This window comes from Thalassophryne amazonica, chromosome 7, assembly GCF_902500255.1.
Source record: "Thalassophryne amazonica chromosome 7, fThaAma1.1, whole genome shotgun sequence".
NCBI classification, from domain to species: Eukaryota; Metazoa; Chordata; class Actinopteri; order Batrachoidiformes; family Batrachoididae; genus Thalassophryne; species Thalassophryne amazonica.
The window spans coordinates 43748385-43820473 of NC_047109.1; the positions used below are offsets into that span (position 1 = coordinate 43748385).

Here is a 72089-nt window from a genome sequence, read left to right on the forward strand (position 1 = left end):
GCACGGTCTCAACTGTTTATTCAATTTCAATTTATTTTTATTTATATAGTGCCAAATCACAACCAAGTTGCCTCAAGGCACTTCACACAAGTAAGGTCTAACCTTGCCAACCCCCCCAGAGTAAGTACACAGGCGACAGTTGTAAGGAAAAGCTCCCTCTGATGATTTGAAGAAGAAACATCAAGCCGACCAGACTCAAAGGGGTGACCCTCTGCTTGGGCCATGCTACAGACACAGTTTACAAAACAATTTACAAAACGAATATACAGGAAATGTTGCCGGTGCACAGGACAGAGGGTTACAGAAACAGACACTACACCCATCTCTGGATGGAGCTGCAAACAGAGAAGAAAAAACTGAATCAGGCATTGGAAAGACAACAAATACAGTATAATTTGTCAGCATTTAGTAACAAGAAGAACAGAAGAAATACTAAGGTGATCGCCAGCCACTAGCCCTATGCTTCACTAAAAAACCCAGACTTTAAATAAAGTTGAGGCCGTGGCCCGCTCAATTTCTTAATAAAATGAATTTAAAAGAGTAAAAAGCATAGTAACATACTATGCCAGTATGCTAGCCATATGAAAGGGAGAATAAGTGCATCTTAAGTCTGGATTTGAAAGTCTCTACAGAATCTGATGCAGGGAGATCATTCCACAGAACAGGGGTGCGATAAGAGAAAGCTCTGTGATCCGCAGACTTCTTATTCACCCTAGGGACACAAAGTAATCCTGCACCCTGAGAATGCAAAGCTCGGGCCGGTACGTAGGGTTTAATTAGGTCAGCTAGGTCGGGAGGTGCCAGTCTGTGAACAATTTGGTAGCTTAGTAGCAGAACCTTAAAATCTGATCTCACAGGGACAGGAAGCCAATGAAGAGATGCCAAAATGGGTGTAATGTGGTCAAACTTTCTGCTTCCTGTCAAAAGTCTGGCAGCAGCATTTTGAACCAGTTGGAGACCCCTAATGCTGGACTGCGGCAAACCAGAAAATAGAACATTGCAGTAGTCCAATCTAGAAGAGACAAACGCATGAATCAGGGTCTCAGCATCAGCCATAGACAGGATGGGATGAATCTTTGCTATATTTCACAGGTGGAAGAAAGCAGTCCTCATACTGTCTCTAATGTGGAGGTCAAAGGACAATGTAGGATCAAAAATTACTCCAAGGTTCCTCACTTTGTCAGTGTGATGTATGACACACGAGGCTAGACTAAGCGTTGGCTGGTCAAATTGATGCCGATGTTTTACTGGACCAAGAACCATCATTTTAGTCTTATCAGAGTATTCATTTGACATGTTAATTTTTTGACAAAAAAAAAGATGGGCTGACAGGTAATAATCAACATATAGTTGTGTCCATATGTTCAATTTACTTGTGTATGACATCTCAGTTATTAAAAAAAGTAGTGTTTGATGCCCCCCTCCCTTTTATTGTCATGGCAACACAAAATCAGTTCCAACAAAGGTGAATATATGAGCTATATCTTTTTATTCCATAATAAGAACAATAATAATTTCTCTGTAAGTGTACTGGCCAGTAGAATGCCACAAAAACATACGTAGCTGCAAATGATCATGCAATATTAAAATGATTGTAAAACACAATTACTTATACTTTAAGTCATGTAATCCTTAAAATAATTTTGAGGTCTGGCAATTTTTACTCTGGTGCGACTTATATACTGAAAAATCACATATAAATGGAACCCAATTTTCATATTGATTCTCATCAAAGTTGAAATTCATCACACATTTATTTATTTATGAATATTTATCAAGTTTTCTTACTTTTTAAAATACTTTTATAACGCATTAAATGTGACTAAAACTTTTGCTCAACGGTGTGTATATATATATATATATATATATATATATATGTGTGTGTGTGTGTGTGTGTGTGTGTGTGTGTGTGTGTGTGTGTGTGTGTGTGAGAGAGAGAGAGAGAGAGAAAGAGTTTTTACCGTTTTGATTTTCACAACGGTAAACAGAAATCTAACATATTTGGGCCACTGTGTTTGGACAGTCTCAATGCCACCCATTTAGTTATGATCTACACTAAACCGGGGTTCATTAGTTTACAGCTTTTATCCACTCAGATATGTGTAATATATAATAATAGTATAATAATAATAATAATAGTAATTATATATATATATATATATATATATATATATATATATGTGTGTGTGTGTGTGTGTGTGTGCGTGTGCGTGCGTGCGTGCGTGTGTGTGTGAGTCCGTGCGCGCGTGATGTAACTAACTATTATGCAAAGCCTTTCGTCATCGATGCCCAAACCCTCTGTCCACGCCCCGCCCCGAACAAGAAAAAAAAACGCTGCTGAGTTGTCATTGGTCTACGTGGCTGTCAATCAAGCGAGTGCGTGCGTCAGTTCCGTTGTCAGGTGGTGCTGTCGCTGTGGAAAGATGCGATCAGTGGAGAGCGGAGGCTTTTCTTTAATTGCCCATTCTCTTAACAGGGGCTGAAGAGCCTGAAAGCAGCCGTCTGTGGACTCCGTGGACCGGGAGACAAACTCCACACGTGCACTGCGGCGTTCCACACGAGAAATGTCGATGTTGTGAGGGCAGAGGCAGACTTTAGCCGGTGGTTTTGGCTCGAGGTAAGCGTCTGTAGCTTTGTGACACAGCTAGCCAGCTGTACTCTACCCCACTTTGTTTAAATGGCCTCCCGGCTGGTAGCTAGCGAAGCTCGGCACTTTAAACATTAAATGTCCGCATGCTTCAGTGGACCTAACGTAGCCTGAGCTAAAGCGCCGTTCCGTGTACTTTGCACCGAAACACCAACTCCTTCGGTCGTGTGGCCCTTTGTGTGGCCGGTGTGCTTTATTGTCCTGACAAGTTTTTGTACGTGCACTTCAGCTTCGTAGCTGACCTCACGTACCAAATGCGAGTGTAAATACTTTCATAGAGCCTTTAACAAGCGGTCAGTTGTGGTTATGCTGCACAAATGGCACCTGTCTGCTCAAGTTTGTCTCTCCATCAAATGGTTTGGTGATGCATGATGTATGTGGTCGCAAAATGGCACCAGACAATGCATAGCACTCTGTGTATGTATACGTGTTTGTTTTTAGCTCGTTTAGTGTGATCCACGTATCCCCGTGGTGTGATCGTTGTTGGGATACATGGTGCCAAACGAGGGTAAAGAGACATGGCTGATTGACGGGCATCAAAGCTTCGAGTTTGCTCTTTGTTCTTTCTTTGCAGACTTTAAGGTTTTTGATTCTCTTATAAGAATCAGTGCTGTTGAAGGATTCAGTGGATACAGGGGTAGTGATGGATGCCTCAGTACCAACTTTAACAAAATAAAGTCTGCTACTTAACAAGGACCATCTGTATACCAGGGGATCCTTTCTTTCATAACAATGCATGAACACTAGTTTCATGCCAGAACTATCTGGTGCAGAAAGTGGAATGTGTATTAAATTCGTAGCATTCCAATGGGGATCATCTTTTCACTTTACACCCGTGTCTATAGTCATGTGGTTTTTAATTTTTTTTCCTCTGTGATTTAGAGTAGAAATTGTGCCACCAAGCCTGTTGAGATCTTATATACGAGGTCTGTCCATAAAGTATAGGTCCTTTTTATTTTTTTCAAAAACTATATGGATTTCATTCATATGTTTTTACGTCAGACATGCTTGAACCCTTGTGCGCATGCGTGAGTTTTTCCACGCCTGTCGGTGACGTCATTTGCCTGTGAGCACGCCTTGTGGGAGGAGTCGTCCAGCCCCTCGTCGGAATTCCTTTGTCTGAGAAGTTGCTGAGAGACTGGCGCTTTGTTTGATCAAAATTTTTTCTAAACCTGTGAGACACATCGAAGTGGACACGGTTCGAAAAATTAAGCTGGTTTTCAGTGAAAATTTTAACGGCTGATGAGAGATTTTGAGGTGATACTGTCGCTTTAAGGACTTCCCACGGTGCGAGACGTCGCACAGCGCTCTCAGGCAGTGTCATCAGCCTGTTCAAGCTGAAAACCTCCACATTTCAGGCTCTATTGATCCAGGACGTCATGAGAGAACAGAGAAGTTTCAGAAGAAGTTGGTTTCAGCATTTTATCCGGATATTCCACTGTTAAAGGAGATTTTTTTAATGAAAGACGTGCGGGCAGATTGCAGCGTCCGCGAAGCTCCGCCACAGGAAAAACACCTCTATTGGAAGCCTTGAGGACAAGTTGGAACATCTCCAGCTGATAAACAATTTCTCATATACTCACTCCACTGAAAGCCATCAAAAGCCAACTGGATTTTAACAAATGGTTATCAACACGGAGGTGTTTTTCCTGTGCCGCCGCACCGCGTCGGCTGCGTCCCGACGCGCGGACCCGTCCGCACGTCTTTCATTAAAAAAATCTCCTTTAACAGTGGAATATCCGGATAAAATGCTGAAACCGACTTCTTCCGAAACGTCTCTGTTCTCTCACGACGTCCTGGATCAATAGAGCCTGAAATGTGGAGGTTTTAAGCTTGAAACAGGCTGATGACGCTGCCTGAGAGCGCTGCACGACGTCTCGCACCGTGAAAAGTCCTTAAAGCGACAGAATCACCTCAAAATCTCTCATCAGCTGTTAAAATTTTCACTGAAAACCAGCTTAATTTTTCGAACCATGTCCACTTCGATGTGTCTCACAGGTTTAGAAAAAATTTTGATCAAACAAAGCGCCAGTCTCTCAGCAACTTCTCAGACAAAGGAATTCCGACGAGGGGCTGGACGACTCCTCCCACAAGGAGTGCTCACAGGCGAATGACGTCACCGACAGGCATGGAAAAACTCACGCATGTGCACGAGGGTTCAAGCATGTCTGACGTAAAAACATATGAATGAAATCCATATAGTTTTTGAAAAAAATAAAAAGGACCTATACTTTACGGACAGACCTCGTATATGTATGTTAAGTGCTATCTCGCACAGACATGGGCAAAACATGCAAACTCCAGCAACAATGGAGCTGGGCTTTGGAGTTACACAGCCTTCTTGCTGAGAGGCAGCTCATCAAAGTGGTTTGCCAGTTTTGTTGCACTCCCTTTCTCTGAACAGTTGTGGGTCTACATGCAATCATGTCACTCCAGCAGCTGTAGCATTGTCAGAAATTTTGTCAGATGTCCTCATGTGAACAGCAATGAATATTGGAGTCCTGTCTGCTTGTAAGGGTTGCAATTCTCCCTACTGCATATGTGTACCTACATACCACCACAGGGACTGCACTATGTGTTTTTGCTTGAGTTGTCGTAGGTTGGTCGACAAATGTATTTCTGGCTCCTTTGTAACTTGTGTATTAAGAAAGCGCAAAGAGAGAAGTAATAAATGCATACCCTGAAACACAACCATGTGTCGCTGATTGTACTTCTCCTGTCTTTGCACACAGCAGCCATGTAGAATGTCCTTCTGCTGTCTGGCACTGCTCCGGTTTCACGGGGCTTCAAATGTAAACAAAGTTGTTGTCGTCTTTGGTGCTTCAAATTTCAACACATTTCACGTGAGTTTCAGCAAGCAGCAGATGGCCATTGTCATAGTTTGTTGCTTGATTCCAGTCAATAAGCGGATAAATGTACATGTCGCTAACAGAAACAGCTGTAGCCATTTCAAGTCCCATGTCACAGCTCTCGCATTGAGATCACGAACAGAGCCATCCACTGCCATCACCCACCTTCTCTTTCTCAGACTCTTTGTGGTCACACTTCTCCAAAATTGGATAAACATGCGGGTTTTGTTCGTGAGACTTAATGGTTCCTGGTGTGGCATTTTGCTGCAGGGAACATCCCTTACAGTGCGAAGTTGGGGTTTTTTTTCGGGGGGGGTCGTCTGTCATATTCCTGAAATTTCATGCTAATCAGTGAGGACAGACTTGGAGATGATGCATGTGAAAGTTACAGTACACAAACACTACAAGTAGTTACAAAATAAATTGCACTAGCTAAGTGCTGCTAAGCAAAAAATCTTCTGCTACCAGAGGGGCCTTGATCGCCTCAAAAAAAATGTACAATGAAGCATTCTGGGAAGTCTGAAATCAAAGATTTTAGTACCTGCCTGTTAAATGTTTTGTAGCACACAGACAGCTCTATCCTCTGCAGGCAGAGTTGAGCTGGTTAAAAATAAAAATATCAACGATATGTTTTATTTTTAAAGTAATGCACTCATTTTGAAGGTTTCAGTGTTTGGACACACATGCTGCAGTGCATTATGGGTAAAGTTTCACGACAGGAGGAATGCATTGGGACGCTCTGATAAGGCTGCACTTTAACCACTGCACACTGACAACAGCATTAAACTGTTTGTGTATTGTGCCTAAAACTCTTGTGAATATATTCTCTGGGTTTATAGACGTTATTGTGTTTGTTTTATGTAAACATGCTCAAGTTGTGTGAGCTGCGATCATTTCCTGTTCATGTCCTTCTGGGGGAAAGTGAAGTTTGCTTTTTAACATCCTGGCCAGTAGATGGCAGTGTTCATGGCAGTATTTGCCCTATTGAGATATCCCATAATCCTTTGCGCAGCCACAGAGTTGCTGCAGCCTCTTATTAATGCGATGAAAAGCATAGAAATTTACATTTTGTTTGTATTCATTTACAATTGTTGTCTGTTTAGACCAAAAGTTTTAACCATAAGTTAAAACTGTATGCCTGTTGATGACTTGTGTGATATGCCAGCAAGTCCGGATGGTGAGAAACTGTCCTCATTCTCACTCCTCCTCCTTGGTCACCAGGTCTCTTTTGCTAAAAGAAAGCTAATCTGACACAGAATCGCTGGCTCATTGTTGTGTCAGTAGCTGCTAGTGTACTGAAATCAATACTGAAAGTTATCGGTTTAGCTTTTATGTGTAACTTCCGCAAATTTTTTTTAGGGGGTTATCGGTTTAGCATTATAAAAGATAACTTTTCAGTTAGCTGTGCCCACCACTGTGTGTGTATGTGTATGTATATAGATATATATCTATATATATATCGAGAGAGAGAGAGATCGAGAGAGAGAGAGATCGAGAGAGATCGAGAGAGAGAGAGATCGAGAGAGAGAGAGATCGAGAGAGAGAGAGATCGAGAGATCGAGAGATCGAGAGATCGAGAGATCGAGAGATCGAGAGATCGAGAGAGAGAGAGAGAGAGAGAGAGAGAGAGAGAGAGAGAGAGAGACCCCGACCCCTCATAAAGACAAATTTAAGCCTGAAATCAAGCAGCGCATGGTTGTCATTTGTCTTTCACTATTAATTGTAGACTTAAAATCCCTTAAATGATACAGCATTTTCCTTGTTGTAATCACCCTTTTTGTGTGTTATTCTTGTTTCCTATACATCTGTTGATGAAATAATTAAGGATTATTAACAGCATGAGAGGTCTGTACGGGGAAATATCAGACTGAGGTGTTAGTACAGACCGAGCGTCAGCGAGGTCTGTGCAAGAAGCACAGAGGTCTGATATCCCCATACAGACCTAGCAAACAAGGTTAATAATTTATTATATGGCTGTTATACTTATAAACACGCAAACTTACAACATCACCTGAATATGTTGGTGATGGGTTTGAGCTTGTTTGCTTTCTTCACCTCAGTGAAGAACTTGCTAACAGATGGTCTGGTCGTTAGTTGGTAAACCTTCAATCTGTGATATGGCATTGGTTTGCGCCATGCGGCACCACCGCGACACGCGGAATTCCTCCGCACGTCTGTCTCAATGTGCCGAAAAAGTGCTGATGTCCACGTCTTTTCACAATTCCTGTGCTAGTCAAACGACGTCCCGGATAAAACACAGCGTCCAGTTTGGAAATGAATGGCATATTCCACTGTTACAGGAGTTTTTGTCATGGAAAGAGGAGCGGAGGCTTTGCGCGTCACGGTGTTGCTGTGCGCCATGCAGCACTGCCGTGATGAAGCCTCACGGGACATGTTCTGGCATGTCCAGGCACATCCACAATTTCTCGGATAATCACTCGATGGAAAAACCACTGACAGCTGTCTGAACGCCATCTCAAAGCCGTCCTGTGAGACCAAAACGGAGGTGTTCCTTTGTCTCACTCCATCAGCAAATCGGTCGTGATGCACAAAGCCTCCGCTCGGCTTTCCATGACAAAATCTCTTGTTAAAAGTGAAATCTGCCAGAAAATGGTTGATGTCCAGCTCTTGTGATAACCAGAGAAAGTGCACACGACGGTCTCGGATCCACAGAGCCATCCGTTTAGAAATGATCCGGTGGTTTGTGGCTCTCGATGGCGGCACGGAGCGCGGCGCGCCGAGCGTCCTTAAAGCTGTCCTTAAAGCTGTAGTAACAGTCCTTATTCTCTGTGAAGCCCGTAAAATTTTCACCGAAAGCCAGATAAATTTTTCTAATGGTTTCCAGCTGCCAGTCTCTAACAGTTTCTGAAAAAATTCTGATGGGAAAAAAAGCCCAAATCATTCCGCCATTTCCTGACAATGAAAATCCGCCGAGGGGCTGGACCACTCCTCACTCAAAGCCTGCTCACAGGCGAATGACACAACCGACAGGCGTGGAAAAACTCACGCATGCGCACGACGGTTCAAGCTTGTCTGACGCAATCACACGTGATTCAAATCCATATAGTTTTTGAAAAAATGAAAAGGTCGGTTTCTTTTCTAATAGACCTCATATTTATCATAAACATGTAATAAACACAGCATTTTAATAATGAGAACCTTTTAAGTTGAGACTGGTATACGATCCCACACTTAATCTCAAGTATATGTGGAACTAGAGATCACTGTCTTAGTTGTAGTGTGTAAGACTGTAGTTGCAAAATGTGTTTTCCTAGCTGGTGGCAAAATGATGCCTCCACAAATTTTACATGCATGCAGGCCCACACCGTGTGATGGCAGAAATTTTGTGAGCACACAGATTCCTGATGAGCTTGGATACATTATGTGTCCCAAACATCACAGAAACTAAAAGAAGTGCCAGTCTTTTTTGAGTGGGGATATTTTATTTATTTTTAGGACAATATTCAAAGTTTTGTGAATTTGTTGAGTATTTATTTTGAACCTTGAAGTACAATTTGCATTTGACAAAAACCTGCCAATGTTTTATGTGTGCAGTTGAGCACTTTGGATGGCAGCATCCTGACACTGGTTGGTGCAATTGAATGTGATGCATGAACATAAAATGTTTTGCTGCTATACAAATGCATTACATTTACCAGATTTAACCCAGCAGATCACAGAATTTTAACAGTGGTCTGGTATTATATTTGCTACCTTTTATGAATGTCCTTTGTTCAACTTTGTTGTTGCATTAAAGCTGTTCTTGCAAAGCCACACAAATTCCAAGTATTCTGGTGGGTGGTTGTGGAAGCACCTACGTGGTTGGTTATTTGTTCTGATACTATTTAAAGAGCCCACATTTCTCGTGGGCACCGGCAGCATGTCTCTCCTCCTTTTAGTGTGATATGATTCATAAGGTGTATCTTTTCTTGTCCTCCCTCTGGTGCCGTCAGAGGCAGTCTTGCTTGCCAGATCACTGTCTGTGCAGAGAGGAACACCAGTGTCAGAAACGCAAAGCTGATACTGTCATCACGCTGATGTCATTTAGGTCATTGTGCATGAGGTGGCTGCGTTGACCTTTGGTTTTTAGATGTGTCAGAGGCTGGCTCCACCAAGCTGATGTTTAGTACGTAGATAAACCGCCTTTGGGTTTATGTGCTGTGTTGTCTATCAGTCTGAGTCAGTTTAGTGTTGCACATCTAAGGTGCATGGGTTAGCTTCGTGACTTTTTTTTTTTTTTTTTTAATAACTATACTAAGTCTCTTTGGCTACTCTCTTGTTTTTCACTCGGGGTTGCCACACCAGATCTGAGTTGGATCTGCATTTGAATTGGCACATTTTTTTTATGCCGGATGCCTTTCTTAACGCAACTCCACATTGCATGGAAAAATGTGGGAGTGGTGGGGTTTGAACTGGAAACCTTCCACACTGAAACCAAGTACACTAACCACTTGTCTACAACCCCTGCTTTTTTTAATATCTAACTGTAGCATATATGAAATGCATGTTTTAAATTGTGTAACTTTGATAGAAATGTGACCATGTTTGGCAGTGTCTGCTTATTTTAATTAATGTGAATCCACTCCAATTCAGACATAAACTAAAACCATATTCATTTGAAGCACTGCTATTTTGGCCAGCCACTTCTGCTGCTCTGATTGACTGAAGTTGAGATTTCATCCCTCACTCTAGTGATTGATTCTGCATTTCAGAATGTGAAATTGGCAGGATTTATTCCATGTCGCAAATTTGTCATCTTATGCGAAAATTTTTTATACATCAGACCAAAGATGTTCTCTTGCACATTATAGACATGAGATTCACCACTTTGACATTTCATTGTACAGCCAGCTGCTCAACCCGCCCCTGAGTTCCCCAACTGCTAAAGTGTCATGCTTTCTGCACACAGAAGGAAAATGGATGAACATGTTAAGAAGTGTCAGTGTGCTGTATCAAATCAATATAAGAGGAGTCTCCAAAATTCTGCCAACTGTTAAAAGTACTCCTGCAAATTTCCTGCAAATCTACTCCTGCAAATTTCATTAAAAAGGGTGATGGCGAAGGGCACCAGGTTGCGCTAAACGTAATCAAAATTGGGCAAGTTGCCTCCTGGTGGCCAGCACCATCAAGACTCCAATGTTTTTTTTCAGTTGCATTTGATAGAATCAGACCTATATTTGTTGATAACATTGAAATCTGGTTGGGGTCTTGATGGTGCAGAGAGTTATGGGCCTTTTAAATACAAGCCAATTTCGCAAAATGACCAGACCTTGAGCACCCCCTATATTCAGCGCCATCGATCCCTCAACCAAATATGTATGTCAGATGAAAGAGTTTGCCTCCATAAGTCATTTGATAGTTAAACTAGCTTGGGGACTTGATGGTGCTGAATGTTACACCACTTGAAAGATGGGAATTTAATGAAATATCAGTTTTTGCATATTTTTTCCTAGAACTTTGATGAGCCCTGGCAAGGTCATCTTTTGGTTTTCGGTTGAGAAATTTTGGGAAAGATCGTTTCTTGGTAGGTTCCATCTCTGAGCCAAAGGCTCTTAAAGGTCATTGAAAATATTTAATGGCCCTGTCACACCTTGACGATTTAGCCTTTGTATGCTGATGTATTAAAATTTGGCGAGTCTAATCAGTTATTGCTAAGTTTTGTATAAGTTAAGAGCATGTTGAAGGACACTGGTATACATCGTAGTACGGTGCGGTCATTGAAAAATTTTCGGCATGCACAGTATTTTCAATGCATGCAAACATATGGCTGATACATCCTGCATACGTGGGCCATAAATTTTTGGTAAGTTATGCGATTGTTAACACGTTACTCATAAGTCATAATATATTGAGATAATATCTAGCATACTCAATACGTATTTCTACCCTATGAGTAATGTACTTTAAATCTATGTGTAACCAGTATCAAACTTATCTCCAGCGCTTATTGATGTATGTACTTGACGTGTTCTGGACCACCACAGAACATTATAACACATGCACAGGAGTGTTGCTTCATTCTTTGCACAGAACACAATTGCAGCATTACATCATTACACAGAAAATGGTTGTTGGCTGCTATATTAATTCTTAAAATGTCATTTTATAGGGCCTTTTAATTATTCATCACTCTGCTTTTACAGCACTTGAGACTAAGATGCTTACTGGCTTGATGTCACTCTAGCTTGTGCCATAAATGCTCACAGAAAGCCTGAACTTGTAAGACTCTGTCGGTGATGACGAGTGGAGATGGAGACAGATTGGCGAGAGACACTATGATGACACTGTCTGCTGTCTGGGATCACAAAAAGCCACATGGAAGTGGGAAATCATACTGGCCTGTACTGAATGCCAACTGTCCTGCCTCCTCTGCAAAAAATGCCAACTGGTGTGTTTGTGTGCGACACACGCACAGCTGAATTTTTGAAACTGGAACATAATTCATTAACAGGTTTTTTTCCACTTGTGAGACTGGTTGCATATTGTTTTTCTGTTCCTTGTCAGCAGCTCCATGTGTACTGCCATGCAGGTTGACTTTGGCGTCAAGCAGATGCTTCAGATTTCATTGGTCTGAATCATTTGACTTTTGTTGCTAGTTAAGTGCATGCGACTGCTACCAGACAGTGACATTTTCCCTTTGCAGAGGTCATGGATTTGTTGATTTCATGTGACTTTTGACTCAAGTTGGTTTTTCAGGTGAGACATTGCATATGTCAGAGGCTTTGTGCTGTTATTGGTGTCCTCACTGGGACATTTATGCATTTTTGTCCATTAGGAAATCGGGACAACAGTAGGGTGAATCATTCTTGTTGGTTCATGGCACTACTTCCTTGTTACGGGAAACAGATGGGGTTTCTCCACATAGAAACTCTGTAAATAAAGCACAGCTCTGACTTACTGCATCCTGGGAGGTAGATTTGCTGTGGCAGTTTGTCATAATGTGTCACAATTTTGTCACTGGTTCTTCTGGCATGTGAAACTATTTCCTTATCATACGGGGTTGGCATTTTCTTCATCCTTGTTAGAACTTGCATGTCTTTTCAGAGTAAGGTCTGCCTAGATAAAATGGCTGTACAGATTTACAGATAAAACATGCAGATTAAGAGCAGAAACATTTTCAAAATACTTGTATGTCAGAGAACATTTCTCTCGAAGCTTAGAATGCCACAAGTTTTTTTGTGAAAAGCACTAGTGTCGTCAGGTCGTGGCACCTTTACATTGCCTGTTGGGATGACACCTAGATTCAGTGTGAGGTGTCAGCATTGGCACCAGCAGCGATCATTGTGAATGGAGCTGTAATGGCCTCGCATTCACACCGAGGTGTTGGTAAATGTGTGGGAGGGATATTTAAATACACTGGGAGGAGCTGCCCTGAGGTTTACCTCCTTTCACTCCCATTCTTCACCATGCCCCTATTCGGTGTGCTTTCAGCCAGTCTTTAGGACAACTTCTGAAGCTCTAGGTACAGGCTTTCTTTTTTGCATCAAAATTTATAAATAAAGAACTTAAGACCGTCTGCTGAGGGTTTACCCGTGCTGGTTTATACTGCCTTTGGTCAGTCTTTTGTGTCCTTGCAGTCACGTATGCACTTAGCCTTTAACGTGACTATCTTTAACCTGTGTAGTAATCTGATTTATTCCCCCCCCTGCAGAGCTCCAGTATGTCCAAGCGACGCTTCTCAGAGAGGGGGGCTGGAGAGACGTCAGGCAGGGCCAGCAAGTTACAGTGTCCTGGGATATCCGGTAATAATGCCAAGAGAGCTGGGCCTTTTGTCCTTGGTAAGAAAGTTAATAAACTCATCTTAAGTCCCAGTTGTATGGTAATTAGGGCTATAAACTTTACATTTAATTAAAATGACAGCCTGTGGTTTACCTGGAGATGTACAAAATTTAATGCTCATTTTCTCTGAAGTGAGCAAGAGCCTGATGATGACCCTGACATCAGCTCAGCTAAAACAGGTTTTTAAAATGTATGTTCTTGCCTTATTACATAGAAAGTAAAATGTTTCAAGTGTGGATTTTAAATATATTTTCCCACTGATGATTACAGCTGCTGCTCCAAAAATGAGAAATATTAGAATATTTCATAAGATTACAAAACACCTGGTTGATGTGCCCATGGAACTACTGAGGTGTGAGGGTTGCTTTGCTAGTGGCCTTCAGCTTGTCTGTATTGTTGGGTCTGGTGTCTCATCTTCCCTTTTACAATACCCCATCAGGTAAGTTGGTTGGCCAGTTAAGTACAGTAATACCTTGGGCAGCAAAGCAGTTACTTGTGATTTTGACACTGCGGGCAGGTGCCAGCTACTAGTGGAAAGGGAAATTGGCATCTCCTAAAAGCGTGTCAACAGATGGAAGCACAAAGTGCTCTAAAATCTCCTGCTAAAACACATTGGACCAACACCAGCAGATGGCATGGCACCAAATCATCACTAACTGGAATCTTCACACCGGTCTACAAGCAGCTTGGGTTCTGTGCCTCTTCAGTCTTCCTCCAGACTCTGGGATCTTGATTCCAAATGAAATGCAAAATTTATTTACTAATCTGAAGATAGAACTTTAGAACACACCAGTCCCATTCTTTTTCAGCTCAGCCCAGGAAAGATGCTTCTGACATTCACGCTGGTTGATTGACTTGACATTAGGAATGTGACACAGCCCATTTTTGAAGATGTTTGTGTGCCGTGGCTCTTTGTACACTGACTCCAGCGTCAGTCCACTCAAGTTCTTGAATCAGCTTTGTTTGATAGCCTTCGCAAGGCTGCAGCCATCCCTGTTGCTTGTGCTTCTTTTCCTACCACACTTTCCCCTTTGCAGTCAACGTTCCATGAATATGCTTTGATACAGCACTTTGAACAGTCAGCCCTTTAAGCAATAAACCTTCAGTGACTTGCCCTTCTTGTGGAGTGTGTCCATGAGTGCCTTCTGGACAAGTATCAAGAACCAAACAGAGATTCATGGTATTTATATGGCATAAATAGTGAGTTATAAAAACTTGAAATAAAATATTCTAATTTTTTGAGATTTTTTTTTTAGCTGTAGGCGTTAATTCTGAAAAAACATCTTTAAAAACACACATTTTCAACCACTTAGTCCAATTAAGTGTTGTGGAAATTCGTTAAAGATAAATAAAATTTTTCTTTTTCTGAAATAACAAACAATATTGACATTTATCGCAGTATTCTATTTTTTTATTTTTTTATTTTGAGATGCACCTGTACACCAGTGACCAGAGTATGAAAAATGTGTAAATTCCCTTGACATCAGCTGAAAGGAATTCATTGTGAGCAAGGTTATTTCCACTCGCTGACAAGTGCATTTCTGATCCAGTTGCCTGTGATCCTGAATGAAAACAAGGTGTCCAATGTTTTACATATTAATAAAAATACTCCATTGCTATATGAACAATGTCAGATAATAAAAAATATCCATTGCCAAAATCATGAAGAGTTTATAAAAGAAAAGAGGGATAACAAAGATGATCTAAGTTCACACTTAAGCCCCTTTCACACCAAGCCTGCGTAGAGTTGCATTGTGCTGCATATGTAGTATGCAGGAATGGCTGTACGCGAGGGGGGAAGCTTGGCCTGCCTCTTCTTTTTTGGTTTGGAAGATTCACTGCCAGCAAAGTTCAGCAGAGTCCAGTGGGATGAATAAAATCTATCAGTGCAGGTATGTACTGATAAAAACCTAAAAGGATTTTTTGCCAGACTGGCGTAGGGTTGCATACAATTGCATACAGTATACAGTAGCGCAGCGTTGCATAGACTTGCATACAGTAGCAGAGTGTTGTGTAGAATTGCGTAGAGCATGGCGTTTGGTGCTCTACGCTGAAAGTAGGTGAAAAAAATTCAACGCTTAATTTTTTCCGTCTATTCCATGAACCCCTCTGTCTCCCTCAGGGTATTGCCACGTAGTGCTGCGTAAGCTTGGTGTAAGGCTGCATGAGCCCAATGTAGTCGGTATGCCACATTACACAACTCTACGTTGGCCCAGTGTGAAAGGGGCTTAAAATCATCTTCAGATTCTTTTTCAAAAAGATGAGGATTACTGTATTGTCTGGTTAGAGAGGAAACAATAATAACTCTTTCTGGCAGGAAAACAAAAATTGCTTTACCACCACTGATCAGATCAGTGATCCTGCTGAGCAGACACTCGGAAACAGTCAAGAATATGGTACTAATTCAAGCTCAAGATCATACAAGGAAGAGACAACAGACACTTTGTCCTTAAGTCGTTGAATTTCTTTTCAAAAGTTTCTTTTTCTGTATGGGTCCAAAAGTGCATCGAGTCTACTGTCTGTAGCGGAGCATGAGGCTATTACAAGTATTAACACTTTTCTTGAAACAGGCTATCTGAATGTGCAGGTGAATTTCTTCCACTTGCTCTGTGATTTCACTGGAACTGTACTGACACTTCATCCTCAACTCCTGTAAATTCGGTGTTTCGCAGTTTTAAATCTCGTGGTCTGTGACTCACACGAGAGGTCGGTTTGAGCAGAGTTCTGGTGTCAGGAGCTCGGCACTCACAGTGTAGACACACCTTGTGAAGCATGGACAATAAGACAACATCGGGGCACAACAGAAGTCCATCACAGGGTTACACCTCCTCTAGATAACCCTCTCAACTTGGGAGAATGTGCCATCATCATAATCGCCCGTGAACTCGCTAAATCAACACCATCCTCGTCATTTACATGCACTGTGAGACGGTGGAACTCTGCTGGCACCGCAGTGCTTTCTGGGAAGTGCAGGGGGCCATCAGGGGCATTATGGGAAACGCTGAAGTAACGAATTGAGCGATTCTACCCATATTTGGATCCAGAAGTGTGCTGGGCAGTTACCAAGTTGTCTCTCCAGCAGAGCTTGAGGCTGTTTTCATCTGACTATCATTTTAAAAACAAGTCACATGGCACAAATATGTAAACTTTGCCGCTAATCCACGGTTTACATATTTGCCGATCCGTGGGGGCCAGTCTGTATCCATCAGCTGTCATCTGTTACACTAATACTTTTGCTTACTCCTTGGTTGTTGTCCACAACTCCTTCAGTATTTGCAATGAAGAGTGCCAAAGAAAACTTTACCCATGGGGTGTTAATGGGTATATGCACATGCTGCTGTGGATGACATGCAGTGAGCGTACACACTCCGACATGTAGTTTGCCTTTTGGTCATGCAGCTGTTCCCCTTCTTTTTCTTGCAGGGCCTCGTCTGGGCAACTCTCCAGTGCCCAGTATAGTACAGTGTCTCGCCAGAAAGGACGGGACAGATGACTTCTATCAGCTTAAAGTAAGTGTGCTGGATGGTCAACATTCCGTATGTGTATAAATATAATCCCAGTCATCTGGGAGTAGCAGTGACTGAAGCAGACTGGGAATAATTTGATGCTCAAAAAACAAGCTGATGGTTCAGTACACATCTGAACCTTTGACCTTTCTTTGTTGGTATTCATTTTATGGCACCCCTCTTTCAGTCTGGTGCAAACAAAACCTCAGCTGGACAAACCTTAATGGATCTCTTCAATGTCTTGCACACAGTGTAGCGTTATAAAAGAGTGGGGAAAGAAAGAAGGTAGTTTCTGGCCTGGCATAGTTACTTCTGGCCCCTTTTGACCCTGTCTCATGCCTGTCTGTTGAACTGCTCTTTCCCTTCACACTGGTGAATGAGCCACTGTTTTAAAGCTGTATTCCTATTTTACCATCTCCAATCCATATATTTAAACTTTTTGCCAAGTGTTAACTTTAGAACATGTATTTTCCTGTTGACACTTTACCAAGTCTTACTTTGTTTGGGGTCTTGCCCTCTTACCCCTGTTTGCTCTGCTCTGTTATGGTTATTATTGCAGATTTTGACGCTGGAGGAGCAAGTGGACTCTGCTGGAGAGACTCAGGAGGAGAGACAGGGAAAGATGCTGTTGCACACAGAGTACTCGCTCCTGTCATTACTACACAACCAATATGGAGTGGTCCACCACCATGGCCTCTTCCAGGTATGCTGGAGCTTGCCAAATGTGTTTTTCTGTAATGGCGTATATAACATATCAGTCAGTGGGCCACCTGTAGGTTTTACAGTATGCCACAGTTCCAAAACCACAAAGATTCTTGTTTGACAGTATTACCTCTGTAAACAAAGCCAACCTCATTCTGCAGAGTTCAATCAGTGAGCTTCACTTGGCTAAACTATGTCAAAGCTTGAAGGAGTGTCCAAATATTTCCTGTGCTGCAAATTGCTGTAGGGTTACTCCAGCCAAAAAAAAAAAAAAAAATGTAGATGAGCAGGTGGTTTAAACTATTCCTGCCACATTGTGTAGACAGTAGGTCAATGACTATAAATGATACCATATTGTAAATCTTCAACTAAAAAGGCCATATAACAAGAACAAGCTGATCTGGTGAAATTTGACATACCAGCTCAATCAAAAATGCAACTTTGTTTAGCCTATGTAATATCCCATAGATAGCTAACAGTTGTCACCAGATACAGGAAGAAATGAACAACAGAGTGGGAAAATCATAATTAAACAATGGGTAGAATGTTTGAATGGGGATGACAGCAGAGCTTTTCCTTTGTACTGCAAATTACTTAAGGCAAACTTGAAACATTGTTTTCTGAAACTTGTGAAGTATCCATGTTTTGAACATTCTTCTCAAGTCCTCATAAAAAAGAAATGCATCACATGGTGTGCTGCCACCTGCTGGAGAGTTCAGGAATGAGCATCAATATTGAATTACAAATATACAATTTAAAGGCTACAGTCAGTACAGGTTCCGTGTGTGCACTCACATATATGTTGCTTGTTTTATCTAAGTAGTAGACTTTGATAGCCAGAGATAAAGACCTTGCGTAAGAACATATATTTCTAATCCCTTCCTACAGTGTAGAGCTCAGTGGGATCGGAGATGTGCTTCCAGTATGTAATCCTGGGTTTGATTCCCAGTCACACTTCATGTCTGTGTCTTCGGACAAGATGCTTCATCTGCATTATCCCAGTCCACCCATCTATAAATAGGTACTGACCTTGGCTAGGCAGTTGATGATGGACTGGTGAGGCATACAACCCCAATTCCAATGAAGTTGAGACATTGTGTGAAATGTAAATAAAAACACAATACAATGATTTGCAAATCCTCTTCAACCTATATTCAATTGAATACACCACAAAGACAATATATTTAATGTTCAAACTGATAAACTTTATTGTTTTTATGCAAATATTTGCTCATTTTGAAATGGATGCCTGCAACACGTTTCAAAAAAGCTGGGACGGGGCAACAGTGCTCAAACAGGTGTTCCAAACAGGTGTTCTTACACCTGTTTGGAACATTACACAGGTTAATTGGAAACAGGTGAGTGTCATGATTAGGTATAAAAGGAGCATCCGCAAAAGGCTCAGCCGTTCACAAGCAGAGATGAGTATCGCCACTTTGTGAACAACTGCGTGAAAAAATAGTCCAACAGTTTAAGAACAGTTCTTCTCAACGTTCAGTTGCAAGGAATTTAGGGATTAATAATATAATAATATAATCAGAAGATTCAGAAAATCTGGATAACTTTCTACACGTAAGCGTCAAGGCTGAAAACCAACATTGAATGCCCGTGATCTTCGATCCTTCAGGCGGCACTGCATTAAAAACCGACATCATTGTGTAAAGGATCTTACCACGTGGGCTCAGGAACACGTCAGAAAACCATTCAGTTAACACAGTTCATCACTACATCTGCAAGTGCAAGTTAAAACTCTACCATGCAAAGCAAAGCCATACATCAACAACATCCAGAAACACTGCCGCCTTCTCTGGACCCGAGCTTGTTTGAAATGGATAGACACAAAGTGGAAAAGTGTGCTGTGGTCTGATGAGTCCACATTTCAGATTGTTTTTGGAAATCATGGACGTTGTGTCCTCCAGATAAAAGAGGAAAGAGACCATCCAGATTGTTACTAGCGCAAAGTTCAAAAGCCAGCATCTGTGATGGTATGGGGGTGCGTAAGTTGCCCATAGCATGGGCAACTTTGTGGTGTATTCAGTTGAATATAGGTTGAAGATAATTTGCAAATCATTGTATTCTGTTTCTGTTTACATTTTGCACAACATCACAACTTCATTGGAATTGGGGTTGTAGATTCTGGTCTGCTTTGTGCTGCAGTATCTGGGCATGAGCACCTGCAACCAGTAGGCCTCAGGGCTTACATTTGTTGGACTTGATTCTTCTTTTTCCTTCCCATAGAGTGGAAAATGGCAATATTTGAATGTCCATTTTTGCGTCCACATGTTCATTAATCTATGCATTCGTTTGTGACTATATGAAAACCTAGAACATAAACTGTTGGACATATATCATTTGAGTACAGTTGCCACACCTGCTTATCATATCATTGTCAAGAAGTAAATATTAATCCCTTAATCTGTGCTATGACCAATTTTATTCACTTTATACATGCTTCCCTTAGGCAGTATTATTAGACGGTATTGCTTAAATTGTCATTGTTACGCAGATGATACCCAGCTTTATCTATCCATGAAGCCAGAGGACACACACCAATTAGCTAAACTGCAGGATTGTCTTACAGACATAAAGACATGGATGACCTCTAATTTCCTGCTTTTAAACTCAGAAAAAACTGAAGTTATTGTACTTGGCCCCACAAATCTTAGAAACATGGTGTCTAACCAGATCCTTACTCTGGATGGCATTACCCTGACCTCTAGTAATACTGTGAGAAATCTTGGAGTCATTTTTGATCAGGATATGTCATTCAAAGCGCATATTAAACAAATATGTAGGACTGCTTTTTTGCATTTACGCAATATCTCTAAAATTAGAAAGGTCTTGTCTCAGAGTGATGCTGAAAAACTAATTCATGCATTTATTTCCTCTAGGCTGGACTATTGTAATTCATTATTATCAGGTTGTCCTAAAAGTTCCCTAAAAAACCTTCAGTTAATTCAAAATGCTGCAGCTAGAGTACTAACGGGGACTAGAAGGAGAGGGCATATCTCACCCATATTGGCCTCTCTTCATTGGCTTCCTGTTAATTCTAGAATAGAATTTAAAATTCTTCTTCTTACTTACAAGGTTTTGAATAATCAGGTCCCATCTTATCTTAGGGACCTCGTAGTACCATATCACCCCAATAGAGCGCTTTGCTCTGACTGCAGGCTTACTTGTGGTTCCTAGGGTTTGTAGGAGTAGAATGGGAGGCAGAGCCTTCAGCTTTCAGGCTCCTCTCCTGTGGAACCAGCTCCCAATTCAGATCAGGGAGACAGACACCCTCTCTACTTTTAAGATTAGGCTTAAAACTTTCCTTTTTGCTAAAGCTTATAGTTAGGGCTGGATCAGGTGACCCTGAACCATCCCTTAGTTATGCTGCTATAGACGTAGACTGCTGGGGGTTCCCATGATGCACTGTTTCTTTCTCTTTTTGCTCTGTATGCACCACTCTGCATCTAATCATTAGTGATCGATCTCTGCTCCCCTCCACAGCATGTCTTTTTCCTGGTTCTCTCCCTCAGCCCCAACCAGTCCCAGCAGAAGACTGCCCCTCCCTGAGCCTGGTTCTGCTGGAGGTTTCTTCCTGTTAAAAGGGAGTTTTTCCTTCCCACTGTAGCCAAGTGCTTGCTCACAGGGGGTCGTTTTGACCGTTGGGGTTTTACATAATTATTGTATAGCCTTGCCTTACAATATAAAGCGCCTTGGGGCAACTGTTTGTTGTGATTTGGCACTATATAAAAAAATTGATTGAATTGATTGATTGATTAATCTTAAGTTAATTTTCCAGCCTCAACATGCAAATGACTTTTTTCATTATAATGATGAAAATTTAGTTTGTCTGTTTAACTGAGCAGGATCTGAAATCCCCAGTGTCAGCCTTTACAATTCATGTCGGAATATGACAGCATCATGCAAACAAACACCAGTTTCGTGTTCATTTCACATGATAGAATTGGTAGTGGTTAAGGTTATCATTTGTACCACTAATGGGTATAATTAGCCATCGTCCTTCCATTTTCATTTGCAGTCATCCTAACTCACCTGCTTTTGCATCTGCCTTATTTCTGTTATTGTTCTATCTGCCTTCTAATGCTCTCTCTTTCACATCCTGTCTCTTCCACTCTGCCAGTGTTCTCAGAATAGCAGCATTGAGCCATGTTCCCTGATTAATTTTAGCCTGCCATATTGATTAGATTATTATAGTGCATCTTCTCTGTGATAGAACCAGGTAATAATGAAAGCTTTCAGAGACACTGACTTCAACTTAAAAATCCTGACACCATTAGCTAGCAATCGATAAGTGGTAACTGAGCTGTAAGAAGAGGAATGACCTTTATTTGCCCTCCATCACATCCCCAGTGTGAATGGGGACAATGTCTCATGCACAGCCACCGTCTCTTGATTGTTGGTCTCTCTGTCCTGCATGAGTCTGTTTCCTAAGATAACACAATCATATTGATCATTTGGAATGATGGAGGCATCCTTTCAGTTTGATGCATTCATGTGTGTCTCAGATTACATTAACTGAGCTGTTGGAAAATGGATCTCAATGCATTTTATTCCATGTCCACTGACAAAGAATGTGACTGAAGGCAGCCATTCACCTTTTTTTTGTGTGTGTGTGCTTGTTTGTTTTCCAGGACCGTGTAGAGGTAGAGGACATGGAAGCCAATAAGGTGCGCAAGATGAAGAAGCGGATTTGCCTTGTGCTGGACTGCTTGTGTGCTCATGATTTCAGTGACAAGACAGCAGACCTAATAAACCTCCAGCACTATGTCATTAAAGAGAAGAGACTGAGTGAGCGTGAGGCCATCGTCATCTTTTACGATGTGGTGCGTGTGGTGGAGGCCCTTCATAAAGTGAGTCTAAGCTGCAGGTACAAGATGTACTTCAATTCTGTGAAACAGTTTTAAGATCTGGCATTATGAATGAAAGCATGATTTTTCTCATCAATAATGTAAACTTGGGTACTACACTGAGTAATCATTAAGACCATGGTTCAGTGTCAGTGGGTGCTTTTTGTGGAGTTTTTGGCCAGTTTTGCACAGCAAACTTAATATTTAGCTTACTGAGGCCTTGTGATGGTTTCTACCAATATAAGCTATGGGGGATCTCTCCTGAATTTTATTTTAGCCCCCATTTGCCTACATTGGCCTTGTTAAAGGTGACTGTCAACAATATATGCATGCCAACAGAATGTGCATGTGTTTTGAAGCCACCTATGTAAGGCTGTTGCGGTCTTTGCATGACACTCATCTTTCAGCCAAGATTTTGATGATCTAAGGCACAAACGCTTTCTGGTTATAGATGTCCCAGAAACATGAATGTGTCACAGGCCACATATAATGCACATTATGGCCTTGTGATGTCCAAGAAATCATTCTAAGCCTGGATATTGTCCTTGATCAACTACAATTGCAAAACAAGACACTTGCTCTTGCTCTGTCTTGCTCAGCTTCTCATGTTTTGCAGTCAGATTATCCATTGATTCCAAAAACAGTTAAACATGGTTCACAAAGTCTGTGAAGTTTTCCTCACTGACAAAGGCAGGCTTTCATTGAGGTTGTACAGCTCTAAGATCTGGACAGTAATCAATGGACCAAGGTGATGACCAGATATCTTTGGTACTCGGACTCTTCGGACGATCCTTGGGTCCCACTGAGTCAAATGAATTATTATTTGGGGAGAATCTGGAGGTATACCACTTGGATTGTGACCAAACATCAGCTGCAACATTTTCGTTATGTGGCACACATTTCAGCAGGGTGCAACAGATTACTGGCTCCTTTGAGAGATGTGGATGGACTTCTTATTTGGCTGGGTGGCTGTCACCCAGAACCCAGGTTGTTTGCATAGTGTGGTAAATATGGTGATGCATAGCATCACTGTATGTTCCCAGACCAGATCTGAAGCCAGGGGACAAAATACCATAATGTGTATCACTAAATAACACATTATGGCACTGCTCTCTTTGCTGGGAGAGATATTTCTCAATAAAAATTAGTGTCAGCTGCTTGCTGCTCAGTAACCAGAGCAGTATGGCTTCATGTCAAAGAAGTCAACCATATTTGTTTTGCGGCTGTTAATCAAAAAATATTTAACTGTTTGATGTACTAGGACTGTTCATGTTATACGAGGTCTGTTAGAAAAGTATCGGACCTTCTTATTTTTTTCAAAAACGTGACGGATTTGAATCACGTGTGCTTGCATCAGCCAACCTTGTACCTTCGTGCGCATGCGTGAACTTTTTCACACGTGGCGATTGCGTCATTTGCTGGTAAGCAGCCTTTGTGTGAGGACGTGTAGTGCGCTTGGCGGATTTTCATTGCAAGGAAAAAGATGGAACAACTGGAGCAGCGCCGCTTCAAATTTTACCAGAAACTGGGCGACAGCCAGGTGGAAACCATCCGGAAGATTCAGGCGGCTTCGGTGACAATGCTCTGGGCTTCACACAGATTAAGGAGCGGTACAACCGGTTTAAAGATGTCCACACAATGGTGGAGAGCGAGCCACGCTCCGGTCGGCCATCAACATGCTGAAATGACCAGATCATTTCCAAAGTGAACGCTGTGGTGATGTGGGACCGTCGTGTGACTATCCGAGAAATTGCGGAAGAGGTGGACATCAGCACTTTTTCGGCACATTCCACTGTGACAGAAGATTTGGCCATGAAAAGAGTGGCGGTGAAATTCGTGCCGAAGCTGCTAACGGCGGAGCAAAAGCACCTTCGTGTTGAAGTCTCACAGGACATGCTGTGACATGCCCACCTCTTCCACAGTTTCTCGGATAGTCACACGACTGAAAAGTCACAAAAGCCGTCTGAATCATCCGAATGGTTTCCACCTGGCTATCGCCCAGTTTCTGGCAAAATTTGATGCGGCACTGCTCCAGTCGTTCCGTCTTTTTCCTTGCAATGAAAATCCGCCGAGCGCACTGCACATGTCCTCAAACAAAGGCTGCTTACCAGCAAATGACGCAATCGACAGGCGTGAAAAAGTTCACGCATGCGCACAAAGGTTCAAGGTTGGCTGATGCAAGCACACGTGATTCAAATCAATCAGGTTTTTGCAAAAAATAAAAAGGTCCAATACTTTCCTAACAGACCTCGTATAGTGAAAAAATAAAAGTTGTGATAGACTTCGGGCCATATGTTGTTTTTGTTCCACTTGGGGTTTTATAGGTGCAGACCAAATTTGAACTCAATCACATAAGACCTAGAGGTCCCCAGAGTGACACTTACTGGATGACTGCATTGCTTGTTTGGAAAATTGTTGCTTTGTGTGGGGCCCCTAAACAACGTCCGATTACAATAAAATTTGACACAGCTCTTTTAATTTATTTGTGGAACAAGAACAACATGTGGCCCAAAAGATTTTGTAGCATTTGATATTTTGAACAGGTCTAATGACCACACTCTACCCCCCCCCCCCCCCCCCCTTCTCCCACCTGTGATCTTTTCCCACAGGAAAACATTGTACATAGAGACCTCAAGCTGGGAAACATGGTGCTGAATAAACGGTAAGAATGAAGGCGTTAGTCTAGCCATTTAATCCATCCCTTTTTTGGCCCAGTCAACCAGTTGTTGAGCCAATAAGCTTACACACTGGCCAGTCAGATATAATTGTCAGTTATTCATTTCATCTCAGCTCACATGTTTGAGTTGCTTCAGCCAGCACAAACAACCTGTGTCCAGTATACAGTTCCATGAACCCAAGTAAAGGTCAAATTCTCAGACTTGGAGTGAGATCAGTGAACCCTCCCTCTCTTGTGTCAGACTCCAGGTTCATGACTGTGTGTTAACCCAAGGCTGGTGATTCATTCTCTATGGTTTGCTTTCTGGAAGTGGAATCTCATGCTAAACACAACACACAATATGCCACTGCTTTATTCTTAGTGGGGAAAATACGTGACAAGGGGACTGAGCCACATAGCACACATGACCCTGATGAGTGCACCTCAGGTCAGAGTGCTGCGGTTCTCCAGTATGTAGTGAACATGGGATAGATGGTTTATGTAAGACTCTGTGTGTATTTAGGGAAAGATTCCCATGATGTTAGTGATTGCTATTTTGCCTGTGGTTTTTACCTCTGTAGAGGATGTCATCTTGTTCAGTTTAATTTATTATATTGTCTGCTTACAAATCATTTTGGAATACAGGTGCATCTTAAAAAAAAAAAAAAAAAAAAAAAAAAAAAAAAAATATCATGGAAGAAGTTCCATTTTCCTTCAATATTTCAGAAAGTGTGAATATATTGTAGGCCAATTACATATGAACTAAAACACTTCAAGCATTCTTTTGTTTAAATTCCGATAATTACAGCTCTAAAAAAAAAATTACAAAAATGCATCTAAGAATAGAACTTTTCATTTCCAGTTTGAGTAGCTCACTATTTTTGTAGTATAAATACCATGACTGTCTGTCGCTCCACACAACCACAATCATGGGGAAGACTGCTGACTTGACAGTTGTCCAGAAGACACTCATTGACACTAGGGATGCACAATCCACAGTTTTTCACATCCGATCCCAATACCTGAATTTGGATGTCTGCCGATACTGATACTATTCTGATACCAGACCTCTGTTTGCTTTAATGTTATTATTATCATTGTTGATTTTATATGAGGACTTTCTTAAAAAGAAGACCTGAAAGTTCAGCTAGAGTTTGCCAGAAGGTGTATCTAAAATGCAAGCTTAGATTTGATCTTTTGGTGAAAGAATTAAGTACTTTGATTTTTTTTTATAGACTTTTATAGCCTTATTTTTATAAACTTAAAGAGAAAAAAACAGCACTCTGTCTCTCGCAATCTTTCTCTCTCCCACTCTGCTGTCTCTCCTTCTCAATTTTCAATTTCAATGGAGCTTTATTGACATGGGAATCATATGTTTACATTGTCAAAGCAAGTGTTAAGAGTAAGAATTAAGTCCTCTCTCTCTCCCTTTCACTCGCTCACTCTCTCTTTTGCTGTTTTCCTGCTGAGAATACTTTGAACATTTTGGAAACACGAAGACTTTCAACTGTAAATAAACTGTAAATTTCTAAATGTATCATCAGCGACGCTCATGCGAGAAACTCTGCATTAATACTGAATGATTTTGGTGGAGATTTTTTTTTTCCATTTCAGTGGACAGAATCTCTGTTCGGCTGTCCTCCTCAGCTGTGCTATGAGCTGGCGTTTCACAGCCTCGGGACACTGAAGTGCCTAACTTTTCAGCAACAGTTCAGTTCACTTTTCGGAAAATCCGTGCTCATTGGCATAGACAATTTGAACCAGATAGCCGGGCAGAAATTTGCCGCTAGCTGTGGCTTAGAATACTGTGGAAGAGAGCGCTCTCAAATAGCTCTGCTTTAGAACCCTTCTCCCGCCCCTCCTCACACTCAACAGCAAACAAAGCAGAGAGCAGAAGCAGCAGTTGAGAGGTTTCACAGTGGCTCCTTTTCGGTATCGGAAAACACTGCGGATTATATCGGTATTTTCCGATACTTGAATTATGTCGGTATCAGAAACTGATACAGATACTGGATCAGATTGGTCGCATCCTTAATGGACACACTCGACAAGGTGGATAAACAACAAAAGGTCTAGTTCAAAAATAATGAAGCCTAACTGCTGATTTGCATTGCATTTGTCATGAACAAGCCATTATTTTATTTAGCACCAGCCAGGTGCTATTTCATGTAAATAGCACCTGCATCCAAATTTCATGGAAAAATTCCACACCGTTCCAGAGATATGCACAAAATTTAACCCAAAAATAGCACATTTTTCATCAATGTTGTGTGACATTGATATTTACCATTATCATTTAAAGTTGAATGTTAAAGAAATAACCTTGTATTTTGTCAGTTTGTCTGTTTGTGCTTCATACTAACACACAGTAATATGGTTTTGTAAAGGTAGAAATGTCATTTCCTAGAAAATAACATCATGTTTCTAAAGCAAGGTAAAACTGTCGCAAGCGTAACACTGAGAATAAGTCCTTGATTTATTTGTGTCAACAACTTAGCTATATCTCTTACTCTGCTTCAATAGAATAATTATATTACTTGTTCAATAATACCAGGAACTAATGGACAGAATTTCTTTGTTTCAGGCTTCTGCAGACTAAAGAAGATACCTCCAACTCTTGTCACAAGCGTTACGCTCTAGCACATTATAGTATATATGCACTGATAATTTCTAGCAATGACTGAACCGAGACCAATAGAAATATTGAAACTCTGATATATAACCATACCTAAAATGGTAACATTTCACAAAAAAGACCACTTTTAAATTTTGATGGTTATGTCACACTTTGGCTTCATTATTTTGAACTAGGCCAAAAGCTTATTGCTTAAAGGGCTGGCTGTTCAGAGTGTTGTATCAAAGCATATTCATGGAAAGTTGACTGCCGCAACTGTGTGGATCACTTCCAAAAAAAAAAAAAAAAAAAAAATCTTTATTCCAGGGCTGACAGTCACCGTGATCCTGCAAAATTACTGTTTTGCGCATGCTTGTTCTGCATTAATGAACAGCTCTGTGCTCCTTCTCGCTGGCTTCCTTTCCATCTGCGGCTTCACTGGCATTATTTCTTCCATGGCTTTAAACACACTTTGACACCGTGGTCCAACTTTTAACTTTGTGTTTGTCCAATATTGACTGCAAAATCACTCTTTTGCGAGCTCACGTTTTGCGTAAATACTCATCTTGGGTGCCGGTCACTGCGTCAGCGTGCACAGAGTGTGCCTCATCTGATCCATTGCAAGATGTTAAATCTATCATAGGCATACTTTTACAGCTAGGAATGAACATGCAACTGTTTTACCAAGCTATTAAAACATTACAAATAGTTACCTTGAAGCTGTTCCAGAATGTGTTCCTCATGGAGCAGGAGAGGGGGGAAAAAGGGTCTAGATGAAACAGTCTTCTGTGATTCCTGAAGCGATTAGAGGTGTTTTCTACATCCAAGCTCAGACAGAAAATGATTAATCCTCTACAAAATAATGATTTTATATACAGCGTCTAGCACACAAAGCAGGAGGAATTGTAGTGCACAAGAGGGCTGAGCCAAATTAGAAATACACAAACTGCGACACGCTGTTGCTAAATTTTGAAGTTCTTGAAATTAGTGCCACACTCAGAGATGAGCCTCGTTAACCGAATATACTGCCTCTCAGAGCCACTATTCTCCCATGATTGTTGAATATCTCCTCTCATACCAAAAAAAAAAAAAAAAAAACATGCTGTGTGGCTCATTATTCACTGTTCATTATTTGGTGGGACCAGGGCTTTAGAACTAATGCTGCTTTCTCACTCAAGCAACCACCACTTTTCTATCTCCCATATTCTTGCTCATTGACTTGGGAAGGGTATACAGCCATTCAAATTTTACTAAACTGACAAAATTGAGTTTCTACTAAAATCCAAGCATTATAATGTCTGTCTATTTTTGAAATGTGTTTCAAAATTACAGCTCATCTTAGTGAAGACAACATATTTACCTGGGGGAATGCCATAACAAATATTTTATTTTCCTTCTTACGCTGTCTGCAGGAGTTGGTGCATGTACACATGCATCCATGAGCTTTTAAAATTACTGAAATGACCTCGGGTGATGTGCATGCATGCTGAGATCTGTAGTATTTCTTGTAAATCACTTCAGAGGTGTTACTTGGTTTCAAAAAGTGTTTTGAATTATAGAAGTGTTTATTTCTTACTAGCTTTTACAAAACATATGAGAAACATTTGTTATACATACGAGGTCTATTAGAAAAGTATCCGACCTTATTATTTTTTTCAAAAACCATATGGATTTGAATCACGTGTGATTACATCAGACATGCTTGAACCCTCGTGGGCATGCGAGAGTTTTTTCACGCCTGTCGGTTACGTCATTCGCCTGTGGGCAGTCTTTGAGTGAGGAGTCGCCCACCCTCTCGTTGATTTTTTTCATTGTTTAGGAATGGCTGAGAGACTGCTGCTTTGTTTGATCCAAATTTTTTCAAAACTGTAAGGCACAACTGAGTGGACACCATTCAATAAATTCAGCTGGTTTTCGGTAAAAATTTTAACGGCTGATGAGAGATTTTGGTCTGGTAGTGTTGCCGTAAGGACGGCCCACGGTGCCTGATGGCAATCTGCGCTTCGAGGCGGCAGCGTCTCGCTGTTTCAAGTTGAAAACTTCCACATTTCAGGCTCTGTTGACCCAGGAAGTCGTCAGAGAACAGAGAACTTTCAGAAGAAGTCGGCATGAGGAGTTTATTCGGACATTCCATTGTTAACGGACATTTTGTAATGAAAGAACGTGCGGGCAGAGTCACATGTCGGGTCGGACCCGACCGCGGGGGGTCACAACAGGAAAAACACCTCCGTTGGAAACCTTAACGGGCAAGTTGGAACATGCCCAAGCTGTTAAACAATTTCTCAGTTACTCACTTGTTGAAAGCCATCAAAAGCCACCTAAATTTTACAAGTGGTTTTCAACACGGAGGTGTTTTTCCTGTCGCGGCGCACACAGATTTGCCGAGTCGTCACGGAAACGACTCGGCGAATTTGCGCGCACGTCTTTCATTAAAAAATGTCATTAAACAGTGGAATGTCCACATAAAGTCCTCATGCCGGCCTCTTCTGAATCTTCTCTGTTCTCTCACGACGTCCTGGGTGAATTAAGCCTTAAATTAGGATGGTTTCAGGTCGAAACAGGCCGACGACGGCACCTGGAAGCGCTACACGACGTCCCGCTGCGTGGGAAGTCCTTACAGCGACAGAAACACTCCATAATCTCTCATCAGCCGTTAAACTTTTCACCAAAAACCATCTTAATTTCTCGAATAGTGTCCACTCGGATATTCCTCACAGGTCCAGAAAAAAATTTGATAAAGCAACGCGCGCCGTCTCGAGCATCGTGTGAAACAAAGTAATTCAGCTGAGAGGGCGGGACCACATCTCACTCAAGGCCTGCCCACAGGGAAATGACGTCACCGACACGCGTGAAAAAACTCACGCATGCGCACGAGGGTTCAAGCATGATTGGTGTAATCGCACGTCATTCAAATCCATATAGTTAAAAAAATAATAAACCAACCTTTTTATTTATCTAATAGACCTCGTATGTTTATGAAATACATATACAGAAACATAGCTGTTTCAGAATGTTTTCTGCCATGTGAGATTATTTTGGTTGAGTTCACAACCAGCTGACATTACGCTAGCTGTTCATTCTGATTGGCTTTTGCCATGTGCTTCCCAGCATCCCTTGTGCAAGTTGGGGGAAGCCCCATGTGATCTATGCTGTCGCTGTCATAGACTATCGTTCACTACCGTAAGTCGTTCAGTGCAGCCTGTTTGTTTGAAATCTTCACACTTTAGAGGCAGTATTATTGTTTTTCTAGACAACTCAAATTTTGATCATATTGGCAATCTCATAATGAATCCTTTATTTAAAGGCTAATAATAAAATTATAGTGATGCCAAAGAATTATTTGTATAACTTACATCCCAAAAAGCTCAGTGGCAGTATACTATTAATGCTATGCTGTACATCAGTGTTATATATCTATCCATTCAGAAATCTTTTTTGGGGCGGGGGGTCCCCTTCCCTTCCCTTCCCTTCCCTTCCACTCCATTCCACATGATTACACGTCATTATTTTTTGCAAAGAGTGCTGTACCCTGGTAAACCTCTCTGGAGTAGGTAGTATTCAGACTGACTGTGAAGAAGGAGACTAGTGTAGAAACTAGATATAGTTTTAATACAAAGTCCGTGGGATTGTTTTTGAGAACACACTGTATTGATGTATCTGGATGTACATTCTTTGAAATAGTAAAGTCCCTTGTTTCAGTCTTGGTTGTCACAGCAGTTCTGAGGTGGATCTGCATACTGATTTGGCACAAGTTTTATGCTGGATACCCTTCCTGATGCAGCTCCACATTGGAGAATGGGCGGGGTGAGTTTGAACTGGGAAACATCCTCACTGGACTCAAGTGCACTTAACTGCTTGGCCACCACCCCTGCACGCACTTTCTTTGAAATACAGGTTAAAATTCCACAAAGGTTGTCTTTGTTTTCTATTGTAAGAAAAGCTGGTGTACAGTTACATACTGTTTATGAACTGCATGTGAGTGCAGGCATTCTGTCATGTTCCTGACTTTGCCACTTTACTACATGGACATTTTGTGTCTCACGACTCAGCGCTTATAACCAGCGGTAGTGGTGATGAAACATGAGTGTTTTTCACCAGAGGAGGATGGCAGTGGGGAGCGGTGCTGACGAGTGGAACACTCCATCCCAGCTGAAGGCAAAGACGAGACCTGCCAAAGGCTCCATAGCACAGAGCTGACTCACACTGCTGTGCACGTCACAGTCATTATTTACCTTCTGTTCTTCCCTGTCTGCTTAAAGGGGAGCATATTCCTTTTTTTAGTTTTCCTGCATCCCCCACCCAACTACTCTGTTGGATCATAGCATGGTCTTAACTTTTTGTAAATGGTAGAAAAGAATAATATAAAACAGGCCAGCTAAACTCACATTTCCCTCTGCTGCTTCTCTGGCTGAAAAGAATGCACCAGTGTTGTCGTCAAGCTCAGCACTTTATGAAATCATGATGCCATTTCCTCTTGCAGACCCAGCTGTTATGAAAGCAGGATGTGATAAATCAATCGGCAGGCTTGTTGACTGTTTGGTGAGCTCCATTAGCTTCCTTGATGCTGGTTTCATTTGCAATGAGACTCAGACACACAACAAGCAAAGTGTTATTGGAGCTCCTGTCAGCTGGTCTCTGGCTTTGTTTGGAATGTCACCACTGACTGAATTACAAGTTGTATGATTGTTAATTGGCGTTTGGTATTAAAGTGATTAGCCTTGAAAGCATAATTGGGAAAGGAAAAGACAAGACACCCCCCAAAAATCATGGCTGTATTATAGTAACAGACATTGTTGCACTACAGATTTTACCTCAGTTACCTTCATTTATCCATCTTTATGTCCTGTTCTTAAAAAAAAAAAGTTTTTTTTTTCCCTCTTCTATAAAGAAGATGACCAGTGTTTGACCTCCTTACTCCTCAGCTGGGATATTTTCAGCAGAATGGAAGGCAGGCAGGGGGGCGTTTAGGTTTCTGGTTTCCTGACTGCCTGTTCACATGACCAGGAAGCAGGGATGATGTGGTCTCTTCAGTCCACGGGGACCCTTGCCTCACAAGGCAAACACGCATTTTCATTTTCCCAGTCTCTGGTGCAAGAATAGAAGCCCGGGTCGTGATGTACACAGACAAAAAGAACAGACTCTTGCATAAAGGAAGCTTTCACGCAGAGGGTCCTTGAAGCAGTCCACTCTGCCCCTCTGGCCTGTCCTTCTGCAGTCACACAGCGCTTAAACAGTCAGATCACATAAGTAGTTGGAAATTACGTGGGTGTCTTTCTCAAAGGGGAAAATCGAGATTTGCACACTTGGTCAAAATGCATTTTAGAGGAACTGGCTCCAGACGGCACAGAGGGAGCTGTGAGAATTAGGTGCCACAGGGTGTGAAAGTGAGAAAGGAAAGAGGAAGGTGCTGACCTCGGCCCTTTAAAAAGCAGATGTGGCTGAGGAGCGTGAGCTCAAGTGGACTGGGTTCTGGACCATGTCTGCTTTTTGTGTGTGCTCATAACATTTTTTGTGTGCATTTGCATGTATGCTGCTGTGTGGTTAGCATGTGAGCGATTGTGTGGGCGCAGCATGTTTGTGTGCATATTTTCTGTCTTCTTCAGCTTTGTACTGTGGATCTGTTTGCTGGCCAATCAGCATGCAGGCATAGTCATCGCGATAATTATCACAAACCACAGGTTGAGTCATATATTTGTCAAAGTATGCTCCCCCCCCCCCCCCCTTCTCAAACAGAACACAGATACAAAACTGTCGATAGTCTGTTGGTTTTAATGCTGTCAGGTTTCACTCTGCCTCAAGCAAACCTCATCACCTGGATGAGTCTGGGAAATCTAACTAACCTGGTTTACAGCAGTAGATCTTTTTATGCTCGAGTTGTCTTGTTCTCAGGTTTCGTGTGTGGTGATAGTTATTGGTCACAGTGATATTGGTCATTAGAAACTTCACTTGCATTGATTATGGGACTTTATATTCATGACTTCATGCAGATAAGGAGATGGAATCTGTGTGAGAGATCTCTGGGTGCATACTAGTCTGTTCTGCATCAGGGTGTTATACATTTTTGACGCCAAGTGAACCATAAAACTGCATTAAATGCAGGATGCATTTTTGTATATTTTGGCTTGGTAGAGTGGAGCGTATATTCTTTTTTCCTGCTTCACTCTGTTCTTTTTTTTTTTCCTAATTAAGATTGTTGACAGCTGACACTGTAAGTGGAGAATGCACCAAGGACGGTGAAACTGTGTGGCTTTTGCATTACTGATGCTTGGAGTCATGGTTTGATTCCATGTCTGTTCTCAGCTCATTAACTTATTTATAACTATACAATAAAGTATCAGAACTCTTTCTAGGCTGCATTATCTAGTAATTCAGGAAGAAAGTTTCAAATGATTGTAGTTGACTTCTTTATATCCTTTATCAACATAATTGTAAATTTGTTTTGCAGTGAATAAAATAAATTCTCTGCACATGTGCAACACAGTACCTGTAAGCCATTTCAGTTTTCCATCAGAGATAAAATTCAGCATACCTCCAGATATTTGCCGCCGACCGAATGGTCCCCCCCCCCCCTAAAAAATCGGTCCACCCTGCCTTCACTGCACATGCATCATTAGCTGCTGTTCATCGATTCTCACCTCGTTTCTGCTTAAAGCTGCACTCTAGGCATCATCTATCTCAGTGACGGATAACTGAACCTTTTGTACAACAATCATTTCCACATAAATTCAGCATTATTTCATCATAAAAGACAGAAGAAGCAATCAGAGCGCCACAGCCACACAAGATGCTAGCTGATGCGTTCACTGCGCGTTGGTCATTTCAAAGCGTCAGAGTATTGCCTTGTTTCTGCTTAAAACTGACTTTAGAAAGATTTAAAAGGGTTTACCTTGTCATCTAATGGTTAATAATCCCATTAATCCAGTTGATCGCTTTGGGGGAAGCGACTCTGTCTCAGACAAGCTGCTGAGCTCTGAAATGGAAGACCACAGGCACAGTTCTACTTAAGAGCTGAATTCGCAGGCCAAGAAATATCTCAGATAAGCTGAAGTGAAGGATGGTGAGAACAGTCATAGTCAACCCACAGACCTGCTCCAAAGACCTACAACATGATCTTGCTGCAGATAGTGTCTCTGTGCATCGTTCAACTATACACCACACTTTGCACAAGAAGATGCTGTAATGCAGAGGAAGCCTTTTCTGCATACACGCCACAGAGTCACTTGAGGTATGCTAAAGCACATTTGGAAAAGCCAGCTTCATTTTGGAATAAGGTGCTGTGGACTGATGAAACTAAAATTGAGATATTTGGACATAACAAGGGGGCGGTATGCATGGCTGAAAAAGAACACAGCATTCCAATAAAAACACTTGCTACCTACAGTAAAATTTGGAGGTGATTCCATCATTCTGTGGGGCTTTGTGGCCAGTGCAGGTCCTGGGAATCTTGTTGAAGTTGAAGGTCACGTGTAGGGATGGGTATTGATGAGATTTTATCGATACTGTTATCGATTCCGCTTAGTGATCCGATTCCCTTATCGATACCTCTTGTGAATTTTTTCCCTACTAAATGTAGGCTTTACAGGTTTTCTGTGTCAAAGGGTCAATGAGTTTTTTCTTATCGTGCACCCGCTCTGTGGAACGGTCTTCCTGCGGCCATGAGGCAGAGACCATGGGCATTTTTAAGTCAAGACTTTAAGCCTATTTTTATTCTCTTTCTTGTGAATAGTTTTTATTTTTTATCTGTTTTATTCTTTTAGTTCTGTTTTTAATTATGTATTTGAAGTTTTTTATTTATTTATTTAATTTTTAATGTTGAACTATTCTATGTGAGGCGCCTTGAGATGGCTTTTGTTGTGATTTGGCACTTTATAAGATTAAATTGAAATTGAACAACATTTTATTGAGTCTTAAAGTAAATAAATATGAAATTGGTCACTGGATCCTTAAACTTTGGACATAAACGCTACATGATGGATCCTTGATCTCTGGACATAAATAGAAATAAACAAAATCTGTAGTTTTTGTCAAAAGTATTTCCTTACAGACATTATTGGCATGAATGTCTTTCCATACATCTGAGCTGAGCTCTTGCAGCTGTGCTGTGCTGCACATCATGTAATTATAAAGAACGCAGCACGTCTCATTTTGGGGGGGGGAACATTTTAGTCGATTGTAGTTTCTTGTCTGTATTACAGCGTTTGTAAGCGGTATCATTTTATTCAAAGCAGCAATTCATTTTGAAGTTATTAATTCCGACCGGACTCTATCTCAGCAGAGAGCCGCGCAGTGTTTGGAGCTGTGCCAACAGAACGGAGTTAGTGACTTTAATCCACACAAAAGTGACTCATGGTATTTAAATGGCTTTGAGAGGGGTTAAGAAGCGGACTTGCCGTTTCTGAAGAGCAGCGAATCAAAGAACCGTGAGCCAGTGGATCGAAACCTCAAAAACAACGGCTGCTCTGAAGGACCGATAAGGGAATCGTTAAGCAAAAAGGCTATTGATATTGGTGGATCTAATCATTTCTTAACGATACTCGAAAAGAACCGGATCTTGATACCCACCCCTAGTCATGTGGATTCCAGTCAATATCGGCAGATTCTTGAGAACAGTGTTTATGAATCAGTGACAAAGTTGAACTTGTGCCGGGGCTGGATCTTTCAGCAAGACAATGACCCTAAACACTGCTTAAAATCTACTAAGGCATTTATGCAGAGGAACAACTACAACATTCTGGAATGGCCATCTCAGTCCCCAGACCTGAATATTATTGAAAATCTGTGGTGTTATTTTAAGCAGTCTGTCCATGTTCGGAAACCAACAAACCTGAGATGTTTTGTAAAGAAGAATGGTCCAAAATACCTTCAACCAGAATCCAGACTCTCATTGGAAGCTATAGGAAGCGTTTAGAGGCTGTTTCTGATAGGGTTCCCAAATTTATGCACCTGCCTAATTTTGTTTAAAGAATTATTGCACACTTTCTGTAAATCCTATAAACTTCATTTCATTTGACAAATATCACTGTGGTATTCTGCTATATGATATATTTAACTGAACTTTCTGATCCAGATGGCCAACGATTTATAAAGAAAAATCATGGAAATCATTGGGGGTGCCCAAACCTTTGCATACAAGTGTGTGTGTGTGTGTGTGTATATATATCACTCATGAATTAGTTTTACATCTGAATGGTGATACTTGAAGGAATGTGTTTTTACAGAGTATATGTGGTTGGTTAATGGTGTTTTGGCCATCACTATGAGTTTTTATTGTATTTGTGTGGTTATGTGCTCCTAGGACACATCGAATCACCATTACCAACTTTTGCTTGGGAAAGCATCTGGTAAGCGAGGATGACCTGCTGAAGGACCAGAGAGGTAGTCCAGCCTACATCAGCCCCGATGTGTTAAGTGGTGAGTGAACAACTGTTAGCTTACATGTATGTATATGTCACTGTGCACAGCATGACATTATTTGAAAGAGGTGAAAATGTACCACTGGTAAAGCACAGCTGATTATACGTATACCTGCCCTGGTGTGAAATAAGTTTCACTGTTGGGCACTTGCAAGAGAAGCGTACAGCTGCTGCTGGAGGAGTGACCCCTATCCAGGCAGGATTCTGAGGTTCTTCAGAGAGCATTGCATAACATTTAGCAGTCAGTGTTACATTTGATATTCTGGTTATTCAGAAATAAGAAAGAAAGAGGTTGTCTTGAACTATGAGGGCTGAATATGGCATGTTCTACCCCCCCCCCCCCCCCCCCCCCCCCCAAAAAAAAAAGAGCTTTCTCTGTGGGGAAACATTTCTGTCGGGAGACAAAAAACTGTATTGTCGATTTTAAATGTGCACATCTGAGCGATGCTCACAGATCAGGTTGATGCACTTACACAGTCAGCTTCACCTCCATTACAAAACGGTATATTTATATAACAACATTCTGATTACTGCACAGAAAGGTCAGGCAGCAGAAAAGGGCCACTTTCTCAGAAACTGTAGCTGGAACTTGGGCGTGTGTATCAGCATAACGTGACAGGCACACAATTAAACAGAGCTTTAGTGACTCACACATTGATGAGTCACTGGAGGGAAACTTCCCATCCCCATCCTCCCTCTCTGTGTGTGCACTTGTCACACAAAGCTTGAACATCATTTCCTGCCATTGCTGCCACCTTCCTGTCTGTAGCAGTACTGCCAGTATTCATGCACAGCCATGCTGTTTCACTCGTCTCTCTTTATTCATCATTATCCACAATTAGGAAAGTGGTTCTAAAGGATCAGAGGACAGCACTGTGACTGCATTTTGATGGTTTCCAATGGACATTTGCTCATTGTACATGCTCCCTCCCCTCCGTCCAGGTCGGCCATACCGTGGTAAACCCAGTGATATGTGGGCGCTTGGTGTGGTCCTGTTCACCATGCTGTATGGCCAGTTCCCCTTTTATGACAGCATACCTCAAGAACTCTTCCGCAAGATAAAGGCTGCAGAGTACTCAATCCCAGAGTGAGTACTTAATCCTTTGTGTGTTTGTGCATTTGAAGTGAACCACACTGTCTGTCAGTTTGTGTTGTTGTTTTAAATTCATGAAATTATGCATGGTTGCATATTTACTTCTCATACAAAAATGTAATTTGTGTGTGTGTGTGTGTGTATATATGTATATATATATATATATATATATATATATATATATATATATATATATATGTATATGTATATATGTATATATATATATATATATATATATATATATGTATGTATGTATATATATATATATATATATATATATATATATATATATATATATATATATATATATATATATATATATATATATATATATATATATATATATATATATATATATATATATATATACTCAACAAAAATATAAACGCAACACTTTTGGTTTTGCTCCCATTTTGTATGAGATGAACTCAAAGATCTAAAAACTTTTTCCAAATACACAATATCACCATTTCCCTCAAATATTGTTCACAAACCAGTCTAAATCTGTGATAGTGAGCACTTCTCCTTTGCTGAGATAATCCATCCCACCTCACAGGTGTGCCATACCAAGATGCTGATTAGACACCATGATTAGTGCACAGGTGTGCCTTAGACTGCCCACAATAAAAGGCCACTCTGAAAGGTGCAGTTTTATCACACAGCACAATGCCACAGATGTTGCAAGATTTGAGGGAGCGTGTATTGGCATGCTGACAGCAGGAATGTCAACCAGAGCTGTTGCTCGTGTATTGAATGTTCATTTCTCTACCATAAGCCGTCTCCAAAGGCGTTTCAGAGAATTTGGCAGTACATCCAACCAGCCTCACAACCGCAGACCACGTGTAACCACACCAGCCCAGGACCTCCACATCCAGCATGTTCACCTCCAAGATCGTCTGAGACCAGCCACTCGGACAGCTGCTGAAACAATCGGTTTGCATAACCAAAGAATTTCTGCACAAACTGTCAGAAACCGTCTCAGGGAAGCTCATCTGCATGCTCGTCGTCCTCATCGGGGTCTCGACCTGACTCCAGTTCGTCGTCGTAACCGACTTGAGTGGGCAAATGCTCACATTCGCTGGCGTTTGGCACGTTGGAGAGGTGTTCTCTTCACGGATGAATCCCGGTTCACACTGTTCAGGGCAGATGGCAGACAGCGTGTGTGGCGTTGTGTGGGTGAGCGGTTTTCTGATGTCAGTGTTGTGGATCGAGTGGCCCATGGTGGCGGTGGGGTTATGGTATGGGCAGGCGTCTGTTATGGACGAAGAACACAGGTGCATTTTATTGATGGCATTTTGAATGCACAGAGATACCGTGACGAGATCCTGAGGCCCATTGTTGTGCCATACATCCAAGAACATCACCTCATGTTGCAGCAGGATAATGCAGGGCCCCATGTTGCAAGGATCTGTACACAATTCTTGGAAGCTGAAAATGTCCCAGTTCTTGCATGGCCAGCATACTCACCGGACATGTCACCCATTGAGCATGTTTGGGATGCTCTGGACCGGCGTATACGACAGCATGTACCAGTTCCTGCCAATATACAGCAACTTCGCACAGCCATTGAAGAGGAGTGGACCAACATTCCACAGGCCACAATTGACAACCTGATCAACTCTATGCGAAGGAGATGTGTTGCACTGCATGAGGCAAATGGTGGTCACACCAGATACTGACTGGTATCCCCCCCCCCAATAAAACAAAGCCGCACCTTTCAGAGTGGCCTTTTATTGTGGGCAGTCTAAGGCACACCTGTGCACTAATCATGGTGTCTAATCAGCATCTTGATATGGCACACCTGTGAGGTGGGATGGATTATCTCAGCAAAGGAGAAGTGCTCACTATCACAGATTTAGACTGGTTTGTGAACAATATTTGAGGGAAATGGTGATATTGTGTATGTGGAAAAAGTTTTAGATCTTTGAGTTCATCTCATACAAAATGGGAGCAAAACCAAAAGTGTTGCGTTTATATTTTTGTTGAGTGTATATATATATATATATATATATGTGTATATATATATGTGTGTATATATATATGTGTGTGTATATATGTATATATATATATATTTTTTTTAAATATGTAGGAAATCACCCTCAGTCCCTCCTTGAATTTTGTAAGCACAGGTCAGGGGAAACCGTATGGTGGATAGTGACTTAGTGAATCTTCACACACTCATGGCACAGTGTATAAAAAAAAAATGTGCATGAAAGAAAATTATTCCAGCCTGAAATCTTCAAGGGGAGATACGTGTGTGTGTGTGTTTTGGTTGATCACTTTAATTCAAGCAGTTCATCACAAAAGACTGGCCACTCCCAATATACAATGCATTCGAACAACTATGGCCGATTCAGGTGTATTGGTTCCACTTTACTATGGCTGCAGTGAGCAGTTTTATAAATGTATTTTTAAATCAAGTATTTATCTTTTATTTTAGTTTTTATGATGTAAGGTACTCCATCACAAGTACGTCCTCTAATTAGCAACCATCAGTGTTGTATAAAGTACCGGAAAATCACACTTAAGTAAAAGTACAGATACCCATTAAAAAAATTATTATATATATATTATATTAAATATACTCAAGTATTGAAAGTAAAAGTGCAAGTAAATGTTAATAATCAAAAACGGACTTTTTTTTTTTTATATATTACTAGGCTTGTAAATGACTGGTAGTATTAGTCAGAATACTGAAAATTGTGCACATCACACAAAAACACTTCAGAAACAAGGTTTCAAAACCTAAACGGGAGTAGGCTACTCACTAGGTGTTCACAGGAAACAGTTATTTATTTCTATATGTATTTATTTATTTATTTTCATTGTTACATGGTAGAGAAGCTTGAATCTTCGACTGGACTGGGTTGCTTGATGCGAGGACGTTTCGTTTCAAATCGCAGAAGCTTCCTCAGCTAAAATTCTTGCTCTGGAACTCTGACTTCTGTCTGACTCTTGTAGAGAAGAATAAAACAGAAGCCAACAAAAGCTGGAGTTTTAAACCTAACCAGACCCCTCCTACTGAGAGGCAGACTGCTATAGGCTAGTGACTAAACAATAGCTCTTATTGGCAACTATTGTGCTCTAGTTAGCACACCTAATGACAGGACAGCTGTCCCTCTAATGATGGGATGGATGCCTTTCTGATGGCTCCCTTGATGACGTGAATGACTCATTACCATGAACAAAAGACTGAAACTCCTTTGACCTGAGTACACCATTGTAAACAGGGGATAAAGTGTGTCTCAGACCGATTCCCCGGTTAAGGCTGGGTTTCAAACGTTTCACAAAGAATGCCTCCTTGACCCCTCTCTCAAACCATTTCTTCTCTCTGGCTAATATTTTAACTTTCTTGTCCTCAGACGTGTGGTTAGTGTCTTTAAGATGGAAATGGACCGCAGACTGAGGTCCACTGGCGCCCTCTCTGCGGTGCTGGTATAGCCTTTTGTGTAAAGGTTGCTTCGTTTCACCTATATAGTGTTTGTTACAGTTTTCCTGACATCTGATAGAATACACTACATTGCTCTGTTTGTAACTAGGGATCATGTCCTTAGGGTGAACTTTTTTGTTGGCTTCTGTTTTATTCTTCTCTACAAGAGTCAGACAGAAGTCAGACTTCCAGAGCAAGAATTTAGCTGAGGAAGCTTCTGCGATTTGAAGCGAAACGTCCTCGCGTCAAGCAACCCAGTCCAGTCGAAGATTCAAGCTTCTCTACTATGGAAACCACCTTGACAACTGAGAGCCTACACAGAATCATTGTTACATGGTTTTATCTTTTCTGTTGTTTTGTTTCATTAGGTTATTTTTGTCTCTTTCTCTAAAATTGTATTGTAACATTATTGGTCTATTATTATTGACTATTATTGTCTATTATGTAGACTATTATTATTGCTAAAATATATGAATAAAAATAAATTTAAAAAAATACAATTTGACTCTTTTACGACAACGAACGCTGAGCCATTAATTATACAGAAAACAAATCAACACAAACGTGCTGATGCGAACAGCTTAATGCTAACTTTAACATTGAAAATGCCATAGACACGCTAACGCGTTAGCATCGGTCCCGTTTTTAAGTTATAAAATACATCTGTCAACTGTTTCAGAAGACCATAACAGGTCGGTTTAACATAATATTAAATATTACTCACAGACATATGCTCTTCAGAGTTTTAGCGGGGAAAAATTAGGATAAAGCGAAATAACACAATCAAGCCATGAATCATAGCTCAAAGCACTGCTTCGACCTGCGAATCACTGCTTCAATTGGTTCGAGGTTCAAACCAAAGCTGCGCTGTAGAAAAGTTGATGACAGACCCGCTGCAGGTCTGTAATCAATGTAGAGAAATGATCATTTTCCTTACAAACACCCCCCAAGTTCGCAACTGCAAAAAAGCCTACCAGACATGCCTCATGACAAATCGGCCTGACTTCGTTGCATTCCCTAGTAATCAGTGGTGTCTCTGGGTGATAGAACATTTGACTATGTTACACCCGTATTTTTTTTCAAGCCTTTCTGCCTTGTTTTGTGGAGTTAGGGTGAATTTTGACGTTCTAGTTTCTATCCCACAATGGTGAAGAATCCTTTAAAAAATTCCTGGATTGTGATCCGGATCACCACTAAAATTTAATCACTTGTTCCTCTTGTCATTTCCAACCACTCCACAAAATTTCATCAAAATCCGTTCAAAACTTTTAGAGTTGTCCTGCTGACAAACAGACAGACAGACAAACAAATAAAAGTGACCGAAAACATAACCTCCTTGGCGGAGGTAATAAAATAAAGCTGACACACACACACACACACACACACACACACACACACACACACACACACACACCACCACCACTACCACTACCACATATTTCATATCATCCAAACTTTTCTGATTTGGAGTTATAACAAAAAAACAAAAAAAACAAAAAGAAGAATTAAAAACATATAGTTGAAGGGTATATAGCAGAACAATATAAATTGTGTTATCTTTGTTCATTCATTTTAAAGGTCAAATATGTTTTGTGGCACCAGAAGAATTTTATTTGTGGAAGATGGGACAAAAATGGCTCTTTGACAGTAAAGGTTGCATCATACTAGTCTGAGAAGCAATAGGTGTAATTGTTGCCCAGATATTATAGAGCTCGCATAGCAAGAACAGACAAGTGGATTAAGTTACAAGAGTAAAGGCTATGTTTGGGCTGCACCTTGAGGCAACTTTGTTGTGATTTGGGCTATAAATAAATAAATTATTAAATTAGTATAAGGTGCACAGTATATTTACACAAAATGAAAATGTTCTATCATGCTATAGATTTACAAATACAAAATTGATTGAATACATGCACATGATGTGATGATGAATGCTACACTGAGGCTTGTCCTCTGAGGCTTTGAGCTTCCAAACACCCGGGGCCACCCGGGGTAACAAAATTAGTGCTACTGGTCCTGAACAGTAGACTCAAAAAAATATTTCTCTAACCCTGTATCTAATGTAAAGGATATCGTTGGGTTAGGATTATGCGCCTCTGCTATGTAAGTGGGGGGACTCCCTTTCCCTGATACATGTTTGAATTGAGTCTTTGAATATAGAAACTTCAGTATCTTTCCATCTAGCTACATAACGTTCGCTACACCAGTAGATTAGCTGTCTTAATTGTACAGCATGAAAATATTCTTTTACATTTGGGAGTGTGATTCCCCTTGTGTCTTTAGATAATTGAAGTGTGGCATAGCATATTCTAGGTTGTTTACCGTCCCATACGAATCTTGATATGCGCTTAGCACATTTAGAAAGTTGATGTCTTAGTATATGTATAGGCAGAGATGAGAACACATATAACAGACATGGCAAGATGTTCATTTTTACCACATTTATCGTGTAATTTAATCCCAATGCATATGTGAACCATCTGTCAATATCTTATGTTTTTGTCAGTATGTTCATAGCTACTTATATAGAGTTTGGAAAGGCCTTTAGTTATGTTTATACCCAAATATTTAATTGGTTTTGCGTCCCAGTTTATTTTCCATTCCTGAACAGTTAAGCGTTTGAGAGATTGAGTTTTATGTTTATTTATTTATAGCTTGAATATAAGCCAAATCTTTCAAGATTTTGAATAAGATACCAAAAGGAATTTGCTGGAATGTTTAAATAGATCATAATATCATCTGCAAAAAAGACTTAGTACATGCTTTTGTTTATTAATTTCTATTCCTGTTATTGGAGTGTTTTGCCTGATCATTTGAGCCAATGGCTCAATAGGACAAACAACAACAACGTGGGACTAAGGCAGCATCCTTGTTTGGTTCCTCTCTGCAAAGGAACTTATTCTGATAGAAAGCCATTCACTTTTACTCTAGCTATGGGTTTTCTATAGATAGACTTAATGCTTTAAATTACAACCCATGCCTTCATGGTGAAGTTGCACAGAGAAGAATTTTGAGTTTTTGTTTGGCCCTGTATTTTCAGTTTTTGTAGTTTTTTTTTGATGGATTATCATTAATTTAAATGCATTGCAGTTAGTGTGAAATGTTGGAGGTTTAACATTTAAGGGATCTAAGGAAGCATACTGCTGTTGTGTACCGTCTAGCTATCCATCCATCCATTTTCTGTACCCACTTGGTGGGGGGGCTGGAGCTGGAACCTATCCTAACAGTGTACCGGCTAGCTAATCAGCAGATTTTATTTTTAGACTTGTTGCAAAAAAAACAGGAAGTCATTTGCCCAGGGGTAACCAGACTTTCGCATTCAACTGTAACAATTATGGGAATTGACTGCAGAGTTTGAAACTGTATCGGCAGCAGTTTGACAAGTTCTCTTCATTGTTGTAATTAGTTTTTCCTACATCTTTGAACGCCAGCAGAAAAAAAAGCATTTCTTCTTTGTGCATTCGCTGAATCAGTGTTGAGTGGGTGAATTGTCACGAGGCAAAGGTTTTGAATTTTATATATTAAATTTTTTATATATATCTTTGCTTTATAGAAATCTGACCAGTTCTTGGCTTTTCTGTACACAAGTGGAAAAACTGCCACATAGTTTGCCAATAAACTGGCCTTTTGTGTCACAGGGATGGCCGTGTGTCTGAGAACACGGTGTGCCTGATCCGTAAACTTTTGGTACTGGACCCTCAGCAGAGGCTCACTGCAGGAGAAGTGCTCGAGTCCCTCAGTGCCATTATTGCCTCTTGGTAAGTGTAATTTGTAGCTGGTGGATATGAGAACAAATCATGGGATTTTCACTATTTATCTGACCTTGAAATCCCTTCTTTAGCCATTCAGTGATGTAGCTCAAAGGATATTCTAAAGTCAGGGTCAGTGTTGCCAGTAAGTATCCTTGTTGTGTTTACGGTGTAACAGGCAGTCTGTTTCATCCCTGAGTGGCCCACTACAGGTTGTGCCAGATATTGACGATCAGATCAATCACCCAGAGCATCTGCAAGAGGTAAGAACATAAATTTATACAATGGAAGTCTGCACTTTTAACATTATCAGTCACTAGTGTGTTTTTAGCTTGCAAGTTAAATGCTAATTTGAACTGTATTAATTTGCATTTTATTTAAATGTAGCACGCATAGTAAGCAGAATACATTTTCTTACCCCAGGCCAAGGCTATAGAAGAGTCTTCACAGTACGAGTTTGAGAACTACATGCGGCAGCAATTGCTGCTGGCTGAAGAGAAGAACACTATCCATGAGGCCAAGAGCTTTCTCACCAAGCGCCAGTTTGGCAGCATCCCACCTGTACGACGTCTGGGCCACGATGCCCAGCCCGTCAGCCCCCTAGATGCTGCCATCCTGGCACAACGTTTCCTCTGGAAGTAGCTCCCCAACCGCCATTCAAATCTTGTGGCCACTGCCAGGGACTGAGAAACCTGTGGAGTCCAGAGAGGGCTGAGCTCCACCAGCCCAAACTACAGGTGAACATTGGCCAAGCTTCATGGAATGGGCTCCAGAACAAACTGGCAACCTAGAACTGTTGAAGATGTCAACCAAAGGTTTCTTGCCCTCAGTTCACTCAGTTTTGTTTTTTTTTTTTTTCTCTCTGTGCAACCAACCTAATGGCATGGTCACACCTGGGGCTAACAAAAGGCGCTATCTACAGTGTTTTGGTTGGGGTGGGTGGGGAGAGGCTGTTTAAACCCCATATTCCTACTTGTTACGATCCCCTTACATTTCTCCATCTCCTCTGGATCTCCTGAGCAATACAGGACCAGAATCATGTAGCAACCCCTTCTTTCCACCTGGTATCAGATCACCTGAGGACAGATTTAAGTTCTCTGGCCCTCTCTGTTCCATCCTCCTTCTGCCACACTTTTCCTCTCTTCCCTCATCAGAGTGTGATCCGGAATGATCCCGTCTGTAACTCTGACTTCAAATCAATCTACCTCTCTGCTTATCTTCTCTGTTGGTAAACCATCCTCACTGTTTTGAGACAAGGGATTGTAACAATGGAGTCTTGATACCACCAGTGACATAAAGCATTAGCGTTTTCTGTCAGTGATGATGGTCTGAAACCGTTTTGGCAGTTTAAAAAAAATCAGAATAAGCTTTCTTTTGAATCATATTTACCATAATAAGTAGCATTTTATCCCTACCTTTAGCATTGAAGATACAAAATACAACAGTACAGTGTGTGTGTGTGTGTGTGTGTGTGTTCAAGCAGCCTTTGATATTAGCAGAATGGATTGTCTCTTGCTTTTGCGCACCCTATTGGAAATTTGTTTTTAGGATCTAGGCAGCTAGTGCGAGGTACCTGGAAGTCAACGATGCCAAGAACTGCCAAGGCATACTGACAGCAACACTTCCTCAGTGCCGTTATATCCAAGCTTGGGCACTGTCGTATTTCCTTCGCCAAAAATGTCTTAAAATGATTCTTAGCCAAGGAACTGGTACCAGCCGCCTCTTTCAGAATCTAATGGCTTCCAGGTAATCTGACCTCCCTTATTCTCTCAATCATTGCAGATCTTTGGACAAGTGTGAATGTGAACTATCAGCCTACACTTTGGTGTGTGGGTGTCTGTTAGGCCAGACAGCCATGAGGGCTGACTTCTGACGGTCACAGAGGCTTTAAGCTAACCTCCGGTCTTTGTGTCGTCTTATCTGGCTTGTCCCAGTGGCAGACACTGTGAAAACCAGAGCACGCTTTGCTGGGATGCCATTTTGCTGACTGTCCTAAGTCATACATGCTTAAAGACTCGAAACTCTTCTCATGCATCTCATTTTCCAGCCCTCTCATGTTCAACACGTGCACAATCATATTATCTTGCCATATAGACTCTCTGGGACTGTGTGGTGGGTGGTAATTAACAAAGTAATATCTCATAGAAAAAGAAAATATGGATTTATAGCTTTTAAATGTAGTTGCCGAGTCATCTTTGCTTATTGATTCATTCTCATTTTAAAGTGTTTTGTTGTTTGTTTTTCCAAACCATGGTGAAGCTACTCCCGGTGACTGTAGACCATTTGTACGCTACAAATCACCTTTTTTTGCATTGGTACCTGCTTTGGGTTCTCTCAACCTATTCCTCCTCTGACTGCGTGACTGTCGGTTCTGGAACATTTTCATGTGTTTTTTTTTTTTCTTTTTTTTTCTTGTATGTTGTTGATTTATTTATTTTCTTGTGTAGATTTTCCTCTAAGCTGCTGGGGCCTGTATCACAGCCAGACAGAATTCCTACATTTAAGTATATTTAGATGACTTGTATTTATGCCAGTGACACAAGCCCCAAATGTGCTTGCTTTCTCACAGCTTTAAAACGTGTTGTCACCTCTACTATTTTGTTCCAAAGTGGTTTGACATTAGCTCTTTTTGTTCTGATGCACTCTGGTCACCTCCATGCAGAGAAGCATATTTTCTTTATTGTCCTTTTCCGGATTACTTAATTCAATTCTTGCCATTTTCCCACAGTGTTTGTGGTCTAAGCTACACTAATAATAAGACTGACTTTTGCATAGTTCTATTTTTTACAAAGTACAATAAATAATATTCATATTATCTTGATTAACAGGAGGGAGTTTTGTGTAGTGTTTTTTTTTTTTTTTTTTTCACCCCCCCTCACGTCATTACCCCAAACCCACACAAGTGTGCGCTCTCTGGTCAGTATGTAAATAAATACCATCTTGACTGTGCCAGTTATACTGTATGTAGTTCCACCCAGTGAGATACCAAGTGTTTAAACATGTGTCGCTTGACGTGCATTATAGGCCACGTTGGCCATCAGCCGCCACATCCAGAGGTAAAAATAACGAGAGCCACTGGCTTCCTCCCACCTCAGTGTGAATTCCGTGGGTATTAAGCAGTATTGTAGTCTTCTACTTACTCAAAGGTGTTCCATTAACACCATAGCTGAATACTGACATCAAGTGAAACTGTCATACAACATCTAACACGGCCCATATTCATAGAGGTATAGACTCACTGCAGAAGAGTAACTTGATGTTCAGTAGATTTCTGATATTGGTCTGTTACCTGTTTCACATTGTGTTTGTTTCAGTCGTATTTAGTGGACTGAAAATCATGGAAATGTGAGGTTAAACTTTGTAAAACATGATTGAATGACTTTATTAAGGCATAACAGCAACTGATGTGACTGTACAGATAATTTCCTCCTTTGGGTAAATCGATGGTAAGAAGGATTAGCCCCTCAATTGGTTGAGCCTTAAATTATTGAGATATATAACTTATTTTCACCCTGGACTTAAAGTGATTAGTATTCCATATACTGCTGAATGTTTGAACTGGAAACTTGGATGTGAAATGTGGTGTCATTTAAACCCAATGGGATCATGTGTTGTAAGCTGCTTGGATGGACATCTGGAGACAGAAAACTGCATAATTGTACAGATGAAAAACATGTTTGTATAAAAAAAAAAAAAGCATATTTTTCTACATCAGATCTCTACATGCATGTCAGCAATAAACTTTGATATGGAAACATTTTACAGGTTTTTCTGTAATTTTTTTCTTTTTATGTTTGCAGTGACAGCCAGTAGGTGGTGCACTTTCTTAACAAAAGAAACTCAAACCAGAAGTGGCTTTTTGACTAGTGTATGAAAAGGGCTTGACATTTCAGATTCGCTGAGGCTTTTTATGACCTCAGCTCTATGGTACATGGGTAAACCAGCTTTGCCCAACACACCAGAGGCCATACTTATAAACTCTATACACACAGTACGTGTCTTTTCTCCCACACACAAACTGGCATTTTTAAAGCAAGAATGTCTTATGCATACATTCAGGCCCATACGTATTTGGGCAATGTTCTTTTTTTTTGTTTGTTTTGTTAACCTCTATTTTTATACATAGTCACTATATTTTCACAGATTGATGGATGCTGTTAGAGCCTGTTTTCTTTGGACATGTCTGGTTAGAAACATGAACATTTCCAAGTCACTGAATGTGTCTTGCACTGCTTTTGCATCAGTCTTTAAGGTATACAAACAATATGGGTACTGTATGATAAATCTGTTTGGTATATGCCGTTATTTTAGGCCTGGTCATCCCCACCTGATAGCCAGGTGCCATGTTTGTCTACAGCTGTTTTAAGAAGAACTCTATCGAGAAAACCCATGCAAACCTATGAACAGGGATTGTGGGAACCAACTATTCGATGTCCTCACAGATATCTTCAACATCACTTTACTTCAGGCAGTTGTACTCTGGTGCTTCAAGTGCACCACCACCATTCTCGTGCCTAAGAATTCTGCCACCTCATGTCTTAATCACTACCGCCCAGTGGCACTCACACCTGTCATCATGAGGTTCGTCATGAGGCACATAAAAGGGTGATTCTTTAACTACGGGCACTATTGGCCTTGTAAATATAATTTCCACCACACCATTGCCTTACAATATAAGGTGATTCTTTAACTACGGGCACTATTGGCCTTGTAAATGTAATTTCCACCACACCATTGCCTTACAATATAAAGTGCCAACTGTTTGTTGTGATTTGGCGCTATATACATGTGCTCTGACACTGTTTTATCTCCATAGAAACTACCCAAACAATCTTTCATACAAACTGTTTAAAGGGACATTACAGTGTTGTGGTGGAAATTACGGAAATAGTGTGGGACAACTACATTTTGTTTAAAAAAAAATCACAACAGTTGGATGACACTGAATACCCCAATTATGTTTTGATTATTTTACTGATATTTTATTCAGAGATATTTTAAAACATTAGAAAAAACGTTTCTTTACCATTCATTTTATCATTGAAGATCAAAAGTCTGGGTGTGGGACAAGCACAAAACAGCAATATTTGCATATAATGATGCTGAAAAAAGGTGAAAAAGTCATCATAGACTACTAGAACAAATTTCTTAACACACTTTCATTGTAAAGATAACTATAAAAGTGTGAAATTTCCCCTTTTTTCTGTTTTTCATACAATATGATCAAAGGACATAAGTGCCCGTAGTCTAAGAATCACCCAAAAGCTGGATTGTCCACTTCACATGACCCACTTCAGTTTCCCTGCTGCCCAAGCTGCTCTTCAGATGATGTCATATAGTCCGCCCTCACCCTTCTGGATAAAAAGGAAATGTTAGAATGGTGCACAATGACTAGTTCAGCACTGCCAACCCACAGCAGCTAATTGGGAAGTTGGGACTGCTGGGTTTCAATACCTTGTGCAACTTTCCTGGACTTTGATTGTAAGGCATCAGTCAGTGTGCGTCAGCTGCACCATCTCTAGGGGCCATGCCAAGGACCCTAACCCTATTCCCCAGGGCTGTGTGCTCAGTCCACACCTCTTCACCCTACTGACTCACGATTGTTTTTGGGGGCCACAGACATACCTACATTCAATTTAGGATTACCAATGATGTCGTGCCTTTAGATATGGGAGGAAACGAGCACCAAGAAGGGACCCATACTAACACAGAGAAACAAACCACACAGAAAGGACCAGGGGTGAAGCGTTCCCAGGACCTTTTTGCTGTGGGCGCTAAAAGCTGAGAGCGCTAACCACAAAGCCAACCTGCTGCCATGCTCATTTATCTGTCCATCTTAAGCTATTCTTGGCCCAATATTGGAATTTCAACTCATGAATCTTGATCCACCTTTCTTATCTTGGCCATGTCTCAGAGCACTGAACACCTTGTACTTGTGCATAATCCAGGTTGGTGGTGTTTCTGGAATATGGTGGCACTGGAGGATAATGAGTTCCTGCTCATGTTTCATTTAAGTCTTCATTTAATTTGCATCTTTGCTTTTCCACACATTTCTGACATCCCTGTTGACTATTTGCAACAAAATCTTTGTTCTGTGATCGTGCCTTAGTAGGTGGAATATTTCATGAGTGTTGTACCCTTTTAAATTTTTTAACCTGTTAGAATAAACTGAAATTTGAAACTGAAACCAAAATGATTCAAATGACTTAACATTTATATTGTTCCTTGAGACATGGGTGGACAACCGTGTGAAGGGTCAACACAGTTCAGGTCTTCCTTGCAAGTGATTGTCAGAGTTTTACTGATGAGCTCCTACCATCAACTTAAAGTCCTGATCATCTTTTAAATCATCTGCTGATGTGATTGGTACCGAGGAAAAGCTGCACCACCTTGGGCCTCCATGCCTCATTGTTTCCTAACTGACTTAGAAAATAGCAGTGACTGGACAGGCTAACCTGAGATCCCAACAGAATTAATAAATAACCCACACTTCTTAAATAGCTGGTCCTGTTCCTGTCCCTTGAACCCTGTGGGCCCTAGTTGGTGCACTAAACACCACCCAACTCTTCTCAGCATGCCCAGTATGACTGCTCATGTCCAGTGGCAATGAACTCAAATGTAAGATGCCTTAGATAAGGGTGTCAGCTCAGTGCTGAATGAGAAGTAACACTCATTCATTGTCAGCTAAGAGTAAGCTTTCCCATCCTTCTGAGATTCTTACAGCAGACCACGCAGTACTGGATCTCTCCACTGGTCCATTACGACACTCTCCTAACATGTCAGGGGTGGGAAACGTCCACAGGGCTCAGGAGTCAAACTTTCACAGATGCGTTGTCTCGATAAACTACAAACAGCTGGCTTTCAGGGGACCTGCCTGTGATCCAAGCCTCATACCGACATGTTCATTACAGGCGGAAGATCTTAGAGAATAGCAGATATTCCATTTCCAGTGGAGAGGAGGCAGGTTTTATATCCATTTGGACATGAGTGGTGACGGATGCACTGCAGCTTGTATATTTCATGGGAACACTGCATTGAAGAAACTGACTTTAAGTGCCCAGCTGTCCACAGCTGACCTTATGTGTTTATGTGTGAATCTGTCTCCAGCTGTGTCCGGTTTGCTGAAGCTTTCTGTTTTCCCCAACAGCAATCATACAACACTACCACAGTTTATGTTTCAATTAGAGCATACATTCCAAAACAAGTGCTTACACATAGTGAGTAACAAGAATAATGAGGAGATGGCTTGTGGTACCAAATGACCCAAACATAAGAGGCCATATTCACTAAAGGCAAGGAAACCTCCAAAGAGTTTTCTCTGAGACCTCACAAAGCCTGAAAGAACAGGTGCACATCAAAACGTTTGTGTTTGGACTGCCTTAAATTAATTTGACTGGAGTTGAAAAGATAACTTGAGGTAACTGTTATAATGCTTCAAACCATTGCAACACAGGAACACATCTTGTGACAGATACAAATGATTGATCTATCCATTCATGTTGAGACATATCTTTGAAAAACTGACTGTGCTCCACAACATACACACACAAAAATAACCAAATCCTTTTGCGTTACTCTCACATTGTGTTTTTATTCCTACCCCCTAACCACCCATAGCTTTGAAGTGTAGACTTTCTTGTTGTGAGACAGGTGCACTACACTGCATGCTGCTATAAATGTTACTAAAGACAAGTTTTCCAATAAGAATCCATTACCTAAACCATACTGTGTGCAGGTCACAAAACATACCTTTGCTGTTAATGGCAGACTGATAATGGACCTGCCTCACACGGCAGTCTCCGATTTGAAACCGTTATGAACCTATTTTGTGTTATGGAGCCTTCATTAATTTTCATTTTCATTCATTTCAGCCTTCATCCATTCATTTCATTCATTCAGTTTCTGCTGCTTATCTGGGTCTAGGTTGCAGTGGTAGTAGACCAAGCAGCTCAATCCGGACTTTTCTATCCTTGGCCAAGTCCTGTAACTCTTCCTCTGGGATCCCAAGGCATTACCAAACCATCTAGGGAATAGAATTCCTCCAGTGGGTGTCCGGGTCTTCCCCAACCTCCTTTCTCATTGGACGTGTCTGGAATACCTCCCTAGGGAGATGACCAGCAGGAATCCTTTTGATGCAAAGACACAGTGGCTCTACTTAGATATTCCCTCTCAGATATTCAAGCATCTCACCCTGTCCCTGAGTATAAGCCCAGATACCTGAGAGGAACCTTCCCACTTGTAATCAAGACTGTTCTTTCAGTCGTTACCCAAAGTTAATAACCATAGGTTGTGTGTCACAATATAGGATTTGTAGTTGCTAGGGAAAGTCAAAAAGTTGCTAAAATTAGTGACAAAGTCACTAAATTGATAACACTGATTGTGTGGACTTTGTAGCCAATATCACTGATTGCTGTTTTGAGTTTTTTCTTTTTCTTCACAGCTCTCATAATGTCTCTGTCATCAGCTGTTGTTTATTTGGTTGACCATTTTTGATGTCTGTGACTTTGTAGACCAGTGATTTTCATCTTCTTTGGCTATGCCCAATGCCTCTGATTGATTTCCTATTTTTTTTCCCCTCATTGAAAAATTGCTTGCTTTTCTCCCATTGTCTCTGGTCTTCATGTTGCTTTATTCTTTTGTAACGGTATCTATAGTCTGCAGAGTTGAAAACCTCAGGCTAAGACCAAGAATAGACATTTACAGTGATTTTGTGCTTAAAGAACACAAAGAAACACGTGTTCCATTAGGTTTTGCTCACCAAAAAAATTGAGTGACCTGATGATCAGGCATTATCTTCTATGTTGGTAAACACATGCTGTCTTGAATATATAGATCTTAAACAAATGAACTGACCCTTGCTGTGCAATTTGTCTGTCCTTAACCATTAATTTCCTTTTCTGAAAGACATCACTTGATATAACACTCACTACTCACTCTACAGTATATTTCAAGAGTGAGAAACCCAACATGTTCATTGGACTTTGCAGCTAATAGTCCAGCAGATAATGAAACAATCAGTCACGGGTGATTCTTAGACTACGGGCACTTATGTCCTTTGATCATATTGTATGAAAAACAGAAAAAAGGGGAAATTTCAACACTTTTATAGTTATCTTTACAATGAAGTGTATTAAGAAATTTGTTCTAGTAGTCTATGATGACTTTTTCCACCTTTTTTCAGCATCATTATATGCAAATATTGCCGTTTTGTGTTTGTCCCACACCCAGACTTTGATCTTCATGATAAAAAATGAATGGTAAAGAAATGTTTTTTCTAATGTTTTAAAATATCTCTGAATAAAATATCAGTAAAATAATCAAAACATAATTGGGGTATTCAATGTCATACAACTGTTGTGATTTTTTTAAACAAAATGTAGTTGTCCCACACTATTGCCGTAATTTCCACCACAACACTGTAATGTCCCTTTAAACAGTTTGTATGAAAGATTGTTTGGGTAGTTTCTATGGAGATAAACAGTGACATCAGAGCACATGTATATAGCGCCTAATCACAACAAACAGTTGCCCCAAGGCGCTTTATATTGTAAGGCAATGGTGTGGTGGAAATTACATTTACAAGGCCAATAGTGCCCGTAGTTAAAGAATCACCCTCACATGGTGAGAAATCAGTGTTTGAGAAAAAAAGTGCTGGCCACTTGAAAGTCAATATGGTATACCACATTATTTGTCTGATAATAATTTGGAGCACTTTTTACCAAAATTGGAGCATCTTTAGCTTTGACTCGTGACAAACTGAAAGTGACCTTTGTCACCATTCTTGCTGTTTTTAACCCATAACTCCATAGCATTCAGTCATAGATAGTCCAAACTATGCCTTTTTGGAATCTTTGTGATCAGACATATAATGTGGTATAGCTTTCAATACGATTGGAGCATTTTTCATTTTTGACCCCTGTGTAATTCTTCATGACCCCTACCTGCCTGCCATTTTGGATTTTCAAGTGGCCAGCACTTTTTTTTCCTCAAACACTGATTTATGAGAACATTCATGCCAAATCTGATGCTTGTATCACCAAGTGAACAACTGTTGGCCAAAAGTCGTACTTATCTGCTCCACTATGATACCTCCAGCACTCACAAAGACTGAAGATGAGACGAGCGGGATTAAAATTTGCATTTACGGAGGTGCACTGAACTGAACGGCCCAGCCACAAAAAAAAAAAAGGCCTAAAACAGAATGTGCATGAGGTTTCCATATGAGCAACATTGATAGATAACAGCTGCAAAAGGTTTAATGTATTTCACACATGCCAATGTCTTTAGTCTCGCTTTTCATTTTGCATGCGTTTTAAAATTTCAAATACTGTAAAATGAATAATCTAAAAATAACATGTTACTGTGATGCCACACATCAACAGTGGGTATAGTCCTGCACAGCATATTTGTATTTGAGCTGATTACTCTCACAACTTCATAACGAATCTGTGACTTGGAAAATGAAAATTGCATTAACCCACCTACAGCTTTTTTTTACAGGATACCAGTGGTTAAGACAAGAAAAGAAATGAAGAAACAAACCACTGATCCTCATAGTTATCCCACATTAAAGAATACAGTCTAATAAAAAAAAAAGACGCTTTAAAAAACTGGTACCAACACCAATCAGGACTTTGTTGTGGCACGTCACATGTGGTTATTATTACGGTACTCACTGGCAATATACACATCTGGTGTCATAAACTGATTGTGTTGCTGTTGTAAAGAAAAGTATAAATGTGATGCACAGCAAAGACCAGAGTGTCAAAATCTCAGTCAACTAGTTCAGAGTTGAATGAACAGTTAAAGTATTCTTTAACACTACTGGTGTTAACATTAGCGGTTATTGGTGAGATGACAAAACCCAGTAATCGCAGTCAATCACTCAATGGAATCGCTATCATTTCACAACTATTTGTGGCCGACATTCAGAAAATATTGCTAACCTTTGTGCAAATTTCTAATGGAACCAAAGTTAGTGATTACCTGAAGTCTGGAACCAATGGACTTTATGAAATGTTTCCTCCCTTAAGACTGTTTTCCAGACATTTACTGCAGCCGGCATATGTTTTTTCTTGCTGTGGGTCTTTCTCCTTCTTCACCATTGAAGAATATTCTGTTTGTTTGCCTTGAGAAGCTGTTGGGTTGGTTTGTCAGCATGTTTTTGGTCATTATCCATCTGCAGTGTGAAGTTCTGTCCATCATTTGGCAGCATTAAGCTGAACCTGGGCAGATTCTGGCACAGTTTAATTTAGGCTTCCTGTTCTTTTGCATTACCAGTGGTTTGCAGCTTGTTGTAAACCCTCTGTATTTACATTCATGAATTCATCTATTGATTGTAGACTTTGATAATGACACCCCTACCTGCATCAGGGTGTTCTCGACTTGGTTTAATGATTTTATTCACCAAGGAAAGAATTCTGCCCTCATCCACATCAGTTATCTTCCGTGTTCTTCCAGGCATTTCGCAGCAAAAAGGTCCTGGGATTGCTTCAATTTTAAATTTATTGTCCTTGATTTATATAGCACCAAATCACAACAGAGTTGCCTCAAGGCGCTTCACACAAGTAAGGTCTAACCTTACCAACTCCCAGAGCAACAGTGGTAAGGAAAAACTCCCTCTGAGGAAGAAACCTCAAGCAGGCCAGACTCACAGGGGTGACCCTCTGCTTGGGCCATGCTACAGAAACAAATTACAGAACAATTCACAGAAACAACCGCCTGGTCCTTTCTGTGTGGACAGTGCATGTTCTGTACCTGTTCATGTGGGTTCCCTCTGGGGTCTCCGGCTTCCTCCCGTTTCCAAAGTCATGCAGGTTAGGTAAATTGGTGACTCCAAATTAGCTGTGCGTACAAGTGTGAATGTGTTTGTCTGCCTATATCTAGCTTTATTTTATTCTTTTTTCATTTTTTTTAATGGCAGGACAGATCTACACCTTGGTTGTACTTTTCTGCCTGGTTGGGGAAAAAAACCTGAAAATCAGAGCACATTGCATCTGCTTTCATCAGCTGTTCAAAACACACTCAGTGCACACTTATTTATTTATTTTAATGAAGGGACGGATCTGCATCTTGGGTGCACTTGCAACCAAAATCAAACCAAAAAATGGCCAGACTGCCATTATTTCAAGCTACATTTATTGATGTGTGTTGCAGAATTTCAAATGTCCTCTCATATTCTTCTGAGGCTATCTTTGGTGGCAAGAGTGTGGAAATGGCTGTCCTTGAATGTTAGGCCACTGTATCCAGAGCCACAACCAGAGATAATGCCATGTTTCTTTCACAATGCTATTCTGTTGTCTGGGACAGCTGAAAATCACACAGTGTACACTGGGCTTTCTGCTGTCCAATGCTTGCATGGACTGGGTGCTGGGTGGGGTTGCAGAAACCAGTGCCTTAAATACCTTTGTTGGTGATGGATCGTTTACTGATCTTGACAAAAACATTGCTGTGACCTTTAAAGACTCTGGATATCCTGATTACAGAACATAAATAGCTGAGTGAAGAATCGGAGTGTCTGGGTTTGTGATTGTCCTTGCTCAAGAATAATATCCAAGCATTCAGTTTCTTGGACTCTGTATACTGTGAAAATAATTCATCTATCTTGGAAGTCACATTCATGTCTTCAGAACCCTGACCTTTGACAATGACAGATATATGGGAAGAGCTTATGGAGTTATGAGGTCCCTATAGACAGAGGCAATGTTGATTCCTTTGCAAAAGATAAATATCCAAGATGTCCAAGGCTCTAGATCCACGCTTTCAATGACTTCCTAGACTCCATCATCATGACTGTATCTGTATGCAATAATTTGGGCCTGGGCATCACTTCAGCACTGTACCTATCGCTTGTTTGGTGTTTAAAAAGTAGATTTTTTTTTTTTTGCAGAGATGAAGATCCAGTTGGCTTTTACAACTTCAAATATAATGCTAAAATACCCTCAGCCGTATGAGCATTATGTTCTTTATAATTTGCAGTTATTTAATTAATTTGTTTAATTAATTTTTAAGATCCTATTGTCTTACGTACAATTTGTACATGTTCAGTAAAACCCCTCTATCACTCAATCAATCAAAAACAATATTTATGTTTTAACAGCGTCTGCAGGAGGGCTTGCGTGTGTGCCTGTACATGAGCTTTTGACAAAAGCAGAAGTTCTGCAAATCAAGGAATATTTGTAGATCGCCCTCTGTGCATTTGCAGGTACAAATGAGACAAATTTAACTTCATAGGAAGTTAACTTTGAGTTTGCGTAAGTTAGCGAGCACACTAACTCCGCAAAATGTCTTGTAAATGACTCCAGTGGTGTTATCAGGTTACAAAACATTTTCAGTTTGAGAAGAGTTTATTTCTCGCTAGCTTTTACATAATATATGACAAAGAGGTTATATTTACACACACAAAACAGAGTTTTGCAGCTAGCTACCAGCCCGTGATGTCACCATGCCAAGGTCTGTGAAATGCCTCGTATGTAAGTTCAGAGGTGTTATTAGGTTCCAAAAACACCATTTTAGGTTTTTAGAAGTGTTTATTTCTTTCTAGCTTTTACATAATACATAAGAGACATATAAAAACACACAATTGTTATTCTTTTGAAAAATCAGATGGGCCACTTGAATTTTAAATAGGCATCCAGGAAGGGGTCAATGAAGAATTACACAGGGGTCAAAATTTACAAATGCGCCAATCATATTGAAAAGGATACCACATGATTTGTCTGATCATAAAACTTCCAAAAAGGTATAGTTTGGCCAATCTATGATGAATGTTATGAAGTTATGGGGTAAAAACAGCAAGAATGGTGACAAAGGTCAATTTCAGTTTGTACAGGGGTTGTACAAGGTGTTCCAGTTTTGGTAAAAAGTGACGCACATTATTGTTTGAGCTAATAGGACAAATAAATGGAACAGTTTTGACCATGTTGAATGTTTGATGATGAAAGTAAAGGTCAATCAATGTTGACGTCCATTGGATTTTATGACGTGACATACATGTGGCGCAAACTATTTCTTTTAAATCTCATCACTTGGAGCCACTTTAACTTTTGACCCCTGTACAAATATTACACACCAGTAATTTTATTATTATTATTATTATTATTATTAGTAGTAGTAGTAGTGTTATTATGATGACTACAGTTTTCTTCTTCTTCTTTCAGCTGCTCAGTCATTTCCATCTCACCCTGTCCTCTGAATCTTCCTGTCACACCAACCACCTGCATGTCCTCTCTCAGCCCATCCACACACCTCCTCTTTGGCCTCCCTCTTCTCATCCTGCCAGGTGGCTCCATCCTCAGCATCCTTCTCCCTATATACCCTGGGTCCCCCCTCTGCACATGTCCAAACCATCTCAATCTCACCTCTCTGATTTTGTCTCCAGACCGTCCCGCCTGAGCTGTCCCTCTGATATGTTCATTCCTCATCTTGTCCATTGTCGTCACTCCCAAAGAGAATCACAACATCTTCAGCTCTGCCACCTCCAGCTCTGCCTCCTGTCTTTTTGTTAGCGCCACCGTCTCTAAGCTGTACAACATAGCTGGTCTCACTACAGTCTTGTAAACTTTCCCCTTCACTCTTGCAGATATTCTTCTGTCACAAATCACTCCTGCCACCTTCCTCCACCAACCCCACCCTTTCTGCACTCTCTTCCTCACCTCTCTACCACACTCTCCATTACTTTGGATAGTTGATCCCAAGAATTTAGTGTCATCTGCAAACATCATAGTCCATGCAGACTCCTGTCTGATCTCATCTGTCAACCTGTCCATCACCATTGTGAACAAGAAAGGACTCAGAGCTGATCCTTAGTGTAACCCCACCTCCATCTTGAATGAGTCTGTTATTCCTACTGCGTATCTCACCGCTGTCACACTATCCTTGTACGTGTTCTACACTACCCACACATGCACCTCTGCCACTCCTGACTTCCTCATACAATACCATTTTTTTTCAATTTTCAATTTATTTTCATTTATATAGCACCAAATCACAACAGAGTTGCCTCAAGGTGCTTCACACAAGTAAGGTCTAACCTTACTAACCCCCAGAGCAGCAGTGGTAAGGAAAAACTCCCTCTGAGGAAGAAACATCAAGCAGACCAGACTCAAAGGGGTGACCCTCTGCTTGGGCCATACTACGGACATAAATTACAGAACAATTCACAAAACGAATATACAGGAAATGCAGTTGGTGTACAGGGCAGGAGGGTCTCCAGCACAAATACCACACCCATCTCTGGATGGAGCCGCACCTTAAACAGAGAGAGAAAACAAAAACAGAATCAGGCATCAGAAAGACAAGAAATACAGTGTAATTTGCCAGCTTTAAACAACAAGAAAAACAGGAAATATGAAGGTGATTGCCAGCCACTAGCCCTAAGCTTCACTAAAAGACCCAGAATTTAGGAAAAGTTGAGGCCGCGGCATGCTCCGTTTCCTAATAAAATAAATTAAAAGAGTAAAAAGCGTAAAACTATACTATGCCAGTATGCTAGCCATACGAAAGGGAAAATAAGTGCATCTTAAGTCTGGACTTGAAAGCCTCCACAGAATCTGACTGTTTAATTGACGCAGGGAGATCATTCCACAGAACAGGGGCATGATAAGTGAAAGCTCTATGACCCTCAGACTTCTTATTCACCCTTGGGACACAAAGTATTTCTGCACCCCAAGAATTTAAAGTCTCGGTTGGTACATAGGGTTTAATTAGGTCAGCTAAGTAGGGAGGTGCCGGTCTGTGAACAATTTGGTAGCTTAGTAGCAGAACATTAAAATCTTATCTCACAGGGACAGGAAGCCAGTGAAGAGATGCCAAAAATGGGTGTAATGTGGTCAAAATTTCTGGTTCCTGTCAAAAGTCTGGCAGCAGCAATTTGAACCGGTTGGAGACCCCTAATGCTGGACTGCGGTAAACCAGAAAATAGAACATTGCAGTAGTCCAATCTAGAAGAGATAAATGCATGGATCAGGGTCTCAGCATCAGCCATAGACAGGATGGGACAAATCTTCACTATATTTTGCAGATGGAAGAAAGCAGTCCTCATAATATTTCTAATGTGGAGGTCAAAGGACAATGTAGGATCAAAAATGACCCCAAGGTTCCTCACTTTGTCAGTGTGATGCATGACACACAAGCCTAGGCTAAGCGTTAACTGGTCAAATTGATGCTGATGTCTAACTGGACCAAGAACCATCATTTCAGTCTTATCAGAGTTTAAAAGTAGGAAGTTTCGAGACATCCAACTTTTCACTGATGCAAGTGAATGAGATTACCAGCAGTTATCGGCATGTATAACTGAGTATCATCAGCATAGCAGTGAAACTTAATCCCAAATGCTGCCATATGTGCCCAAGGGGTGCTGTATAAAGGGAGAACAGCAGGGGGCCTAAGACTGACCCCTGTGGAACCCCAAATTTCATGCCACTAAGGTTAGAGGTAGTGTTACTGTTCAAAACATAGTGAGAACGACTGGTCAAGTATGACGTCAACCATGCAAGGGCACTCCCAGTAATCCCAAAATGATTTTCCAGCCTATCAAGTAGAATATGATGATCCACAGTATCAAATGCAGCACTGAGATCTAACAGCACCAGAACCGTAGTGGTGTCCGAATCCATTGTAAGCAGAAGATCGTTCACCACTTTAGTGAGAGCCATCTCTGTGGAATGATATTTTATAAAAGCAGACTGTAGTGGATCAAAGAGATTATTCTCAGTAAAATAGTCCACGAGCTGCCGTGACACCACTTTTTTTCAGAATTTTAGAGCAAAATGATAGATTTTGATATCAGCCGATAGTTTTTCAATACACAAGAGTCAAGGTTAGGTTTCTTAAGTAATGGTTTAATCACTGCAGATCTGAAACATTTAGGAACAGATCCAGAAGTTAAAGAAAGATTAATAATTTCCAGCACAGTCGGCCCAAGAGTGGGCCACAGGTCCTTAAACAGTTTTGTTGGTATAGGATCAAATAAACAGGTTGTGCTTTTTGTTGATGTTACAAGTTTCATCAGCATGCCTAGAGAGATGCTCTCAAATTCTGTAAATCTAGGTAATACCTCAGTAATGGCGCCCACCTCAATAGCAGGGTGTCGTGGCTGGGTTAAGGCATGCTGGGATATGTTTAACCTCATGTCTTCTATTTTCTTCTCAAAGTAATCCAAGAAATCTTGTGCTGCATAAGGAGTGAACTACAGGTGGTTGTCCATGAATAAGTGTTGCCACTATGTCAAACAAGAACTTTGAGTTATGCTTGTTTTTGTCATCAAATCAGAGTAAAAGGTCTGCTTTGTAGCCAGTAATGCATGCTTATAGTCTAAGATAGCATCACTCCAAGCAAAGTGGAATACTTCTAATTTTGAACTATGCCATTTCTGTTCTGGACCTCTAGCCTTATGCTTGAGGTCATGCAGGTAATCATTGAACCAAGGTGACTGTGTTTTGGGGGAGCCCGGTTTTAACACAGGTGGTGCAATCATGTCACAGGTAGTTTTGAGCACTGAGTTTAAACTATCCACAAGACTGTCTACTGACTGGGTATTTGCCAAATGTGAAGCTAAGACATCAGGCAGTCTAGCTTTGAGTTCAGTCTTAGATGAGGAGTTTATGCATCGCCGTAGTGATATATAAGGTTGTTGTTCCACTAAACACGGCAGCGAAACTGTAAACTTAATAAGTGAGTGATCAGAGACCACTGATGTAAGAGGCATGATGTCAGTATTCGTGACAGCAATACCAAGTGCAAGAACCAAATCCAGGGTATTTCAACTAATGTGTGTCGAGTCCCTAATGCATTGCTGAAATCCTAATGCATCCACAATTTCCATAAATGATTTGCAGAGTGGATCAGAAGGCTTATTTATATGAACGTTAAAGGCACCAATGATCAGAATGTTATCTACACTAGTTGACAAGTACCACAACTCTTCTCTTGGCACCCTGTCATAAGCTTTCTCTAAATCCACCAATACACAGTGTAACTCTTTCTGGCCTTCTCTATACTTCTTTCTCCAACACTATTCTCAGAGCAAACATTGCATCATGCTGTGGCTGATCAACTTAATGCCGCTGTAGTTACTGCACCTCTGCACATCGTCCTTGTTCTTAAAAATAGGAACCAGCACACTTTGTCTCCATTCACTTTCCAAGATTTTATTAAACAATGTGGTTAGAAACTCCACTGCTATCTCTCCTAGACATTTCCATGCCTCCACTGGAATGTCGTCTGGACCAACTGCCTTTCCAGTCTTCATTTTCTTCATAGCTGCCCTCACTTCATCCTTACAAATCTCTTGTACTTCCTGATTTACTCTCATCTGCCCATAACTTCCTCATCACCTCTGTTCCCTTCACCAACATGCCCATTGAATTCCGCTCCTATCACCACTCTTTCATGCTTGGGCACACTCTCCACCACCTCATCTAACCCACTCCAGAAATCTTCTTTCTCCTTCATCTCACAACCTACCTGTGGGGCATATGCACTGATGATATTCATCATTACCCCTTCAATTTCCAACTTCACACTCATCACCCTGTCAGACACTCGCTTAACCTACAACACACTGTTAACATACTCTTCCTTTAAAATGACCCCAACACCATGATGACTACAGTTTCATTAAAGTATAAATTTGTAAGAAAGTTTTATTAATGATGATGCCCTGTTCCTAAACACTCTTCTACTCATCTGAAACCCATCAGCTCATGATAGAGGATTGTGACCTTGCACTGGTCTGTGAGAGAAACACCACTTCTTCTGGTCTCTCCTACAGATGGTCTAGCACGCTGGAATTATACCTTTCACATATTGGAAAAATTACCCCAGAATGCATTGCTTTGTCTACATCCATTTTTTCCCAGAATTCTCAATCCCATCCAGTGTTTGACATCTATGTTTTATTTCTACGAGAAGGCTGTGCAGGTTTGTTTGATTTTGCAAGCGTGTGACCATGATGGCTTGGCGAGAAAGTGACACTGGCTTAGCAATCTCAGCGGGACAGCTGTGGTGTGGACATGGGACTTTGAAGCAGTTAACATGACTAGCTGTTATTAATATCTCTGCTTATCGGCTTATTATATGTCGCTGGACAAATGAAAGAATAAAGAAACACAAAGGTGATGATGGCAATTGGACATTTAATGACCATCATGTCAAACTTGTGGAACTTTTAAATATGGAAGCATATGAAGCCCTGTGAAGCCAGAAGCAGTGGGGCAAAAAAAGTATTTAGTCAGCCCCTGATTGTGCAAGTTCTCCCACTTAGAAAGATGAGAGAGGTCTGTAATTTTCATCATAGGTACACTTCAACTATGAGAGACAAAATAAGAAAAAAAAATCCACAACATCACATTGTAGGATTTTTAAAGAATTTATTTGTAAATTATGGTTGAAAATAAGTATTTGGTCAATAACAGAAGTTCAACTTATACTTTGTAACATAACCTTTGTTGGCAATGGCAGAGGTCAACATTTCCTGTAAGTCTTCACCAGGTTTGCACACACCTGTAGCTGGTATTTTGGCCATTCCTTCATGCAGATCTCCTCTCGAGCAGTGATGTTTTGGGGCTGTTGCTGGGCAACACAGACTTTCAACTCCCTCCACAATTTTCTATGGGGTTGAGGTCTGGAGACTGGCTAGGCCACTCCGGGACCTTGAAGTGCTTTTAACGGAGCAACTCCTTCGTTGCCGAGCAGTGTGTTTGGGATCATTGTCATGCTGGATACCCAGCCACATTGCATCTTCAATACTCTCACTGATGGAAGGAGGTTTGGCTTAAAATCTCACGATACATGGCCCCGTTCATTCTTCCCTTAACATGGATCAGTTGTCCTGTCCCCTTTGCAGAAAAACAGCCCCAAAGCATGATGTTTCCACCCCCATGTTTCACAGTAGATATGGTGTTCTTGGGATGCAACTCAGCATTCTTCTTCCTCCAAACACGACGAGTTGAGTTTTTACTAAAAAGTTCTATTTTGGTTTCATCGGACCACATGAAAATTCAGTAAGGTATATCTTATATATTATATTCCAATTCTAAGGTGGAACTATGCCAGTATACAAAGGTATATCTAAATATCTAAAAAGGAATAGTAAAATAGGAGAGCAGAAAAGAGTAGAGTAGAGCCACTTAGGTGCCTGGTCTTGAGAACCAGGGATGGTAGGTTAAAAAGCTTTTTTATCCCATGGGAACTCTCCCTACCCACCCAAGCAGCTCAAGAAAAAGGTATATATATATAATAAGTAATAAGACATAAGAAGGATAAGACATCACAGGAGAAGATTGTTATCAACACAAAGGAACCAACATGACATTCTCCCAGTCCTCCTCTGGATCAGCCAAATGCTCTCTGCCAAACTTTAGACGGGCCTGGACATGTACTGGCTTAAGCAGGGGGACACGCCTGGCACTGCAGGATTTGAGTCCCTCTCTGTGTAGTGTGTAGCCTTTGTTACTTTGGTTCCAGCTCTCTGCAGGTCATTCATCAGGTCCCTCCATGTAGTTCTGGGATTTTTGCTCACTGTTTTCATGATCATTTTGACCCCACGGCATGAGATCTTGCGTGAAGCCCCAGATCGAGGGAGATTATCAATGGTCTTGTATGTCTTCCATTTTCTTACAATTGCTCCCACAGTTGATTTACTCACACCAACCTGCTTGACTGTTGTAGATCCACTCTTCCCAGCCTGGTGCACATGTACAATTTTCTTTCTGGTGTCCTTTGACAGCTCTTTGGTCTTGGCCATGGTTGAGTTTGGAGTCTGACTGTTTGAGGCTGTGGAGAGGTGTCTTTTATACAGATAACGACTTGAAACAGGTGCCTGTTGTGTGTTGGGGGGGGGGGGGGAGGGGGGTGGCTGGACGTTTTGTTCTTTTCTTTTCTTTGCTCTCCAGGTGGTATGCAAACTGATTTATTGTCTGTGGAGAAGGTGCTGGCAGAAGAGTCCTTCACCCTCATCAACATGATGTGCAGCACCTGTGGATGGTGCTCACGTGCAACCTTAAAGACTTTCAGCTGAAGCAGATAATGAGATGGCGTTCTGCATTTAAGTCATGTGTGATTCAAGCAGAATTGCCTGGAACTCGACCTTGTGATGTTCGTTTGTGAGGACGCTGAGGACCGCGCCTGGGTTTGACACATCGTGCCTGTGAAGGAGGAAGGGTGAGGGGACACATGCTGTCAGCACACATCAGAGGTGATTGATTATCTGAATAATTGTTAACAGTAACTTGGTATTTCGTTACGCAGTATATTTGAACTTTGATGAGAATTGTGCAGCTTGCTTCTCACTGCCGTGGCATGCGGACTGTGATCCTCCACCTGTTGTGAGAAGCTGCTCATTTACACAAAGCTTAAATTCAGACCTGAATGTGTTGCTGATAGTGTGTGCTTTTTGAAGGATATTAGTGTAGCTGCTGACTTACCTCACTTTTTCTATCCTTCGCAGAGTCGGTTTGTCGTGTCCACCTGGGGGGTGTTTGGCGGTGAACGTGGGTCCAGAAGCACCGGGCTTCGATCCTTTTGGGCGCTGGAGAGCGTGCCATCCTTCACTCCGCCAGACCGACGCAGTTTTCATTTGTACACTTTTTATGCACCAAAGGGTGGAAAAATAAATTGTTTTGTTATTGGAACTGCTTTCTGGTTGTTTTAGCGCTGGGTTCCGTCAGACGCAGGTCCGCTCCTCAACCCGTGTCGACACATAACAGTAGTTCCCGGCCATTCCATAATGGACCCAGCGGCAGAGGCGGTTCCGTTCGCCGAAAGAGTTCAAGAACACTTGGAGAAAATATGGGGAGCAATTACAGCATCTCACAAACCAAATTAAACAAACAGATGTCCGCGTTATGGAGTTTGCAGCGCAAGCCGTTCCACTTCCTGCTGCTCCAGCTGCGGCACCATCGATACCGGTGCAGATAACTCCGTCACCCAGAGATTCGGCTTCTGAATTGATTATTGTCGTCCGGAGCCTTATGCGGGAAATGTTGAAGCTTGTACTCCGTTTTTGATGCAATGTTCTCTGGTTTTTGCTCATACCGTTGCCCAGCGGTTGCTGAATCTCAGGCAGGGAGGCGGAGTGTGGCGGATTATTCTGTGGATTTCCGAATTTTTCCTGCTCAGTCCGGTTGGAATGCCGCAGCATTAAGCGGAGTGTTTGTGGTTGGTTTAAATGATCCATTAAAGGACGAGCCAAATGATTTAGATGAGCTAATATCGTTGGTGATTCGTCTAGATGATCGGATGAAGGAGCGTGGACGCGAAAGAGAGCGGCCATCAGAACGGGTTTTTTTTGTCTCGGGGCTTTCCCCGACACAGATCTGGGCCGCCTCTTCTTCGCCCCACTGAGGCTCCTCCGACGGGACCTCTGGCTCCTCTTGCAGATGAGCCCATGCAGCTCGGACGAGCTGAGGCCGCTGTATTGCCCCGTCATATAAGCGTCATGAAAAATAATGGTGACGTATCTCCAGGTGTTCGGGGACAGGCGAAATAATACACACCAAAAAAAAAAAAAAAAAAAAAAAAAAATTGTAAGGGCTAATGTTTTGTTTCTTTGAAAGGGGTTATAACTTGTTTGGGGAGTCAATGGCGCGTCTGGTGGAGGTGAACGACAGGCGGTTAGAAGCCCGTCTGGACTCACTTGATCGTTGTTTTTTTTTATGTGTCCTTTAGGTATTTTTTGTTGGGTTCTGGGGTTGTTTGTTTTGTTGTTTTTATTATTTCCCTACTTCCCTAACCCCAACCTCACTCGCCCCAAGACCGTTCGTCTTGTGGGCGGTGGGGTGGTGCAGGTTGGTCACACTGAGCGTTCTCAGAAGACCTCTGCACCTAGGGGGGGGGGGGGTTGTTAGGGGCATTTTTTTCTGGTTTAGTTAGGGCCCGGTTTCACTCCAGCCTTGGTGGGCCTTTGTACCGTTCGTCATTGGTGTTGCCGGGGTGTGGTGCAGCGGGAACATACCTCAGTCGGAGGGGTGGGCCGATCTGTTGCCGTTCGCCATTTCGGTAGTTCCACCCCTCCCGATAGGCTGGGGTATGGTCGGGTTGAGACACCGGACGTATTTCCGGTTTTCCGCTGCGCCTTGGGGTGGGGCTGGGTTAGTTTTTCCTGTTCCCTTCCGCGGCTTGATGTTTTGTGCCGTTCGCCAAAATTGAGCCGCTGAGGGGCTCTGGGAGGGACCTGGGGTCTTTCGGGGTGCTGGGGAAGGTAACAGGGCTTATCGGTTGTTTTATTTGCCCCCGGAGTTGTTTAAGGTAGTCCTCCGGGGTTGGATTTGATGTTTTTTGTTTCCTTCCAGGTTCCACCTCCAGGGTTGATGGGACGGTCCTCGGGGGGGAATTGGCTTGTGGGGCCGCCTAGCTAAGTGTGGCCGGGTCTGGGGTTCCTGGGTTGTGGGGAGGGTGCCTCCTGGGGTTTGATGGTACGGTCCTCTGGGGGGCGCCATTTGCTCCATGTGTACCTGGGGACCTTTGTGGGATTCCGGTTTTGGCTATTCCTCCTGGAACCGGCGGTAAAGGCCTTCTGGGGGTGTTGGGCTCTGCAAGTCGTTCTGGGGGGGTTGTTTGTTATTTTTCTTTTATGCATTTATGTTTGTATTGTGTTTGTGGTGCTGTGTTGGGTTTTTGCATTTGGGAGTTCTTCTTTTCTTCCCGGGGTTGGATGGGACGGTCCCCTGGGGAGGTTTTGGGTGGGTTTTATGTTTTTCTTGTATGTTAGGTTGTATTTGGGACTGTTTTGGGGTTTTTGTTGATGCCAGCCGGCCTTCCAGCTGCGGTGCCCTGTCCTGCTGTCTGTGGTGGACCTTGGGAGCGTTACGCTGTCTGCTTCCTGACGTGGACCCCGGAGGGAGTTGCTGTTCTCGGACCTGGTCTGTTCGGCCGCCGGGAGGCTTCCCGTTAAAGGGGGGGTACTGTTGTGTGTTGGGGGGGTGTGGCTGGACGTTTTGGTGTTCTTTTCTTTTCTTTGCTCTCCAGGTGGTATGCAAACTGATTTATTGTCTGTGGAGAAGGTGCTGGCAGAAGAGTCCTTCACCCTCATCAACATGATGTGCAGCACCTGTGGATGGTGCTCACGTGCAGCCTTAAAGACTTTCAGCTGAAGCAGATAATGAGATGGCGTTCTGCATTTAAGCCAGGTGTGATTCAAGCAGAATTGCCGGGAACTCGACCTTGTGATGTTCATTTGTGAGACGCTGAGGACCGTGCCTGGGTTTGACACATCGTGCCTGTGAAGGAGGAAGGGTGAGGGACACATGCTGTCAGCACACATCAGAGGTGATTGATTATCTGAATAATGTTAACAGTAACTTGGTATTTCGTTACGCAGTATATTTGAACTTGATGAGAATTGTGCAGCTCGCTTCTCACTGCCGTGGCATGCGGACTGATGATCCTCCACCTGTTGTGAGAAGCTGCTCATTTACATAAAGCTTAAATGCAGACCTGAATGTGTGGCTGATAGTGTGTGCTTTTTGAAGGATATTAGTTGTAGCTGCTGACTTACCTCACTTTTTCTATCCTTCGCAGAGTCGTTTGTCGTGTCCACCTGGGGGGTGTTTGCGGTGAACGTGGGTCCAGAAGTGCCGGGCTTCGATCCTTTGGGCGCTGGAGAGCGGTGCCGTCCTTCACTCCGCCAGACCGACGCAGTTTTCATTTGTACACTTTTTTATGCACCAAAGGGTGAAAAATAAATTGTTTTGTTATTGGAACCGCTTTCTGGTGTTTTAGCGCTGGGTTCCGTCAGACGCAGGTCCGCTCCTCAACCCGCGTCGACACATAACAGGTGCCATTAATACAGGTAACGAGTGGAGGACAGAAGAGCTTCTTAAAGAAGAAGTTAGAGGTCTGTGAGAGCCAGAAATCTTGCTTGTTTGTTATTGACCAAATACTTATTTTCCATCATAATTTACAAATAATTCTTTAAAATCCTACAATGTGATTCCTGGATTTTTTTTTCTCATTTTGTCTCTCATACATGAAGTGTACCTATTATGAAATTCCAGACCTCTCTCATCTTTCTAAGTAGGAGAACTTGCACAATCGGGCTGACTAAATACTTTTTTGCCCTACTGTATGTGCCCACCGCAGGAGAAGCAACATCAGCAGGATGTGGTTGTGTTGCAAGGTATGTATTTATTATTGTTACTTAGTTTGTCCAGTCTGGTTTACATTTATCTGGTGTATTTTAACGCTGGCTGTGCCTGTTACCGTGCAACCGGAAGTGCCGTTGACTGTAAAAAATCTCTTCAAAATTAGGCAAATAATAATAGAGCGCCCCTATGATAGCTTTGTTGTGACTATATACGGTTCAGAGAGTTGTACATGTGTGTTTGCATACAATATGGTGCACATCAGTCACAATGCTCCATTCATTCTGTGAATGTTTTGTGCACATATGGCTTCATTTCACATCTATAAATATGTGTTCTTGCAGAAATCTGCAGAGGAAGATGAGAACCAGGTCTGCTGCAATATTTCAAGGTCTTTTAAAGGTTCAAAAGTAGCAACATATCAAGAAAGGTGAGTGTATTTTTAAGACAAATTTGCATCCATCTTCTCTGGTCGCCCATTTTCAGCTTCTCATTCTATGAAATCATCAAAAATTACAGAAGAACGACTGCACTCCTTTTCAAACTGCCCGCTAACACTGAACATGTGGTCATGTATGGCGAGGAGGGCGAGCCTGTCAATGGGGTCCTTGTGTCCTCTGTCAGCACCATGAGCACAACCCACAGCTCAGTGAACAAGGAGGGATCTGTCTGTGGATTGAGCGTGTGGACTGACGGCGCTGTGACTGAGCTGAGGTATCACAGGCAAGGTTCAGACACACTGTGTTTGTGGAAGGAGCGACGTGACTGTAATTTAACTCAGTACAGGTCTTCAGTCGGTTCTCCTCTTACAACAGAATAACAACCACAACAAAGCTGCATTGTGATACTTTTAAACTGAATCTGACATCCTGAACTGTAGCTACAAGCCCTCTGCTTGTGTGTAGGATTCCTTCTACATCTCAGTGCCTATAAGTGCTTTTCATACTGCACAGAGTACCACATCATGAGCCTGGCTAGACATAGGTCTTACCTATGTGGAGCAGGGACTCAGGTGAAACAGATACATGCGAATCAGCACAGTTTTCGACCTACTTTTAATTAAACACAGCAGCGGTGCCAATAGGGGTATTGTTTTTGGTCCTGACTTATTTAACTAACTTGGGCCAAACATGGTCTGAGAGGCAGCCAAGGACAAAGTGATTTGATTTTGAGAAATATCATTTAAAAGTCAATGAGATGTAACTGAGTGACATATCTTCATGGCTTCTGGTGGGATTCAAACACCGGACTAATGGTAAGCAGGCAATGCGACTGCACTGGGACCCAGGACTGAACAAGATCCTGCATATTACTTTCAGGTATAGAGCTGAATACCTTGGCCTCTGCCTCCCCCTCAAATCATTGTGAATGTCATTAATTTAATACTGCCGATCATGATGTCAAGATGAAGCGAAACAATACTTCAGGGAATGAGAAAAGGAAAATCAAACAAACAAACAAACTTCATGAGATGTGAGTTTTGAGACAGCAGTTAGGTAAATGTATTCTCTCTCCATGTTCAGTGTCTGGAAGTATAATCGTGCATTGCTACTGGTAATAAAGTTAAATAACATCTCCAATAGTTCATGTTCTACAGTCACCTCACAAAAGTGCTTAATGCAAAAGATACGTTGTCATCTCTGGGGTTGACGTCAGATGACCAATATCCTGAACTGCCTGCAGGATTGGGAGTGTGGCTTCCAGTTGTCG

General features: G+C 41.5%; 1 protein-coding gene across 2 annotated transcripts; it reads left to right on the forward strand.

Annotated features, from left to right (window-relative positions):
• Positions 1-2398: 2398 nt before the first annotated feature.
• On the forward strand, positions 2399-49057 carry stk40 (serine/threonine kinase 40). Of its 2 annotated transcripts, XM_034174073.1 has the most exons (12): positions 2399-2617; positions 12142-12192; positions 13148-13274; positions 16699-16784; positions 17341-17484; positions 22127-22345; positions 24952-25004; positions 36908-37023; positions 37968-38112; positions 45187-45306; positions 45476-45560; positions 45721-49057. In XM_034174073.1, exons 3-12 carry the CDS (start codon positions 13157-13159, stop codon positions 45937-45939), a joined length of 1305 nt encoding a protein of 434 aa, XP_034029964.1. In that variant the 5' UTR covers positions 2399-2617; positions 12142-12192; positions 13148-13156; the 3' UTR covers positions 45940-49057. The 2 variants fall into 2 exon arrangements, with proteins under 2 accessions (XP_034029964.1, XP_034029963.1); XM_034174072.1 differs by lacking the exon at positions 12142-12192 and having other exon boundaries at positions 2400-2617.
• Positions 49058-72089: the final 23032 nt, after the last annotated feature.

Excerpts from the sequence above, each read along its gene's own strand:
- stk40 (XM_034174073.1), top strand. The coding sequence starts at position 13,157 with ATGTCCAAGCGACGCTTCTCAGAGAGGGGGGCTGGAGAGACGTCAGGC. Across the intron at positions 17,485-22,126 it reads ACCACCATGGCCTCTTCCAG|GACCGTGTAGAGGTAGAGGA; the intron begins GTATGCTGGAGC and ends TTTGTTTTCCAG. Across the intron at positions 45,561-45,720 it reads ACCCAGAGCATCTGCAAGAG|GCCAAGGCTATAGAAGAGTC; the intron begins GTAAGAACATAA and ends TTCTTACCCCAG.